The sequence below is a fragment of the Cervus canadensis genome, chromosome X, assembly GCF_019320065.1.
Source record: "Cervus canadensis isolate Bull #8, Minnesota chromosome X, ASM1932006v1, whole genome shotgun sequence".
NCBI lineage: Eukaryota > Metazoa > Chordata > Mammalia > Artiodactyla > Cervidae > Cervus > Cervus canadensis.
In genome coordinates, this window is record NC_057419.1 from 16,874,664 (window position 1) to 16,936,057 (window position 61,394).

The window sequence follows — 61,394 nt, forward strand, 5'->3', positions numbered from 1 at the left end:
AATGTCTGAGTAAGGAAAGAGGGTAGGAATAGAAAGGGAAGGATGGAGGCAGTGAGGTGGGAAGGGAGAAAAGGAAGGAAGAATGAAGTTGTTTGGAATTTTTTTTTTCCTACCATAAATCCCTGAGAACAGAGTCCTTGACAGGCACGGGATGAAGGAAAGCAATGTGTCCCTAAAGACACACTTTCTCCTGCAGAATTTAACAGTGTCTGCATTGAGTCTAACACTTCTTCACTGCCTCCTTTCATGGAACAAGCAGACATGAAAAGAAACAGACTAGGAAAAGACATCCATTTCTAGACCATGTTGCTGGGGTACAATTGATGGGGAAGGTGAAGAAGCGATGCCATTTTCTTCTTCGGTAGGATTGGCGATGGAGAAAATGTTGTAAAGTTTGAAGGGGAGGACTGATGTGATGGAAACTCATCCTGGGTGTGGCCTCAGGCAAGGCGCCTCACACATGGAGTTTTTCCATCTGTAAGATGTCAGCACTGGTCCAGATCAATGGATCTCAATCTTGGTTCTCCAATAGAACCACCCAAGGAGTTTCCAACTGTCCCCGTGCCCAAGCCATAGTCCAGACAGTAGACTCACCTTAGGTGGGTCACAGGCATCAGTAGTTTCAAAGTTTCCCAGATGATCCCAATATGCAGCTGAACTTGAGAACTACTGGGCCAGGTGGTCTCTAGACCCTCACTGCCCTAAGTGGTTTTCAACAAACTGCCTGGGCACCACTTGGGTTCCTTTTTGTAATCAAGACTCAGCCCTCATTCCAGAGCCACACAGACAGAACCTGCATTTTCACAAGTGCGTGCTAAGTCGCTTCAGTCATGTCCGACTCTTTGAGACCCTATGGACCATAGCCTGCCAGGCTCCTCTGTCCATGGGATTCTCCAGGCAAGAATACTGGAGTGGGTTGCCATTCCCTCCTCCAGGGGATCTTCCCAGACCAGGGACTGAACCTATTTCTCTTGTGTCTTCTGCATGGCAGGCAGGATCTTTGCCACTAGTGCCACCTGGGAACATTTTAACAAGAGACCCCCTGGTAATTTGTATTGACATTAAAGTTTGAAAACTCTGGCTTGGACACCCTCCCACCCTGCCTTTTCATCCAACAGTGCTTTACTTCTGGTGTTGATATTTCAATATAACTTCTGGATCTCAACCTCAGGCAGATCATAAGGGTTGAAAGCTTTATATGTGTGTTATGTGTCAGCAAGCACAAAAATACCCCATCACACCTGTTCCATGCAGGGGGCTAAGTGGAAATAGATTGGGAAAAAATAAGTATCCCTGTAAAAAGGGCGGGTGATTTTATGATTCTGATCAAAGATTGCTTTTCCTTTGTAGAATTCAGTAGGGCCGTCTAAAGAGCAGTTCTCTTCAAAGTCAGCCCTGCCGGTGTGGTTATTACAAACACCTGCCTCTAAGTGGCAGTTTGTGACCAGCATCTTCTCGCCTGGCTGCACATCATTTCCAGGTTTTCTTCTCTGTTCCTCATGTTTCCTAACCATGCCCTCGTCAATAGCTCTCCCCAGGAAATAATGGGTGCATTGGCGGAGGAGTGTTTGACTTCCTCTGAAAGTTTCCCCTTTCATGTTCCCCTTGTCATGTTCATCACCTCCTTTAATTAAACAAAAGTCACCGCTGAAAAAAACAAAGCAGAAATGGCATCAAAATGCTGAAACTAAAGCTAGGAAGTGACAGATAAATGCTACGTGAGATGTAATTCTGACCCTTGATAACTCAGGGCTACCCCGGTGGGAGGCTCGTCGTGTTCTAGTAGGACTTTTTTGAATAATGGTGTTTGTGGAGGAGGGAGTGATTTGGGTCTGAATGTTTGGGGATAAGTGGCATGGGTGAAAACTTAAGTCTCAGTTCAATTCAATTTCTAGATTTTAGGTCACAGTCACTGTGGTGCCTTGCCCACATGCCTCCAGCCTTAACATTTCAATAGGACTTCACCAGTTGGCATCTGCAGGACTAAGGGCTTTCTTTGGCTCAGCTCTCTGCCCTCAGCTTTCTCTGCCCCCAGCTCAGCAAGCAGAAGTCCTAGGATAGAAGGCAGTGCCCTTTAGGCAATCTCTGAATTCAGATGGTGTCTAAAAGCTCCCTCGCCTGTTGAGCGAGATCATGTGGCGATGCACAATCTAGGCTGGCTCTGGGTGATGCTGGCAGCCTGACGCTTCAGTGGCTCCATGATAACGATACATTCCTGCTATTGTTTTCCTCCCTTCCCGATTCACTCCCTCACTCCCCTACTACTGTTTTGTGCGCCTGTAGGGCAATTTGCTGCTGCTGCTGCTGCTAAGTCGCTTCAGTCGTGTCCGACTCTGTGCGACCCCACAGATGGCAGCCCACCAGGCTCCTCCATCCCTGGGATTCTCCAGGCAAGAATACTGCAGTGGGTTGCCAGTTCCTTCTCCGGTAGAGCAATCTACTTCCACTCAAATCCTTGCCTTAGCATCTGCTTGTGGGAAAACCCACACTTAAACAAATTTAATCTTGCATTTGCTTTAAAATACTTGTAGGTATGCCCTTCATGCCTTTATATTCTTTCCATTCAATTTTGACATTTTCAGTTGATAGAACTAGTTATGATATGAAGATTTCAAAGGGTTTTAGTAATGGCCTTGAAGAGATCATCTTATTACCTTGTTCATGAGACTCATTGACATCTGAAGTTACCAAGGAGTAAGAAGATGAAAAAAAGGGGTCAGTATAATAGTGGCACAGCCCAGGGGGAGATTGGCACTTGTTTCCAATCCAGGTGCTATACTTGTTAGCTTTGTGAACTGGAGCAAGTCATTTCACCTCTCTGCCTCTCAGTTGGATGCTTCAAACATGAGGGAGCTATTCACCCCTAACCTATACAGTTGTGAATGTTCAGTAAGATGTGTGTAAAGTGTTTAGGATAATGCTTGTCACTATTAGCTATGAACAGTTCAAGGCTTAAGTGGTTACTAACCAAGAATACTGAGTCCATTAAGATGTCTTCATGCATAAAACAGAAGATCCAGTGGAGCATTGCTTACACCAGTACGGATGTCCATGGTCTGCAGCAGACATCTGCCATATCCCCATTTTGCATATTTCACTGCCTAGAATTAAGGCATATACCCATTATGTAACCAGGAGTCAAGCTTACAGTCAAGACAAATCTCCTCTTTCTCTATATTTTTCATTTTATTTCTGATACCAGGTTACAGGTGTATCAGACTGTTTGTTATTGCTGTGTAACAAATTATCCCAATAAGCCTCAGTAGCTTGGCTGGCACTGCTGACCATGATTGAGTTTATTCATGCATCTGCGGGTTGGCTGGTATACACTAGGCTTGCTACAGGTCTGCAGTTGACCAAGTAGCTCTGTTCCCCCTGATTCTCATTCTCCTTGAGTCATGAGGCTGGCTGGGGCATCGTCTTCTCACCACCGTAATAGAGGCCCAGGTCTTAACGTCTAGGCGTGGAACTGGTCCTTATGCCATTAGTCAAAGCAAGTCACACAGCCACGCCCAAAGCCAAAGTGTGGGACCAGAGGCTCTGCCCACCGTGAAGTTACAGGGTGTGGATGCAGGGAGGGGGTGCAGGAGGGACCAGTCATTCATTCTATTATAACAAGTTGTCAAAACAAAGAACCTCTAAATACCCACGTGGATTCTCTGAGCTCATGTAGCACTGGTGCTTCTACCGTGATTTCTGCACTGGTTATTATATTACAATATCCTCTGGCGGCCCCCATGTCAGGAAAGCTGTTGCAAATGAGCAGGAGAGATCACTTATCAGCTGAAGGGGTCGCCCAGGACCTAGTGACCTTCCAGCTCTAGCCGCCCGTGATTTGCCGTCTGGGAAGAAAACCTCGCAGAGTATGAAAGCGCAGAAGGTAAGACAGAAGTGTCTTACTGAGAGAGTGAAGGACGGCGGGTGGTGCTGGAGGCGGTTCCCGGCCACTTGTGCACGGCCCGCCCCGCCCTCCCTCGCGCACCCGGAGAGGAGCCGTAGTGCGCCTCGCCGGGGCGCCCCTAGCCTCTCCCGGACCGCGAGCGCCCCAGCCGCAGTTGCCCAGCGTCCCCTTCCCGCCCGCGAGGACCGAGCCCCAGGAGGAGCCGAGGCCCGGAGCGGCTGACCGCAGCGGAGGTGGTGGCCCCGGGGCGCCCGGGGTTCCGCGCCCTCCCGAGGGGGCGCAGCAGGAGGCACGGAAGAAGGAGGCCCCCCGCGAAGATGCTGCAGCCCTGGGCTATGGCGCTCCCACTTCTGCTCTCCTGGGTGGCAGGTGGAGTAGGGAAGGCAGCCAGGTGAGTGTCTGGCTGACGATTGGCCCCGGGCCATGAGCTTCCCCGCCCCCCCACCGTTGGCCCCTTTTCTTTGTCCCCGGTCCCCCTAGGCACCCGTGGGCATGTGTATCTGTGCGCGTTGAGCCGGAATTCAAAGAGGATGTCAGGCTGGGTGCGCCTATGGACTCCCCCGCGCGCCCCTCTGGCGGGCTTCGCAGCACCTCCTTGGCATCAGCTGTGCCCCACCTGGCTGCGTCCTTAGGAGGAGGGAGACGTGCGCGGACCCACCGGTGCGTTCAGACTAGGTGGGCAGCAGACATCCACCGTTGGGCCGGCGTGTGTGTCTGTCTGTGGGTGGCTGTGTTCTGTGCTTGCACCGTCCTGTGTTTTCCACTCTATTGGAAGGGGGCCAACTGATCGTCAGTGGCTAGTTTTGCTGGGGAAGGAGGGAGAGAACCAGAGGACGATCCATGGTGAGGGTTTACTGAGCCCTCCGTGAGGGGCTGGGGGCCCTCTACTCAATGCCTTTATGATTAAGGTTGATGAACTGGAAAGAAAGGCCAGGATTGTCAGATGAAATTGACTCTCTCTTGCCTGGCAATTCAGTCTGAAGCTGTTTCTTTACTTCTCACAAACTTTTCTAAGCCCTGAAACTTATTTTTCCAGAAATCAGCAAAGCCACCTAATAAATACACACTTATAGTGCACCGTGTAGGCCTGGCAGGGTCCTAAACACGTGAGAGTTATGAACCCATTTAAAGTCTGTAAGTGCTCTGCCTGGAAGATACTGTTATTATAATCCTCGTGTTGTAGAAGAGAAAAAAGAGGCACAGAGAGGTCCAGCAGCTTGCCCCAAGAGGCACAGTCAGTAAATGAAAACACCAGCGTTGAAGCCCAGGCCATCTGGTCTGGAGTCCCTGCTCTTCCCCAGTGCTGCACTGTTGCTGTTGTTTAATCGCTGGGTCATGTCCGACTGTTTGCGACCCCATGGACTGTAGCCCTGCAGGCTCCTCTGTACATGGACTTTTCTTGGCAAGAATACCAGAGTGGGTTGCCATTTCCTTCTCCAGGGGATCTTCCTCACCCAGGAATCGAACCCGCATCTCCTGCATTGGCAGGCGAGTTCTTTACCTTTTACTTTTTGAGCCACCAGGGAAGCCCTAGAACAGCCTTTTGGGAATCACTCACTGAAAAAGTATTCCTGTTTCTCTTGCTTTCCAAGGCATACCCTAGTTTCTTTCTCTGCTGTGGCACTATTGAGCCCTATTGGGCTGGGCAGGACAATTGTTTGTTCAGGGTGGTTAGAGAGCAGTCCTATGTACTGTAGGATTCTTAGCAGCATCTGTAACCTCTGCACACTAGATCAGTAGCAACTTTCCTAGGTTGTGACAATCAGAATTGGGTCCAGACATTGCCCAAAGTACTGATATGGGGCTGGGGGGGTTGCACAGTTGTTTCCAGCTGAGTCAGGACCTCTGCACTATTAGATTTTTAGTCAACAGTTTCTGTGGAGAGCTGGCTGAGAGCCTTGGTTTGGAATGGGCTTCTTAAAGGTGAGCCATCTATCTTTGTTTGAATTACAGGAAAAATCTTTCATCAGTGTCAGTCACAACATTAAGGGATTTTGAAGTTCAAATAGAATAAGCTTTAGACCCAGTTCTTAGAATGTATGATCACAAGTTTCAATTTCCTTTTCATGATAAAAATGTAAGGAGATGCAGTTTGCTCATGATCACATTTCCTGGAATGCTAGAGGTTCTGGCATCGCTAGAAAGCCCACTTAAGAAACATCAAGTGCTATTTGGAGATGAGATTAATAGTTGTTTTAGCAGTGGACAAACTGACCTCCAGGAGCCTCAGTTTCAGAGGGCCACCAAATTAAATCAGAAGTCGAAAAGCTCCCAGGTTAAACCCAAGAATATTACAATGGAGGCTTGACATCAGGATTTTGCAGTTTCACAGTTTTAAAGAAGTGAGCAGTGGTTTCTTTCTGTGGTCTCAGGTTCACGAACTGGTACGCTCATTATCTGTGCAACATGCTTGGAAACGTCTCATGCTCAGTTTTTCAGGAACTGCCCAGGGACCAGGTATAATCGCCCCCAGCCCCCAGGTTACAGACGGCACGTGAAAAAGGCAAGGTGCTCGGAGCACGAGAGCGTGTCCACTGGTTATTTCCTGAGGTTTTATGACTTTCAATAAAAACTGACTGCTTTATAGGGATTTCTAAGATAAGCACCCGTTGTTGTATTTTTTAATTGAGACACCGTACCTTAATTTCAGTGACCTAGAAGATTATATGCCTCTTAAATGGTGATTAGTGTATTAGTAGTCAATTAATGGAGAAGGCAATGGCAACCCACTCCAGTGTTCTTGCCTGGAAAATCCCATGGATGGAGGAGCCTGGTAGGCTGCCGTCTATGGGGTCGCACAGAGTCGGACACGACCGAAGCGACTTAGCAGCAGCAGCTGTCAATTAACAGTCATCAAGTGAATAAATCCTCAGCAGCATGCATTTTTTTCATCTTCAGTGTCAGAATTTGGTGTAAACCCTTTACTTATCTTGTATGCTACTTCAAACTAATATTCTAAGTATCACTGACTTACAGTATTATTTTCAAGTGTACAACATAGTGATTCAGTATTTTTGTAGCTGACACACCATACAGAGTTCTTATAAAGTACTGACTATTTCCCTATGTGATCCCCATGCGTTTTAATGCCATTTGGGCTTTGGGACTATTTAGATGCTCTCAACCTGCTTGGTCCAATACAGTAAATACAGGAGTCACTAGCCCCATGTAGTTGTTGAGTACTTGAAACATAAGCAGTCCAAGTTGCGATGTGCTGTGATTGCAAAATATACATTTTGAAGACTTTGTAATAAAGAACATAAAGCATCTCACTAATCATTTTATATTGAATACATGTTGAAATGATAATGTTGTGGATATAGTGCATTAGATAAAATATATTACTAAAATTAATTCCACCTGTTTCTTTTACAGTTAAAACAATATGGCTACTAAAATTATATTTTTATTGCATGGTGTTAGTCTAGAACACTTACTGATCTGAACTCCATCTCCAGCATTCCAGGTCCTGACACTGGTACCTTTCTGCCTTGGGCACATAAGATAAATATGCTATTAACTTTGCTGTTCTTGAGTTTGATGTGTGGAACAACTCCCTTCTTATATTTATGCAATATACATTTTTTTCTCTATTGAGTTCAAGTAACAATAATGTGAGAGATAAAGGAATTACTGAGTTCATGTATTCATGGACAGAGGCCTGCTTTCTGCAAACTACACCCTGTTTGAGAATTGATTCTTCTCAGAGCCCTGCTAAGGAAGTGCCACTGTCACAATTTTCCACAAACTTAGTGGCTTAAAATAGCATAAATTTGGGATTTCCCTGGTGGTTCCGTGGTTAGGACTCCGTGCTTCTATTGCCTAGGGCACAGGGAACTAAAATCAAATCAGTTCGATCCCTGGCCAGGGAACTTAAATCCCACAAGCCTTGCAGCATAGGGCAGGGGTGGGAGCAGGGATATACATTTATTTTCCTAGAGTTCTGGAGGTTGGAAGTCCAAAATTTGTCTTATGGGGCTAGAACTAAGCTGTTGGCAGGATTTGTTCCTTCTGTAGGCTCCATGGGAGAATCCATTCCTTATCTCTTAGACTTATAGAGGCTCCAACAGTTCTTGGCTTGTAGGCACATCACTGCATCTCTTCTTCCTTTGTCACCTTGCCTTTTCTCTAACTCTTAATCATGTTCCTCCCTCTAAAAAGAACCCCTGTGATTATACCTGGCCCACCCAGAAAATACAGGGTGACCTCCCTGTCTTAAGATGCACAAGAGCACATGTGAAATTTCCCTTTTGTTCCATAAGGTAACATTTCGAGGTTCCAGGGATTATGACATGACCATCATTTGGGGGGTCATTATTCAGCCTGCCACAGGAAGTCTGAGCTATGAGTCTGTTTTTCTTGGTTTTATGGATTGGATCTTATATTTAAACTTGATTTTAATGACTTGTGAGTGGTTGGCATATCATTCCTTTCTTTATTCTTTAAACCAGGGATTGTGGGAATATACCCAAAACTCAAGAGCTGAGTGTTTCTAGGAAATGGTGACCATGAAATGCCCAATTACAGTACAGAAATCATTTCTGAGCAGTCTTGTTTCAATCGTTTCATTGGTTTAAAGGGTGTTAAAGTCCTATTTCTATGTAATTTATGTACATAATCTAAGGTTATGTAAACATTAAAATGAATAAGTATATTATCTAGTCTTCATAAATCAGATTGGCATTCAGCTAATTTTGTTGAAACACTATTATGTGTCAACACTTTTTCAGTGTGATTTCAGTCAACTGTCTCTTCAATCCTAAGAAATAAGTATTGGGTCTCTGACAGACAGTGGGATGGAGAAAATTGAAATTAGATAATTCCTCAAGAACTGCATTGGATTTGGTCTTCTGCCCTAACAACAGTGACATTCCAATATTTCAAATTTGTTTCTCAAGAAAAATTGAATACATAAAAGCTGACGTTCTTACAAAGTACTTTCTCACATGTTATCACCAGTGAGCCTGTTGAGCTTGATGCTTGCCCAGCACCATCAAGGGATGTGTGTAGAATAAGTGGGAAGTTCCTGGTGCTCCATTCTCCCAAGACCTTCCTCTCTAGGTTTCCATTCTCTAAGAAGCAGACTCTGAGACCAAAATTCAAATGTGCATGGTTTATTTGGGAGGTTGTCCCCAAAAGTTCTAGTTTTAGTAGGATAGAGAAGGGAAAGACATGTTATATAAATAAGTTACTATTATGATTTAATTCTACTGGGGAGTTCTAGAAGACAGTAGGGCCCAAGCCTTAGAATGATCCCTGCTGAGGCTCAGGAGCTGGGTTATCTGTGCTCCCAGCAGTCATTGGTGGAGGGCCTCAGAGGATGCCGAGTCTATGTGTTCAGCTTGCCATGCTCACAGGCAGCATGGGCTCTGTAAGGAGCCCTGCATGTCTGGGTAAGGAATTTGAGCTTTGATCTGAGGGCAGTAGAGAGCAAAGCAGGGCATCGCTGGCTGAATTCTTTAATGATAACCTCATTATTTCCAATTCATGCTCATAATTATCACACAATTGCACAAAATAATTTTTAAGATAATGAGCAATAAGTTAGTTTACCTGGCAACATTTTTTCCCCTAGTGTACATAGTAATAGTCCATAGTATCTCAGAGTTGATTAATACAAATTAAAAATCAAAATCCCAAAGCAGCAAATACCTTTATAAAGATCATCACCTTGTCCTTCAAGTTTTCCCTTTGTTCGATCTCTGGTCCCCACATTTATTACAGTTATCTATTGCTATTCAACAAAATACTGCAAAGTTTAGTGGTTTAAAACAACATTTATTATCTCACTGTTTCAGCAAATGGGGAATTCAGGAGCAGTATGCCCGAAAGGGGCCTGGGGTTTTTCACCAGGTTATAGTTGAGTTGTTGGCCGAGGCTGCAGTTATCGAAAGGCTTGACTCCACCTGGAGGATCTTTCAAGATGACGTGCTCACACAGCCATGGGCTCCTCGCCTTGTGGACCTCTCCATAAGGCTACTTGAGTGTCCTTATGAGGTATCAGCTGACTTCCTACATATCAAGAGTTACAAAAGAGAGATAACAAAGAGGAAATTATAATGCCTCCTATGTCCTAATCTCAGAAGTTACTCTCCATCACTCCCATGATAATCTCTTCATCAGAAACCAGTCACTAACTACAGCCCCACATCAGTGTTAGGTCCAACTGCTCACCACTCAAAAGCCAATACTTGAGAGGCAAGATTGGTGGGAAGGAAGTTTGCTTAATTTCAGAGGACAGGGTGAACTCATGTCCAAAGGCCAACTCCTCACTGACAATCAGTAGGCAAGAGCTCTCATAGGGGAGTTTCAGGGGTGTATTGATGGAGGGAGGGGGCTACAAGTGGAAACAACATAGTCAACTCTGACAGTCCTATCTTGGAATTGATCATGTGGTGGTCTGATCGGTGTTAATCTTGATTGTTTTAAGTGCAGTTAATCTTCAGCTTCCAAGGTTGGTTTGTTCCCATTTCTTTGAGGCCAGTTCTCAGAACTGTGGCAGCTTATGTCATGACTACAGCCTGGTCACTGTATAGTCACATTCTTGCACATGGTGAGGGCTTTAGTGTCTATGAAACAACTCAAAGGATATAGCTCAGAGTATTATCTATGGCTCTTGAGGAGGAACTAAAGGTCCTTGACATTTCTTAATGACCAAACTATTATTATTATGGTTGGATAGCATCACCAACTCGATGGACATGAGTTTGAGAAAGCTCTAGGAGTTGGTGATGGACAGGGAAGCTTGGTGTGCTGCAGTTCATGGGGTCGCAGAGAGTTGGACAGGACTAAGTGACTGAACTGAACTGAAACTATTATTATTGTGTCTCCTTTGCTTCTGCATTTTCTCACTTATCTGATTAAATTTTTCTATAGACAAAAAGCAAGAGGAAGACATGTTGGGGAAAGACTATAGAGTCCTGCTCTATTTCATAAGGGAAGGCGAATTGGGCTTAACTTTTAAAAGGAGGAATATCAAAGAATTGGTGGGCATATTTTAAAAACATCACAAAGCATTCTCATTTTCCTTCTCTCACACTGATTACTCCTCAGCCTCCTTTCCCAGCCTTCATTTCTACAGAGATAAGTCTCTGACCCTATTATCTTCCGTATCTAAACTATCTCTAGGTGATCTTGCCAGTCCTTGCTCTTTCATGCCATCTATATGTTGATGACTTAAAAATGTGAATCTTAAATCTTAGGCTCTCTCTGCTGCATTCCCTTTTTTTATTTTTTCTAATTTTTATTGGAGAATACTTGATTTACAATGTAAGTAAGTGTACAATGTTAGTTTCAAGTGTACAGCAAAGTGAATCAGTTACATATATACATATATCCTCTCTTTTTTAGATTGTTTTCCTATATAGGCCATTACAGAGTATATAGTTCCCTGTGTTGTACAGTAGGCCCTTATTGGTTATCTATTTTCTATATAGTAGTTTGTATATGTCAATCCCAATCTTCTGGTTTATCCCTTACCCCCTCTTTACCCCCTGGTAGCCACAAGTTTATTTTCTACATCTGTAACTCTATTGCTATTTTGTAGATAAGTTTATTTGTACCGACTTTTTTTAGACTCCATGTATAAGTGATGCCATATGGTGTTTGTCTTTCTCTGACTTACTTCACTCAGTATAACAATCTCTAGATATACCCATGTTGCAGCAGATGGCATTATTTCATTCTTTTTTATAGATGAATAATATTCCATTGTATATATGTACCATATCTTCTTTATCCATTCCTCTATTGATGGACATTTAGGTTGTTTCTATGTCTTGGCTATTGGAAATAGTGCTGCAATGAACACAGGGATGCATGTATCTTTTTGAATTATAATTTTCTCCAGATATATGCCCAGGAGCGGGATTGCTGGATCATACGGTAGCTCTATTTTTAGTTTTTTAAGGAACCTCCATACTGTTCTCCATAGTGGCTGTACCAGTTTATATTCCCACTGACAGTGTAATAGGGTTTGCTTTTCTCCATACCCTCTCTTATTGTTTGTAGATTTTTTGATGATGGCCATTTTGACTGGTGTGAGGTGATACCTCATTGTAGTTTTGATTTACATTTCTCTCATAATTAGTGATATTGACCACCTTTTCATGTGCTTTTTAACCATCTGAGTAGTGTCTTCTTTGAAGAAGTGTCTGCTTAGATCTTCCACCCATTTTTTGATTGGGGTGTTTGTATTCTTGATATTGAGCTGCATGAGCTGTTTATATATTTTGGAGATTAATCCCTTGTCAATTCTTGCCCTATCCTTCAGGATGTCTCACTGAGCTTAGGACATCCAGAACTGAACTCTTGGTCAGCTCTCCAAAACTCATTCCCTGCTTCTCATCCATTCCCCCCATTCCAGGAGTGTCCAGACTGATTGGTGTCGAAAACCTGGGCATCATTCCTGACAACTCACTCTTCCTCCCCACTTTACGCAGTCAGGTGCTAAGTCCTACTCCAGAGCATGTGTCAAGTCCATCTCCTTCTCTCCCTCCTACCTGCCACCCCCCAGCCACATAACCGTCCTCTCTCACTGGAACCACCCCCCCTCCAAGGGTTTCCCCTTGCTTCTTCTTTTGTCCCCTCTAGTCCATGTCTTAGAGTTTTCTCCTTGAGAATCAATTAGGTCAGGTCAGCCCTCTCCTTAAAACCTTCCAGCGACTCTCCATTGGATTAAGAATAAGTGAGAGAAATAGAGGAGGCAGTGGAGAGTTCAAAGTTTTGTATACTCATGGCATGGGAAATTTGAAGATGCATCAACACACACTGGGATACACTTGATAGCTTGAGCATTTTGGATTGGGTTCTCAGCTGCCTACACATCCAGTAAAGTGAGATGTTTTGGGGGCATCCCTGGGCCTGCTGGACTTGGACTCTGTATGTCAAAGATGGATGGGAGCCCAGAATTTATCTTAACTAGTTGGGTACTATGGACTTGCCATGCTGGGAGTTATGATAAAAACAGGAGAAAGCAAAAACAAATCTCTTCTGGCTGGCCCTTGTTGTCCGTATTTAGGAAACTCTTCCATTTCTTTCGTTTGGCAATATTTAAATGTAAAAACATCAGCAAAAAAGTTTTAGCGTCTCAATTTGTCTTGGAGAATATCATAAAGTTTCCTGGAACATTACCATAAACAAGCATACTAAGAATTCTGGCAAAGTGTATTTGTGCAGAAAATAAGGAATCCCATGAAGAAATACTATACGACTTACACAATCCCTGGAATGTTTTAAAAATTAACTTCAGCTGTGGAGACGGCGATTTGTGATTAATCTGATCAATGTAGACAGCAAGCTGTATGATGCATGAAAGGAGCTCTGGGCAATTCAGCATGTAGCTCAGACAGCCACAGCTCAGGGCCTCCTCCCCACAGAGACTGTTCACAGTGCCACTTCCCTGCCTCAGGACTGGGTGCCCTGAGCCTTCTATATGTCCAGTGTTGTTTAGGAAGAGAGATCAGAGGCAGAGCACACAACCACACATGCGCCAGCAGCTGTCTAGCCTGGTCAGACCTCCCAGGGTGGCAGAGAATGTTGGTGGGATTCTTTCAGTCCAAGACTAAGAATTCTCTTTCTAGCTTTCTCTTTCTAAGTTCCTGAAAGAATCAGGAACTTGTTTTTTATTGATCACCCCAGATTTATAAGTTCCATGGAGTTGGATTAATCCAGCCAAATGCATATGAGCTCATTATACTCAGACATCTCTTAAATTCAGGACTATGCCTTAACCATGCATTCTTGATCTCCCAGAACGCACTGCTCCAGTTTAGTACATTAAAAAAATGCTTCACTAAATATGAAACTAAATGCAAATCACACTGATAGCTTTCTAAGTTTTTGTTTGTTGTTTCAGTGGATTCACACATGAGGAAAAGATCATGTGTACTGCTTACTGCTAAGTCACTTCAGTCGTGTCCAACTCTGTGTGATCCCATAGACGGCAGCCCACCAGGCTCCCCCGTCCCTGGGATTCTCCAGGCAAGAACACTTGGAGTGGGTTGCCATTTCCTTCTCCTATGTGTGAAAGTGAAAAGTGAAAGAAGTCACTCAGTCGTGTCTGACTCTTCCCGACCCCGTGGACCGCAGCCTACCAGGCTCCTCCATCCGTGGGATTTTCCAGGCAAGAGTACTGGAGTGGGGTGCCATTGCCTTCTCCGTCATGTGTACTAGACTTTAGGAAAAGAAATGGTCTTAGAATATTACTCTCTTCATCAAGGTGGGCTAACTCTATGTGTCAAACCATCCCAAAATCACAGTGGCTGAACAAAGTAGAAGTTCATTTCTTTGCCTGCCTTCAAGTCCAACACACATTTGAGAGAGTCTGCTACATGCTTTCACATGGGACCAGGTTCCATCCATCTTGAGGAGCCATCTTTGGCTAGGGCCACTGTGTCCTCTATATTGGGCTGATGGAAACAGAGTCGAGGATCCCACAGGAGGCTTTGTGCACGGGCTTGAAGATGGTCTACTCCTATTCTCTTGGCCAAAACCAGTCATGTGTCCCCACCTAACCAGCAGGCTGGCTGGGAAGGATAGTGTAGCTTTGTGCCCAGAAGACACAGAAATGGATTTACTGAGCACTTAGCCTTCTCTTCTGTGATCGTTAAATTGTAACATATGATACAACAGATATTTGGACATTTTTAACTTCTAACATCATAGTTTCATATGGTTTCACCTAATAGTTTGTATTTCTTATCCAGAGTACTCACAACTAGATATTAAAACAGTGATCGAATTAGTGGTGGGAAAGTTAGTGATTGGCCCTGGAATTAGGGCAAAAGGCAGGTAGGAGACGATGCTGGGAAAGTAATCTGAATTCCTTACTAACATTTACTTGCAATGTCATTTGAGAACTATCGAGAAACAAAAAGTTAAAAAAAATTTTTTTAGCAGTTTTTAAAAAGATTTTATAAGAAAATGTGTCCCACTGTTATCATCAATATTGTGTTTGCTTGTGGTAGATTCTCTCTTCTCCTCAATAATATTGTTTCAGCTTAATCAGAAACATTTTAAATAATTAATTTTCTTTTTATCCATAATTTTAAATAGCTGCCATATGTGAATTAAAAAAATTAGCAAGCATAGAATGCAGAACTGGATTCTTGGTGTAATAAATGAATTTCCTCCTGCATCTACAAATCAGCAAGTAATTATTAGCCATTCTATCCACTAGTGATTTCCCTCTTTTAAACTGTTTTCCCACTTTCCTGACCAGATGTAGAATTTGATGATTAAACCAGTAAAATCCCATTTGTGGCTATCCCTTTGAAGTTGTTTCTCAAAACTGGGTGACTACATGAACTGCACACTCATTAATTACCAGGCACGTTGCTCATTTATGGACGCACATGGTTCTCTGATGGCTTTTTCTACAGAGTTCTTTCAAGGTGCTTGCTCTCCTGTAGGAAATATGCACAGAACATGTCTCTGCATCCATAGAGCAGCTGGAGACTGAAGAGATGTTTTATGATTTGTGTGGTTGCCTGAACATCCAGAATCCATTGTATATTTCTCAATCATGAGTTGAGTCTTAGTTGTTCTTTCCATATTTTAAACAAGTGAGAAGGCTAGATGTAATGTCGAATTTCTGATGTCTTCCAACAGAGCTGTAATACTAAAATGCATTTGTGACCAGGGAAAGAATCCCTGATAGTAGATAAGAAATCTGACTTCATTAACAAGTTTTTGATGGCTTAAGTGTTCATCATTAACATTTTGGAGAACTTTACAAGTGATACTTTGTACAATGTCAAAAATGATGTCTTGGAAGAAATTAATACACCTCAGATTTCTCAGTTTCACCTTTTCACCTAAAGGCAAACATGTGAAAGCAATAAAACTCGAGAAAGCAGATTTCTCTGTAGAGTTCTGTTAATGTACAAACAGTATATGAATTTCACTTTCTGGTAACTTTCTCCTCTTAGTTAACCCCAGGCAGTATTCTCCACAATCAAAACTAATTGACTTTGACAAATACATATGAAATGGGTTTGACCACCTGTACAGGGAAGCCTGGGCTTTTTCACCAAAGTTTCTAAGTAAGCTTTTTTTAAAAAAAAATCATATTTCAACATTTTACTTTGGTTCTTTGTAATTTCACATCTCACAGTTTCAATAATCTTTTTTTAGGTATAATTGTTATAAAACATTATGTTCATTTCAGATGTACAACACAGTGATTCGATACTTGTATACACTGCAAAATGATCACTACAGTAAGCCTAGTTATCATCTCTAAACCATACATAGTTACAGCATTTTTTTCTTGTGATGCAACTTTTAAGATTTACTATCTTAGCAACTTTAAAATATGCATTACAGTATTATTAATGATGGGGCTTCCCTGGTGGCTCAGTAGTAAAGATCTGCCTGCCACCACAGGAGACTCGAGTTTGATCCTTGGGGAAGATCTCCTGGAGGAGGGCATGGCAACCCACTCCAGTATTCTTGCCTGGGAATCCCATGGACAGAGGAGCCTGGCGGTCTACAGTCTGTGGGGTCACAAAGGGTCAGACATGACTTAGCAATTGAGCATGAGCACGCACAGTTAACTATAGTGGCCATGCTGTATATTACATCCCCAGGACTCATTTATTGTATAACTGGGAGTCTGTACCTTTTGATCCCCTTTGCCTGTTTTGTGGCTCCTGCCAGCAATCACAGATCTCTTCTCTGTATCTTTGAGCTTGGGGTGGTTTTCTGATCTGTTTTTTAGATTCCACATTTAAGTGGAGGTCATACAGAATCTGTCTTTCACGTAGCATAATGCCCTCAAGGTCCATCCGTGTTGTTGAAAATGGCAAGATTTCATTCTTTTTCATGACTGAATAATATTCCATTGTATACACATACCACTTCTTTTTTCATCCATTCACTCATTGATAGACACTTAGGTTGTTTCCATATATTCGCTATTATAAATAATGCTGCAGTGAACATAGGGGAGCATATAGATTTTCTTTGGATAAATACCCAGAAATGTAACTGCTAGATTGTATGGTTGTTTTGTTTTGTTTTAAAATTTTTGAGGACCCTCCATGCTGTTTTCCAGAGTGGCTGTACCAATATTTATTCCCAACAACAGTGTAGAATGGTTCCTTTTCTTCACATCCTCACCAACTCTAGTTATTTGTTATCTTTTGATGATAGCCATTTTGGCAGGTGTAAGGTGATGCCTCATTATGGTTTTGATTTGCATTTTCCTGATGACTAGTTGATGTTGAGCATCTTTTCACATGGCCATCTGAGTGTCTTCCTTTGAAAAAATGTCTCTTCACATTTTCTACCCATTTTAAAATCAGAGTGGTTTTTTTTTTCTTTGGAAATGAGTTGTTTGAGTTCCTTTTATATGATAAATATTTACATTATATTTTATATTTGGGTATTAGCCCTTTATCAGATACATGATTTGCAAATATTTTCTTCCATTTGGTAGGTTGCCTTTTCATTCTGTTGGGTTCCTTTGCTGTGCAGAGCCTTTTAGTTTGACGTAGTTCCTACCTGTTTGCTTTTGCTTTTCTTGCCTTTGCTTTTGGTGTAATGTTTCAATAATCTTGTTGGCGCCTGTTGAGTTCACCTCACTTCTATGGAAGCTGCTTTGTGTCTTGCAAAATCCTTGCTGTTTCCAACTGTCTGAAATCTCTGTATAACTCTCTGGCGCCTTTAGGATGGGCCAAATGTTTCATGTGGACACAGGCCCTTCCTTTCTGGCCCTCGTTTATCTCCTGCTCCTTCTCCCTCCCACTGTTCTGTCTGTTTCCCTTCTCGCTCCCCTGGTCCACACACACACACCACTTTCTCTGCTCCAACTTACAGGCCACTCACCCCTCATGTTCTTGATGGCTCCTTTTGAGGATGAAGCTGGGTTTTTTGGCATCAGGGAATAGGTAAGGCCCTTCCTGTTGGAGCTGGGGCACTTATTGCTTGCAAATCTGAGGTCAAGAAGGGGAAAAGTGGGAAAAGGGGAAAGGTAGGAGAGAGGGATAATTTAGGAGTTTGGGGTTGACCTGTGCACACTGCTATATTTAAAATAGATAACAAGCAAGGACCTACTCTATAGCACAGGGAATTCTACTCAGTGTTCTGTAATAACCTAAATGGTAAAAGAATTTTAAAAGACTCAATATATGTATATGTTAACTGAATCACTTTGCTGTAGACCTGAAACTATACAACATTGTAAATCAGCTATACTCCAATACAAAATAAAAATATTTTAAAAAAGAAGTTTACAGGTCAGCTCCATGATTTGTTGATAGATTGAAATCTCACTAAATGAACTACACGTTCCTTATAAAAATATGTAGTTAAATTCCCATAGGCAGAATATCCCTCTCTATAGGTTTCTTCTTTGTCATATGTTCTTTTTAAATCCACCTGAAATGTGACATCTTCTTTTCTGGGCAGAGTCAGTTTCTCCCTCCACTCTGCTCCCCAAACTCAGCTCCATGTTGTTAAAGGAAGAAAAAACAGATGTGGGCACTTAGTCAAAGTTTAATACAAACATGGTAAAAATAAACTGACTCTTTGAGGATCTAGATGGAAGATTTTTTTTTCTCAGGGTGAGGTAAAATTGCATTACCTTATTCATCAGGGCATGGGGACAGCTGTTTTTACCAATTAGTTTTGATCTTTGTGTTTCATTCTTAAGGATAAGAAGACAAATAACCCAATTGGAAAATGGGGAAAGGACCTGAATAAACCTTTCTCCGAAGAAGATACACAAAGAGCCAATAAACACATAAAAAATGTTCAACATCATTAGCCATCTGGGAAATACAAATCAAAGCACAGTACTACTTCTCAACCACTAGAATAGCTGTAATTTTAAAAATGCACAATAACAAGTGCTGTTGAGAACGTGGACAAGTTGGAGTCCTCATACACTGTTGGTGGAGGTGTAAAACGATACAGCTATCTTGGAAAACAGTGTTTTGTTCTTGTTCAGTCACTTAGTCATGTCCAACTCTTTGTTGCTGCATGGACTGCAGCCAGGCTTCCATTCATTTCCTGAAATGCAAAGGTAAAATGATTGACTGAGGAGGACTTACAAATAGCTGAGAAAAGAAGAGAAGCAAAAGGCAAAGGAGAAAAGGAAGGAAAACAGTGTGTCAGTTCTTAAAAAACTTAAACATAGAATGCCTATGATCCAGCAATTTCACTCCTAGGTATATACCCAAGAAAAACAAAAACATATGTTCATGCAAAAGCTAATACACAGTGTTCATAGTAACATTATTCTTAATAGCCAAAGAGTAGTGACATCCTAAATGTCCATCAACTGACAACCAGATAAATGTGGTCTATTCATATAATAGAACATTATTCATCAGTAAAAAAGAACAAACTACTCTTATGTGCCACAAGATGAATGAACCTTGAAAACATGCTAAATGAAAAAACTCAGACACAAAAAGACCATATAATATATGATTACACTTATGTGAAATGTCCAGAATAGGCAAATCTAGAGACAGAATGTAAATTTGTGGTTGCCAGGGGATGAAGGGAGGGGAGAATTGGGAATTAAGTGCTGTTAGGTATGTCCTAGAATTGGATGGTGGTGACAGTTGCAGCAGAAAGAGCATGGTCAAATGTACATTCCTGGTCTGTTAAAGTGCCCGGGTGTTCAATATGCATGCATTTTACCGTGTATTTAATATGCAAGAGGAAACAACCCTAGCCATCCACCAAATATATAGCTGAAGTCTTTTCCTCCAGAATCTGGTGGTAACCCTGTCCAGTCATTGAGTGCGCAGTGAGCTACCGCCTTGGCGCTTGGGGTCGGGGCCCACTCTTTCCGGCCTCTAGGTCAAGGTCAGCAAACTGCAGCCCTCAGGCCAAGGCTAGATGGCCCTCTGTTTCTATGTGGCTCTTGAGCTAAGAATGGCTTTTACTTTATAAACAGTTAAAACTAAACCAAAAGAAGAATATTATTGCATGACATGTGGAAAGCTTATGAAATTCAAATGTTTCAGTGTCCATAAATATTTACTGAATACAGCCATGCCCATCTATCTACTGTTGCTTGCAGCTGCTTTTGCACTTGGACAAAGACCCCGTGGCCCACAGAGCCTAAACTATTTACCATCTGCCCCTTTATGGAAAACATCTGCCAGCCTCTGCTCTACAGATAAAGAGTTGAGTGAATTGTGTTTCCAGGAGTGAGGAGGGTGCTCTGGGCTGGACCCGCTGACAGGGCTCTGCTGGGGTTGTGACTGCTCCTTCGGGCTGGAGTTGCCTCATCTGGAACAGGAGACGGCTTGCATGAAGGCTCTCTGTAGCGTCTTTCCAGCTTTGACCGTCTCTAGTGTATCGAGATTCCAGTTTGTTCGGTGGCCCCCAGGTGGCCAGTGGGGCAGGGGACAGCGCTCTTGTCTGGGACAAAGCCACGGGGGCCAGGGAGTCACATGAGCACACGGCACGGAGCTGGACACAGACCTGGGGAGCCAGTGTGTCTGTACAGGGCAGATCTGAAAACGGGCCCTCTCCAGGGCTCAGAAGCAGACGATTTGGGCCACTTTCATGTGTCCTAGTTTCATAGATTATATGTAACCCAGTTCTATTTATTTCTTTATTTAATGGCTGCGCTGGGTCTTTGTTGCTGCGCGGGCTTTTCCCTAGTTGCAGAGAGTGGGGGCTACTCTCCAGGGGCGGTGCACAGGCTTCTCATTGCGCTGGCTTCTCTTGTTGCAGAGCATGGGCTCACTAGCTGTGGCGCATGGGATTCATTGCCCCGCAGCATGTAGAACCCTCTCAGACCAGGGATTGAACCTGTGTGGCCTGCATTGGCAGGTGGATAAGAATCCACTGAACCCCCAAGGAAGTCCCATGTAATCCAATTCTTTTAACCCTGGGGAAGAAAGAAATGGCTGATGCTAAATATTGGGGACCTGGAGAAGGGCATGGCAATCCCCTCCAGTATTCTTGCCTGGAGAATCCCATGGACAGAGGAGCCTCGTGGGCTACAGTCCATGGGGTCACAAAGAGTCAGACTTAGCACAATCATTGAAGTGACTTAGCACAATCATTGGTGAAGGCTGGCAAGGGATGATAGCAGAGGCTGGCAATCTGAAATTCAGGTTTTCAAAATCCGATCTAGCACTTCCAGCAGGTTTGTGGAAATTGACCAGGTAACTGTCATGTCTCCTGTCCATAGAGTTGCAGGGCAGAGTCTCTGTGGTGCTTCCTGTTTTCTCAGTACTAACATGTGGCTCTTTATCCACAGTCCAAGGGATCACGAGTTGTTGGCATCATCGCTCCAGCCTGGTGTCTGTCGCTATGGAACCATACTGGCCTGCTGCTATGGCTGGAGAAGGAGCAGCAAGGGAGTCTGTGAAGGTACTTTTGTAAAAACTCAGACCACCCGGTGTTCAGGTAGTTGGCCTGGGTCCTGCGGTTTTTCTCTGTGACACCATAAGCTGTCACCAGGTTACCAGTGGCTTTCCAAGAGCAGGGACACAGTCCTAACTGACACCCAAGGTCTAAGATCTCATCCCATTCAAAATATGGCTGACACCATCACCCTTGATATGATGTGTTTGTTTTAGGAGCCCTGTTTCATCAATTATTTCTGCTGTTCTCTTAGTCAGTATGGCTGTTTTTGTTTTAATCTAGAGAAACTGAGTTAGGCAAAAACAGGTCAAGAAATACCTCATTCTAATTATAATTTTTCCAACTGATTTCTAATGAGTTCCACTTTTTAATTATGAATTACCCAACCAGTAGGCTTTGGTCACAAACAAAAAGGTTAGCCATTTACTTTGTAGTTCAGTTACTCACATTTTTCAAGTCCATTGTGCCAATTTCTAGATGGTTTCAAGGGATGCGTGCATCCCTTGATGCAAGATGCAAGGGATGCAAGATATGCATGGTTCTATTGTGTACATTTCAAGCTAAGTTTGCATAATTTGCTTTTGACCTCATTTTTCAGACCAGTGTTAGGAACTCCAAGAGAGGCCTCTGACAATTTCAAGAGTTGGGGAGGCTAGGGATGAGCACAGAGTTTTGTGTTGCATTGTTTTTCATGTAAATTTCTATAATAATCGACACTCACAGTGTAAAAGAATAAATCTGTATTCTTCGTAGCTGACTAACCATTCTTTCAGGGCAGGAATCTGGTCTTGGGGCCTTGTGTATCTAGTAGGTGGCATAGAAACTGAATCCTTAATCTGTTAAGTGGGATGAACAGACATTTGCACGTCCCATATACTTTAGGCACTGGTGTGGATCATATTGGATTATAAACTATAAAGCCCAAAAGTGTTAGTGATTTTTAAGAAGAATAATTCTACCTTCTTTTTCTTCTCTTTCCCTGCCCCAACCTCCTCCTCTTTGATTTAGCTGGTTCAAAAAATAACCTGGGTAGACCATAGCTGTGGGCAGAACTTGATCATATCCGAAATCCATGAAACATTGGAGGACATTGATCTCGCTCCCACGTGTTTGATACTATGTAAAACCCTGCACTGTCGCAGTTTCCTTACGAGGAGATGACAAGAGTGTGAAGATAGTAGAAGAAATGTTTGAAGGCCATCACTGCCTGTCTAGCAGAAGAAAGTTAGAACATTTCCCTGGGACTTTGTCGGTTGAAAAGGGTGGTCCTCACACTGGTCGGGTGGGTCATGATCAAGGGCATTGTCTTGAGAACCAGACCGATGTGGGTGACCTTGGGCAAGGTAGATAAGCTCACTCAGGCTCCATTTCCTCCCTTGCAGACTTCTGTCCATCAAAGCAGCAGGTGATGAGGGGGTTCAGTGTTGCTTTTTTCTCCTTCTAAACACAACATAATACATTTTTCTTTGAAGTCAGTCAGGTGGAAAGGGCCAAAAACCACACAGGATACCTGATTTGGAATCTCTGTTACAGTCACATGAACCTCAGGACCTCCGGCCATAAAACTTGCATGTTTCTGGTGAATAAATGAGGGTGAGCTTTGCTTTTCTGGAAGGGCTATTCTATAACTAGATCGGAGCAGTCTGACCATGGTGCACACAACCAATCACATTCTCACTGCTTTTGTGACCAATATTCATACCAGAGGCCTGAAGAGAATTGAAAGCCAGATGCTAAAGGGCATTCCAACACACTGCTCCCACTGCGTGTTTGGCAAGCCAAAGAGATGGTCAGCCCATCGTCTGCCCCCGTCAAATGTTGACACAGTAAATGACAATGATTTTTGTATCTATGCTATCATATTACATCTAATCGGCATGGTCCTTCTTGATGGTAAAGTCATATGCTTCTCGAAGCACCAGGTAACAGACTAGTTAGTCCCTGATCACCAGGCCTCTGATTTCTAAGCCATGGGGTGCATGGTGATGAGATAGAAATGCATGCCAATTTGCCTAAACAGGCAGAGCCAGGCTCCAGCCTGTGAGGGTGCAGTCTGCCCCAGCCTTCACCTCCATTGACTAATCACCCCTCAGTCCTTCAGAGGCCCTGCTTCTATGCCAGAGCTTTCTAGATCTCAGCCTCCGCCCTGCTTAAATCTGCTCCCAGGGCAGGGTCTGCTTCACTCAGTATCATTAGCCTTCAGATATGGGTCACTTAGTGAGATATGGGATAAAGAGCCGTCCAACACTCCAGAAAGATGGAGGAGTTTGCAGGGAAATTAAACAAGAGAGCTTCCTTTATCTAAAGCACACTTAAATCTCAGGCCATTTTAGACATAAACAGAATTTCCCTATGCCATAGACTGGCTGTTCCCATCACAGATCCAAAGTTACAGTAAATCAAAAACGTCTTTCTGGAGTGCTGATCTCCAAACAGCAAGGGTATTAATATTCACCACTTCTCCTCTCTCCTATTTGGCATTTATCCTGGGCTTTCCTGTCTGGACTACGTTGAAAATAACTTTCCAGGGAGCAATCAGAGGTCTTTGGGGCTTAAAAAAAAAAGGTTTATTTTTCTAACATTTACAGTTAAAGCTGCTTCTCCAAGAACATAACCATAACAAAATAGACCCTGGAAATCCAGTTCTATCTCATTTACCTCCAAAAGTAGAAGAACTTTGGTGGGAAGTGTGTTTTCCCCTACCTTCTCTCACGATCTACTTCAAGCCTTGAAATGTTTCCCTATTCAAAGTTCTACATTTAGTGCTTTATTTGTCATTCAAAACTATTTCATTGTCTAACATGTTCACACTATTAAATGCAAGAGGAGAAACAAAGATGAATGTTTATATCCCTGTTCTGAAAGCACTTAGTATCAGATAGTAGATAGAAGTCAAACATAGAAGCGAAATATCTGGCTAGTTATTGAATAAGATGAAGATATCAGTTTCATGGGAGAAGCCTACCAGAGTTCTGTGGAGTTCTCAGAGATGAGCAGAAGTTCATGTGTGGCTGGAGAAATCTGTACAAGCTTCTGGAAGGAGGGGCCCTACAAGGTAGTCCTTGAAGGATTATTAGGATATTAACCATTGGGGTGGCGGGGAGGGGTGCCGCAGTGTGGGGTAACAATAGAGATTGGGTAGAAAGTTCAGAGTAGGTCAGAGAAGAGCAGGCAGTCTGGTTTGACCTCATCGTTGCTTGGGTTCAGGGAACAGAGTAAGACTAAAAGAAGGCGGAGGCCAGGTCATGGTTATGACCCCTGTCCTGGATTCAGGACCCAACAGAGATTATTTGATGACTTCTAGGCAACGAAATCAGTCCTGAATATTCATTGGAAGGACTGATGCTGAAGCTGAAACTCCAATACTTTGGCCACCTGATGCAAAGAACTGACTCATTGGAAAAGACCCTGATGCTGGGAAAGATTGAAGGCGGGAGGAGAAAGGGATGACAGAGGATGAGATGGTTGGATGGCATCACTAACTTGATGGACATGAGTTTGAGTAAGCTCCGGGAGTTGGTGATGGACAGGGAAGGCATGCTGCAGTCCACAGGGTTGCAGAGTCGGACACGACTGAGCGACTGAACTGAACTGAACTGAGGCAATGCATGGCATTATCAGAGCTATACTTCTGGAATATCCCTTTAATGTCACATTGGACATCGATATCCTAGGAACAGCACCTGTGAAGGTGATTCTTGCACAAATATCCTGTTGAGAGGCACTCGGGAGAAATCTGTAAGGGAGTGAGGAAACTGGGGAAGAAGCGAGGCAAAGATGTGGCTTAAAGAGAAGTTTGACTTCATCCTGATCCCACAGGGAGCTCTGGAGTGTTAATTACACTGCAGCATTTGTCCTGCCCAGAAACCAGGGGCTAGGCTGTTAGACCTGTGTGTCAGCCAAGCCCTGGTCACAGACTGTGGTGAGGAAAGCAAAGAGAGAGAGGCATGCGACAAATCTCCCAGACATCTATGGGCAAAGTGGTTCCAAGCAGCTGGATAAATATTGGCTTGGCCAAAAAGTTCGTTCTGGTTTTTCTGTAAGTGACTGTAGAGAAATCCAAACACACTTTTTTGGCTAACCCAATACTTACTCGAGGAAACTGGTGGTAGAAACAGGGATCAAGGGGTAGGGTGCTTGTCTGGGGATTGTTTGGGGATTGTGTGTTAGGTGATTGTTTGGGGAACAAGAATAAATAGAGACGGTTGAGATTTTGACTCCAGGTAGCTGGGAGATGAACGGTGACATTAGCAAAGGTAGGGTTGGGTCAAATGGGAACATGCCAGAGTCTTTAGGAACAGGCTTGCCTAGGAGTGGACCTTCTATGAGCCAGAGAATCAATGTGCAGAGAAGTAAGCAAGCATTTCTGGCAATTGCTGAAATCCTTTCATATGCTGGCTGTTTCTGGAACTCCTAGTAGATCCAGAAAATGTGAGAGTCCATGATTCCCTACCTGCCTAGTTTCTCTCTCATTCATTGCTTTTCCTCTCACTCCCCTCATGTCTTGGGGTTCTCCCATTTTCCTTTCTTTCTATCCATAGTGTTTTCTCCCTATCTCCTCCTTATGAGCCAGACTCAAACTTTCCACCATCTTTGACTACATTTTCTTGCCCCCAATCCAATCTGTTACCCATCCTATTCTTGTTTCTCCTGACACTTCAGTCATCCAACAGATGTTTATTGAGTTCCTAGTTTGTGGCAGGTGTCTGGATACAGAAGTGGATACAACAGAAAGCCAAATCCTGCCTTTGGCATGCCTCCGTCACCACCACTATCACCATCACCATCATGCTTGTGGTTCCCATCCTTGGAACCGGAGGCAGCGTCTCCCTGCCTCCAACCTGTGCTTTGTTCATTTTGGCTGATGACACACAGAATTGAAAGTTTTTGATCATTCAAAAGTGAAACGGGGAAAATAATACAGAAGAGGAAAAAAAAAAAAAACAGTAGAAAGGGGGAGAAGGACCTTGGCCCAGTATAACTATGGAGTTTCTTCCAGCTCACAAATCATATTCCTTTTGTTAAATCTTTTGTGTTTACATACAAAACTGGCTAATTGCGATGTAAGAGGCTCTCTTTTTCTTTGAATGCCACTGGAGGTATGGCAGTGCTAGGCAAAGTTAAGGTCAACTTGTACTCATGGGGTGGAAGGGGGTGAGGGGATGGGGACTGGTAATGTAGTTCAGAAGCGAAGCACTATTCAGTATTTTAAAGGTGAAAACAAACTGGAGAGGAAGCAGATCACCCTCTGTATTGTATGTCACCGTGGATTTCTCTGCCGCGCAGAAGGCAGCTAAGTTTAACACGTGTGCATTTCACTGGGCTGACTACCCCTGTTCCTTTTAATTTCTTTATTGAAATATAGTTGATTTACAATGTTGTGTTGATTTCTGCTATACAACAAAGTGATTCAGTTATACATATATATTTGTATTCCTTTGTAATACTCTTTTCTATTATGGTTTATCACAGGATATTGAATATAGTTCCCTGTGCTCTACAGTAGGACCTTGTTGTTTATCCATCCTGTATATACTAGTTTGCATCTGCTACTCCCAAACTCCCAGTCCTGCCCTCTCTCATCCTCCCTTCCCATTGGCAGCCACAAGTCTGTTGTCTATGTGTGTGAGTCCATTTCTGTTTTGCGGATAAGTTTATATGTCTCAGATTTTAGATTCCACATGTAAGTGGTATCATAAGTTGTTTGTCTTTCTCTTTCTGACTTACTTCAATTATTATGATAATCTCTCTAGGTCCATCCATGTTGTTACAAATGGTATTTTATTCTTTTTATGGCTGAGTAATAGTCCGTTGTATATATGTATCACATCTTTTTCATATGTTTACCTTTCAGTGAATATTTTGGTTATTTCCATGTCTTGGCCATTGTTGATGGTACATGTATATATCTTTCTAAATTAAATTTTTGTTCAGATATATGCCCAATAGTGGGATTGCAACTCTGTTTTAGCTTTTTGAGGAACTTCCATACTGTTCTTTCTAGTGACTGCACCAATTTACATTCCCACCAACAGTGTAGGAGGGTTCCCTTTCCTATATACTCTCTCCAGCATTTATTATTTGTAGACTTTTTGATGATGGCCATTCTGCCTGGTGTGAGATGATACCTCATTGTAGTTTTGATTTGCCCTTCTCTGATAATTAGCCATGTTGAACATCTTTTCATATGCCTATTGGTTCCTATTTTTTAATCATCAAAATACCTTTTCTTTCCACAGCTATGTGTGAACCTGGATGCAAGTTCGGCGAGTGTGTGGGGCCAAACAAATGTAGATGCTTTCCAGGATACACCGGGAAAACCTGCAGTCAAGGTCAGTACTAGAGACCACGGTGGTAATACAGACCTACCCCAGAGCTTGCAGAATCAACTCAGGCTGTGCAGTGGTGTTTGGGACACAGCATAGCACTCAGGATTCTGCAGTTTGTAACTCCAATCTTCAAACGAAAGTGGTTTCAGAATGAGATTTTTCCATCAGTCTCTTCTAGAAAAATGTCAAAGTCATTCTGATGCTTTTGTTAGGATGCCAGATAAAAAACATTATTTTCCCTCAAAACAAATAATGTGTATTGTTTTTTTAAGCTAAGGAAGCAATGCATATTTTTTATTTAAGAAAATGCAACAAAACAAAAGGATATAAATTAAAAAGTGAGTGTGAACACCCACAGTCCATCCTCCAACCATAGCTAAGAGTTAATCTCTGCAGTTTCTTTTCTGTTATAGTTACAAATATGGATATTTCTCATGGGCATTTCTGCATGTCAGCACATAGAGAGCTGTCTCATATTTTTAAGGCTCTATCCTAGTCCTGCGAGCAAATGCTTGTGTCATTTATGTAAAAGTACTTTAACCACTATTATAGAAGTTGTCCCCAATTTTTTGCCATTACAAATAGCACTATATCAGTCATTATCCTATGCATATCCTTGCACCTTTGAGTATTTTTATAGGGTAAATATCTAAAAATGGAATTGTTGGGTTGAATGACATGCATATTTTTATTGCAATTGATATATTTTAAAAGGCAGTTTATGACTTTTGTCATAGGCTGTTTATCTGAAGATATTAAAGCAGTTATAATATTAAGAACAGTGGTTCTGAAGGTGGACAGTTTTGTCCCCTAGGAAGACTTGCCAGATAAAATACATATCCCTAGTTAGATTTAAATCTTATTTTCAAATGCAATTTCACATAAACAACAAATAATTTTATATAGTGTATGTATGTTGCAAATGTTGTATGGGACATATGTACACTGAACAAATATTAGTCTTTTTTCCAAAATTCACATTTACCCGGGCATCCTGTATTTTTATTTGATAAATCTGGAAGTCTGACCCCCGAGGTCATCTGGCAGTGCCTGGAGACATTCTGGTGGGTAGAGCCCAGCTGAACATCTATAGTGCACAGGGCAGCCCCCCGCTAAGGGTGATTTGGCCCCAGATGTCCACAGTGTGGAGGAGCCCAGGCACCAAGAAACCTGCGCTCATTAAGAAAGGGTCCCCAGTTCTATAACACAGTTAAGCAAAGAGCAGCAAATCCAGTTCAGCTGCCCTTAGGAATGAGCCCTGCCAGGGTTCTAGAAGGGAGAATGGAATTCCAGAGAAAGCCAGGGGTCTGCCCCACTCTGCAACCCCCCCCCCCCCCGCCACCAACCTCACTGCCAAGGCCAGATGCTCACATAGCCTTTCTTTGTGCTGGCAGACCTACAGGCTGAGGGAGGACCCTCTAGCTCTCCTGTCCCGACCCCAGGACGGGGTCCAGCACCATCAAGGGGCTCCTCAGAACCGTGTCCAGAAGGCTTGAAGGAAGCGCGGCAGGAGCCCTGCTCTCATAAGTAATAATTCAACCATGTCCCTTACCAGAGCGTTTCCCACCAGAAGACCTGTTTTTCCATATGTCTTGGATTCTGTACCAAGATACCTTCTCAAAAGAGTTGGAATGGAGAAGGCATTTTTTCATGCTGCTTTTCAAGTCCCAGCAAAATATTCACTTTGAGGGAGTGTCCAGTTGGCTCAGATGTGGGCCTGTCTGGCTTTTCCCCACAGCCTCCCTGCCCCAGGGCTGCCTGATCAAAGTCCATGTATATCCACTGATGGCCACAGGCCTCAACCCAACTGATGTCTTTCCCCAAAATGCTTCTTCCAAGAGACGCCTCTGACTTAGGGCCAAGTGATGGAATATCCCTGGCTTTCCTGTTATGTCCAACCAGCATTATTTAATTCATGCCTTTGAAGCAGTTAGGATCCAGACAGGAGATGGTAGTGTACAGGGGGACTGGCGATAGAGAAGGGGGTTCAAGTGTCCAGCTAAGGTGTTGGAAAATCTCCACGTAAGGTTCTTTTCAGAGGTGAAAACAGCCACTTACTTATTTTCAAGAGTGGCCTTTGCCTGTTACTGTGCTGAATTTTGATATTACATGGAATTTGGTTCTTTTCTCCTTTCTATATCTGCCTTGAGGGAGTTATGACATGTGGCACCCACATCACCATGTACCCAAAGATGAAACCCATGATGGCTTTACAAGTTTTTTTTCTTGTGTATCATTTTTTATTTTAATAAAAGCTAATTCATTCTTAATGTTTCACGTTTTAAACCCTGAAAAGCCCAGAATAGAAAGTCCCACTCAATCTTCCCAGGAGGTAACCATTATAAACGTGTAGAGCCTGGTCTCCCAAGGTTTTTCATTTCTGCCTGTGCCACATGGCTTGCAGGATCTTAGTTGCCCGACCAATGGACCTCAGCTGTGAAAATGCTGAGTTTTAACCACTGGATTGCTAGGGAATTTCCCTAGGTGTTTTTTCCTATGCTTATTTTAAAAATGTGGTATCTATATACATATTTTTGTAACCTTCTTGTGTAACAGCATCCTCTGAGCACCTTTATATGGGATTAAATATTGTCCTGTGACCTGACCACCAGTAATAGCTGCCTGGCAGGGCTCCCTCAGGAAAGGTGTGAGACAAGGCCATTTGGCCATCATGAGGCTGCTCAGAATAATAATTGAAAGGAGATTGTGTGGTTGGCATCTATCATAGGCTACCTGGGACAGCATTAAAGGCAGCAGTTATCTAGATGATATGTTTTAACTTTTTATTCAAGTAGGAAACACACAAAATTGTACACCTGTCAACAATGTACAACTCCATGAATGTTCAAGAACACCCATGTAGCTGGCATTCAGATCCAGAAATGGAAACAGCCTCCCTGAAGACCCCTCATGCTCCCTTCCATCACTTGCCCCCAGCCCCCAACACCGAACTGTACCTTGTCTCTCACACCACAGAGTCATTGGCCTGGATTTGTTTTGCTTCTTTCACTCATGCCTGGGTTTCAGTGTGCTCATTTGTGTCCAGCTTCTCCCAGTCAATATCATGTTTCTGAGTTTCATCCACAGTTGTTTGTACTTGTGGTTTGTTCAGTCTCACTACTGCACAGTATTCTATTGCATGAGTATACAAGTCATTTATCCATCCTTTTAGGAGGAGAGATTTGAATTCTTTCTGGTTTGAGGCAGTTCAGAATAGTGCTACTGTGATCATTTTAGCATGTGATTTTTTGGTGGTTTAGTTGCTCAGTCGTGTCCAACTCTTTGCAACCTCATGGACTGTATAGCCTGCCAGGCTCCTCTGTCCATGGGATTCTCCAGGCAAGAATACTGGAGTGGGTTGCCATTCCTTCTCCAGGGGATCTTCCTGACCCAGGGATTGAACCCAGGTCTCCTGCATTGCAGGCGGATTCTTTACTGACTGAGCCACCAGGGAAGTCTGGTGGGCATGTACCCATGTTTCTTTCTGTTGGACATTCGCCCAGGAGTGGAATGGCTGGCTCACGAGTATGTCTGTATCTAGCTGCCACACAGTTTTCCAGAGTGGTTGCACCTATATTTGCATTCCCTCCAGCAGTGTATGATGATTCAGTTTGCTCCACATCCTCACCAAAGCTTTAATGATGGTCGGAGAAGAGGCGAGTCACCACCCTTTGAACCTACCCCCACAGCTGGGGTCCAGGGAGGCCAACCCCATTCCACATCTGGGTGTTTCCTCCTTCAGTTCACCTTTCTCCATTTTCTGACTGCCCCCTGCAGATGTGAATGAGTGTGGATTCAAACCCCGGCCGTGCCAACACAGATGTGTGAATACACATGGTAGCTACAAGTGCTTTTGCCCCAGCGGCCACATGCTCCTGCCGGACGCCACATGTTCCAGTAAGTTTCAGCAGCTGGCCTGCTCTCAGTCAACCCAGAGGCTTGACTTTTGCCATTTAATGTTTGGGGCAAAGTTGACTTGAGTTATTAGAGGGGAAAACCCCCCACCCCAAAGACTCTCACATCACCCTAGACTAAAATATCTTTGAGCACTTATTTTTTTCAATTTATTTATTTTTTAATTGAAGGATAATTGCTTTACACAATGGTATTGGTTTCTGCCAAACATCAACACAAATCAGCCATATATATATGTCCCTACCCTCTAGGACTTACTTTTAATTGTATCAAAATACGTATATTGTGCAATTCACCATTTTGACAATTTTAAGTGTACAATTCAGGCATTTTGTACATTCACAATGTTGTGCAAACCATCACCACTCTCCAGAATATCTCCATCACCCCAAAAGGAAACCCTGTCCCCATTAGCAGTCACTCTCCACTCATCTCCTCCACCCCAGCCCTGCATTCTGTCTCTCTGGATTTGCTTGTTCTGGCCACGTCGTTTTTAAATAAAAAGACTAACTGAGGAGAAAGATAAATTGAGTATCTCTCTATATACAGGGATGAACTAGGATTCTTCATGAAAAAAATAAGCATACTGAAAATATAAGCATATTGTTTCAGGAAGGTGATAAATCTCAGTTCCATCTCAGGACATCAGTTCTTCCCACCAGCTCTCTTTCTCACGCCCCTTGCCCCACGCTCAAAGATTAGTGACTCTTGTTGGAAGTCCATTCCAGTTCACATTCCTGAAAAGAAAAGCCCTTCTCTGATAAAGAGAACCCATGTCCTGTGGGAGACTAAATGTCTATATCTGTTCACTTATTGAGAAGGAAGGCTTTTCAGGTTTTATGTTGCAGCTGAAAAGCAAATCCATCCACCCTGCCACCCCCAACAAGCCTGCAGCTTGTGCCTTCTGCCAGCTTCCCATGGTTGCAGGGTCCTCTGACTCCCCAGCCTATCCTGGGCTCTCCCTCGGTTGTAAAATTCAGGCTAATGCATAGCTCACTTCCCCCACCCCACCTCATCCTTTAGCTGCTCGCCCCACTTGGCAAAGTGCCCCAACACCACTAGAGTCTCCATTAGCAAGCATGCTTAAGAGATAAAGCAGGCATTCAGAGTCTTTTTTTTTTTTGAGTATTTTTAAAAATATTTATTATAAATTAAACAGAAATCCCCAAGAAACAAATATGTAGCTTAATGAATTCTTATAAAGCCAGCATCCATGTAACCACTACCAAATAGAACTTTGCCAGAGCTACCCTCTTCACCCCCCAGCCCCTTAGGAACAATTGTCCAGAGTTTTCTAGTCATCACTTAACATTTTTAAAAAGATATATGCTAATGGATGTTTCTGAAACATTCCACAAAAGCCTAATTAGTGCCAAAAAAGATATCTTTCTCCAAATGGAAAGATAAAATGAGGTAAATTTTGAAGATTAATTTTGAAAGAAGACAACTCAAGAGAAAAGGGATAAACTAGAAATATAACCATCAGTCAGTGTTTGCTATATTGCCGTATACACAGATACTGTGTATCTGTCCTGGTACCCTCTTTGTCTATTACTATACATGTGAGGGTTGCCTCTGCCTCCCTGTTTATAGCTTGCAGTGGCCAGGTGGCCCTGAATGCTGATTTTATTTACCCAACCCTTTGCAGCCTCTTTCATCCAGCTGGTTGACTGGCATGTTATAGATGCGGGTGGATAAAGAGAGGATATTCACTGTGCTCCCGTTATAGGCACTTTTGATCCATATATACCGGAACCCTACTAGGGATATGTGTTTTTGTGAGACAAGGTCTATTTAGCAATGAGTGACAGAAAAATTGAACTAAATTATCTTTATTTTTAAAAGCTGGAGGCAAGCAGTTCCAGAACAGGTCAGCAAGGACTCAGCCTCTGCCATCTTCAGGGTATTGATTTCATCCTCATGCTTGTGGCCTTGTGGTCACAATATGGCTGCCCTAGCTCCAGATATCACACACACATCAAAGGTAGGCAAGACAGAAGGGAAAGGAGTGATGCCAGGAAACAAATGCCTCTTTTATGTCCATCTGTTTTGTCATGCAGCAGCATCTTTTCCAGAAACTCCAGCAGACTTATCTTAATATCTCTTTGGCTATAACCGAATCATGTGGCCACTCCCTTGTTGCTGCAGGGGAAGCTAGGAAAAAGATGTGTAACTGGCTTTTCAGCCTCAGTAATGGGAATGGCTTTTGGGTAGCTGATCAGCCTTATCTGCTGTGTGTTTTAATACACACACCTAGAAGATGGCGGAGGAGTAGGACGGGGAGACCACTTTCTCTCCTACAAATTCATCAAAAGAATAACTGAACGCAGAGCAAACTTCACAAAACAACTTCTGATCGCTAGCTGAGGTCATCAGGCGCCCAGAAAAGCAGCCCATTGTCTTCGAAAGGAGGTAGGACAAAATATACACACCTAAAAGACAAGGTTTTGTGATTTGAGTGACTCTCACTGAGGCTAGATATGAATAGAGAGATGGATAGAATTGGCATTTTTTTACCCTATTTATTCAAATGATTCATCTTCCTCAGAGGTTTCATTTCAGTCAATAGTAGAGACCAACCAGGTGACGTGAAGGAGTCATTGGAGCTTGTATAGGAAGAGAGAGAGATGCCGTCTTTGGTGACTGAGGGGTGCATGCTCTGCCTAAAGACAGCCAAGTGCAATGCATTGGCCAACAGAATCAACCATGGGGCCATCAAGACACCACCCCTGCACAGATTCCTTTTGGATCTCCATCTGGGACTCAGATGATGAAGCTTGTCCTCTGATACCATTCCACGTGTTACATTTCATGTCTCAGGGGTCAGGGATTGTTCCTTAGTGAGCATTTTTTTATCATCTCTTGGGGAAAAGGCTGACCCGTGCCTCTTTTCACAGACTCTAGGACGTGTGCCATGACCAACTGCCAGTATGGCTGTAAAGACACAGAAGAGGGGCCGCGCTGTCTGTGTCCCTCCCCGGGCCTCCGCTTGGCCCCCAATGGAAGAGCTTGTCTAGGTAGAGTATCCGGGGTCACCTCCTCCCCTGACTTCTCCTTTTATTCCATTCCTCCTTTTTCATCTGCCACAGCCTACTTGTTGACTAGACATCGAAAGTTCCTGAAATGACAGATTTATGTCCATTTCCATGACATTTATAGCACATATGTTCTAAACACACTTTGCCATGCTAGAGAAAACACTTCTCTATAATTTGTTGGGTTGCCTGATGCCATAATGGAAAAAGATATAAGTAATTTTATTTTTGTATATTTACCCTGCACTTTTTGCTTCAACTACCAAGTTGTATATATTCTTAGTGTATTTAACTATATTGCACTAAAGATAGATAATATTATGACCAAGTTAACACATAGCATTAATAGGGGATGTCAAACCAAACAGAATGTTGAAAGAGTTCTTAATCTTTTTTGATGGAAGCAAGCAAATAGCACTATGATTTCATATTCTAACTTCTGGACTACAATAGAAATATATTTTTTGTTTGAGGTGGTTGGTGCTTATTTACCCTAAATGTATTGATACATAACTTGATAAACCACATTTAGAAAGCGCACCCAAACAGATCCTAAATCAGTTAACGACTTTAATAAGAAGTCTGTATAAATTAAAAATTTGGTTCTGCTCTTTGAGAGCAGGCAAATATTTAATTCAATTCACAGGGTTTAGTGCTCTTCAGTAAAATCAGATTTATGTCAAGGCTAATTCTTGGCCAAATGAATCCAAGTGTTCACACGCCTCTTTGATTTGTCAAGTGCCATTTTTATTGGAAGAGAAACTTGATGTATATGAAAGTAATCCCTGAAAAATAATTTTGGTCAATCCAACACTTACTTGTTAATTATATCAAGAATGCAAAAAGAACAATAAGCCAGCCCCAAGTTTCATGTTTAACCACTCTTACAAAATAATGATGGTTCCAAATTTACTTGATTTGATATCTGAAAGTTAAGGCAAAGTCTGAGTCTTAATGGTTTGGTCTGCATAGTTGTCGGCCCCCCTGTGATGTGACTTTCCATGGTAGTAAAGGAAGGAAGCCTCTTGTCTCCTAAGCTGCATCATGGCTTCATTCCACTTGACCCACAATTTATGTATCAGTACGTTCTTTAAAAACCGTGTTTCTGTGATTTGGAACAATACGACAGGTCTTGGAGGCGGTTGCTAATGAAATAATTCTTTTGTAAAATGCAAGCTTTGAATGTTTGTGTATTAAGTTTGCCATGCAATATCCATAGCTGGAATAATATTAATTCCTTCAGCAAAACGGAGTGTCTGTGTACCAAGTGCCAAGTTCCCTGCCTCAGAAAAGGCAGGGCCTAATGAGAGAAAAAATGTGCATATAAGTAATGCCATTACAGCAAGGTAATACCTCTAAAACAAGGTGTATAAAGTGATAGAAATCCAGTGAATATGCCTCGGGGATCCAGAACTCTTCCCAGAGGATAGGACTTTGGTAGCAAAATAATCAGAGTTTTCCAGTGAAGAAACAACACGTGCGTGTGTGCACTGTGTGCTCTGTGTGCGGGCATGAGAGTGTTTGAGGGAGGGTGCTTTCTTGGTGTGTCTGACATGTCCTGGTTCTCCATCCTAGACATCGATGAATGTGCCTCTGATAAAGCCTTCTGCCCCTACAATCGAAGATGTGTGAACACATTTGGAAGCTACTATTGCAAATGTCATGTTGGTTTTGAACTGAAATATATCAGTGGCTGGTACGACTGTGTAGGTAAGAAACCTATAGGCTTTCTCTACAGATATTTAGACATCAGTTCCGTCTATTAGTTGAACCATCTACTGTATTGACCAGCTTAACAACACAGAGAAAGTAATATTTTTTTAAATTTTTGTCATTTGGGAACTCTGATGACATGAATTACATGAAGCCAGGTTTGTCAAAGTTTAAAGTAAAGAATAGCAGTCTCTGCAGCTCTATTATGGAGATAAATAGCTTGAGATGATTTTTGTGGGTTTTTTGGAAAAAAAAAAAGATTGGTTTTTTTTTTTTATTTCTTTTTTTTTTTAATTTTTTTATTAGTTGGAGGCTAATTACTTCACAACATTTCAGTGGGTTTTGTCATACATTGATATGAATCAGCCATAGATTTACACTTATTCCCCATCCCGATCCCCCCTCCCACCTCCCTCTCCACCCGATTCCTCTGGGTCTTCCCAGTGCACCAGGCCCGAGCACTTGTCTCATGCATCCCACCTGGGCTGGTGATCTGTTTCACCATAGATAGTATACATGCTGTTCTGTTTTGTTTATATTTTTGATTCTATCTCCAGGTATAGCTACATGTGCTAAGTTACTTCAGTTGTGTCCGACTCTTTGTGACCCTATGGACCGTAGCCCTCCAGGCTCCTCTGTCCATGGGATTTTCCAGGCAAAATTACTGGAGTGGATCACCATTTCCTCCTCCAGGGGATCTTCCTGACCCAGGGATGGAACCTGCATCTCTTATGTCTCCTGCATTGGCAGGAGGCTTCTTTACCACTAGTACCACCTGGGAAGCCCTAAAAATGAGGACAGTGAAGCATATTTATATTTGATAAAAGGAGGAATACCAAGTCCTGCTTAATCTTGATCTCAGCGGCCCTTGCCTAAGTCTCCATCAGGAGTGGCTTTAGAAAAATGAATGAAGGAGGTGCGATGTGCTCTTTCCTCGCTCCTCCTTCAACCCTTCCATGGTTCCAGCTCTATGTCCCCTAAAATGTTCACTTTCTGGGGTCATCAAGATCAGTCTATGATAAGACTGAGATATCACTCAGCTCTCAGCCTGATATGGGTGAAATCAGAGATCCTGTCCTTAGGGAAGGAATTCCAAGCCTCAATGAGCAAGTGAAGTGGGGTATTTGGGGAGCCCTTAGACGGCTTTCCATTGCCCTTGATAGAGCATGGATGGGGTTGGTCCCATGGACATCTCGTCCCCCTGGAGTGTCCTGTTTATATGATGTGCACATGACAGACCTGTGTGCGTAACACGGAAAGCTAACAGCAGCAGGGAAAGTAGGATTTCTTTCCACCCTAAGCTCGGAGCTGACCAGGACGTGTCCTGTGTAATCGTGTTGGGGTAGTATCCATTCCTGGGTTTTGAACACATCGTATGAAGCCTCCATAGCTCTTCCCTCAAGCCTAAAGGCCATCCTAATCCAGCTTGTAAAATCCTCACTTCTTGTGAGCTGGGATCCTCCAAGCTGCTCCAGACCCCACCATCTCTGGGGTCCATCTCCAGGCTGTGTCACAGAGTTGGAGCCTGTTTCCTGAGACCTAGAGGGAGATGCCACAGGACGGGGGGGGAGTCCGCATGGGAAACTGTCAAAGGAAGCAAATCTTTGTGATTTAAGAAGTGATTAAGATCCCCCCATGAAAAAGAAATGCAAAATGGCAAAATGGTTGTCTGAGGAGGCCTTACAAATAGCTGTGAAAAGAAGAGAAGCAAAAAGCAAAGGAGAAAAGGAAAGATATTCCCATTTGAATGCAGAGTTCCAAAGAATAGCCAGGAGAGATAAGAAAGCCTTCCTCAGCGATCAGTGCAAAGAAATAGAGGAAAACAACAGAATGGGAAAGACTAAAAATCTCTTCAAGAAAATTAGAGATATAAAGGGAACATTTCAGGCAAAGATGGGTACGATAAAGGACAGAAATGGTATGGACCTAACAGAAGCAGAAGATATTAAGAAGAGGTGGCAAGAATACACAGAAGAACTGTACAAAAAAGATCTTCACCAGCCAGATAATCACAATGGTGTGATCACTCACCTAGAGCTAGACATCCTGGAATGTGAAGTCAAGTGGGTGTTAGAAAGCATCACTACGAACAAAGCTAGTGGAGGTGATGGAATTCCAGTTGAGCTATTTCAAATCCTGAAAGATAATGCTGTGAAAGTGCTGCACTCAATATGCCAGCAAATTTGGAAAACTCAGCAGTGGCCACAGGACTGGAAAAGGTCAGTTTTCATTCCAATCCCTAAGAAAGGAAATCCCAAAGAATGCTCAAACTACCGCACAGTTGCACTCATCTCACATGCTAGTAAAGTAATGCTCAAAATTCTCCAGGCCAGGCTTCAGCACTACGTGAACTGAGAACTTCCAGATGTTCAAGCTGGTTTTAGAAAAGGCAGAGGAACCAGAGATCAAATTGCCAATATCCTCTGGATCATTGAAAAAGCAAGAGAGTTCCAGAAAAACATCTATTTCTGCTTTATTGACTACACCAAAGCCTTCGACTGTGTGGATCACAATAAACTGTGGAAAATTCTGAAAGAGATGGGAATACCAGACCACCTGACCTACCTCTTGAGAAACCTGTATTCAGGTCAGGAAGCAACAGTTAGAACTGGACATGGAACAACAGACTGGTTCCAAATAGGAAAAGTAGTACATCAAGGTTGTATATTGTCACCCTGCTTATTTAACTTACATGCAGAGTACATCATGAGAAACGCTGGGCTGGAAGAAGCACAAGCTGGAATCAAGATTGCTGGGAGAAATATCAATAAACTCAGATATGCAGATGACACCACCCTTATGGCAGAGAGTGAAGAGGAACTGAAAAGCCTCTTGATGAAAGTGAAAGAGGAGAGTGAAAAAGTTGGCTTAAAGTTTAACATTCAGAAAACTAAGATCATGGCATCTGGTCCCATCACTTCATGGGAAACAGATGGGGAAACAGTGGAAACAGTGGCTGACTTTATTTTTGGGGGGGCTCCAAAATCACTGCGGATGGTGACTGCAGCCATGAAATTAAAAGACGCTTACTCCTTGGAAGGAAAGTTATGACCAACTTAGATAGCATATTAAAAAGCAGAGACATTACTTTGCCAACAAAGGTCCGTCTGGTCAAGGCTATGGTTTTTCCAGTGGTCATGTGTGGATGTGAGAGTTGGACTGTGAAGAAAGCTGAGCACCAAAAAATTGATGCTTTTGAACTATGGTGTTAGAGAAGACTCTTGAGAGTCCCTTGGACTGCAAGGAGATCCAACCAGTCCATCCTAAAGGAGATCCGTCCTGGGTGTTCATTGGATAGACTGATGCTGAAGCTGAAACTCCAATACTTTGGCCACCTCATGCGGAGTTGACTCATTGGAAAAGACCCTGATGCTGGGAGGGATTGGGGGCAGGAGGAGAAGGGGATGACAGAGGATGAGATGGCTGGATGGCATCACCGACTCGATGGACATGAGTTTGAGTAAACTCCGGGAGTTTGTGATGGACAGGGAGGCCTGGCGTGCTGCGATTCATGGGGTCACAAAGAGTCAGACACGACTGATCAACTGAACTGAACTGAACTGTACTGAACTAAGATCAGCACCTGAGCCCCCTTGTGGCAGAGTTAAAAACAATAGCCTAGGGGACCTCCCTGGCAGTCCGGTGCAGTCCTGCACTTCACGTGCAGGGTGGCCCAGATTCGATCCCTGGTCAGGTAGCTAGGATCCCACATGCCACATGGCACGGCCATAAAGAAATTAATTAATTAAACAAGCAAACAATAGCCTGTTTTGTGTGCATATTCTCCAGGCAAGAATACTGAAGTGGTTTGCCATTTCCTTCTCCAGGGATTTTCCCAACCCAAGAATCTAACCCATGTCTCCTGCATTGGCAGATGGGTTCTTTACCACAAGTGCCACATGGGAAGCCCTCAAGAAGTATAGAAAAAAAGTGGGAGGGGGAAAAAAGGCCAAGGAAGCTGTCACATGGGTGGAATTCAGTAAACTTTCTGAGTCTAAACCCAACAGACGAGCTCAGACCGGCCTGACCCCTGCTCCTGGCAGCCTGTGAAGAAAAGGTTCACATTTTTCAGATGATGTCAGTGCTTCTTAGTGCATCTTGTTCTTTGTGGGCTAGGAGTCCCAAGTCCTTCCATGTACAGAATTTACTTTCTGATATTGTTTTTTAGTGGTATGTTTGGCGGATGACAATGTTAAGCAATCAAGCCCAAACAGCTTCGAGATGTCAGTAGCATTGATAAGGCGGAGAGGAGGTTGCTGTGGGGGAGGTGCCGGGCAGCAAGCAAAGCCAGGGCTTTGGGCCAAGGCACCAGGCATCCTCAGTGCTTCTCAGTTCCCCGGCCACACAGGGTTCGCTGGCTGGGTGGAGTGGTTGGCCCTGGAGTTACTCAAGTTCAGGGGATAGTCTTTCAGCAAGTGCTGTTACCACAAGATGATTCATGGGACTGTTCACATTTTCAGATATAAATGAATGCGCTGCAAATACCCACACATGCAGCCTCCATGCCAATTGCCTCAATACCCAGGGATCCTTCAAGTGCAAGTGCAAACAGGGGTATAAAGGCAGCGGACTGCAGTGTGCCCGTAAGTACACTTGGTCACAGTATCTTCGCTCTTCCCTATAAAGCACTCACTCCTTGTCTCCTTCCTCCCTTTGTTCTCCCTGCTCCTTCCCCTCTGTGTGTTGGGGGAGGATGGGGGAGCAAGATGCATGCATACAGTGTTTGGAAACTTAACTCTGCCTCCGACTCGTGGTCTCAGCTAATCAGACCACACCTCCAGTTCTCACAGAAGTTGTAGGCACTGCACTTAAAGTACTGCAAGGGTTGTGAAGGGTCTTCTGCTCACGACATGTTTTCAAATACTGAAAATAAGATTTGAGGACAATGACACTGAGCAAATGTATCAGTCAGGAGAGGCTCGGTTATGGGGCAATAACAAACAGTTCTGAAGTATCAGTGGCTTAGAACCAGAGAAGGTTTTTAACCATGTGAGTCAGGACTTTTTTCAGAACGTACAGCTGTAAAAAAAGTACGATGAACCTCCCTTTGTCATCCTCCTCAAGCCTCTATAAACTTTTTTTTTTTTGATGTAGAGTCAAGTCCCATGGTTTTTGCTGATGAATTCTTTAATGCTCAGCTGGTAAACTCTGATACACTCAATGTATAATAAGAAAACATCACTGCATCAAAAGCTACAACAATAATCACACTTTCTTTTGCCACTTGTGCTATACCCAGAGAGAGTTGTCAGGGCGTTTCTTGTCCACATTGTCACTTAGGAATGCAGGTTGACAGAGGTCCCACTGTCTTATGGTATCACGGTGTCAATCCAAGGCTGAGGGTTCTTCACAGCAGTTAAAGAAGTGTGGACAATCATGATTAAGCTTGGAAGCAGGGGAGAAAATATATTTAATCCTGTCATGCATCCTGAAAGAGAAGAAAACTGGAAATCATGGTGAGCACCCTGAATGTCTTCCAAGACCAGCCAGCAAAGATTACAGGATGGTCACGTGCCTGACCAACTGTGTCCCACTCTGTTTACTCACCTGGGCTTATCCTCTGATCATGTCCCTTTTAGCATTGGCTCATTGTGTGCCAAGACTCGTTGGCCACCCTGACTCTACTCTCTCATAAATGCCTTAGGAGCATGGCCACATATTCCAATAAATATGGCTGTAAGTCGTCCCTTGACCTGTATCCCATCCTGTACCCCCACCTGGCTGATACTCCTGATGACAACAGAGCCGAACTCAGTGATGGCAAAAATAAACAGTCCACACACCATGATGGACTCTGAGCACCACACTCATAAAAGATTCATCATACCCCAGCGGCACTGGATGAGATGATGTACAGAAGAGTATAAGCAAAGAAGATGAGTCTGGAAATCACATTCCTTGAAGAACTGCCAAAAGAACTGGGCAGTGTTTAACCTGGAAGAAAAAAGAAAAAAAAAAGTGTGGAAAAGCAGACATAGTGTCTGTCAATATTTTGAGGAACGTAAAGTAAAAAAGCTAACTCACTGGAAAAGACCCTGATGCTGGGAAAGATTGAAGGTAGGAGGAGAAGGGGACGACAGAGGATGAGGTGGTTAGATGGCATCACTGACTCAATGGACATGGGTTTGAGCAAACTCCAGGAGTTGGTGATGGACAGCGAGGCCTGGTGTGCTGCAGTCCATGGGGTCACAAAGAGTCAGACATGACTGAGTGACTGAACAGCAACAAAAGTAAAAGTGCCTTCCCATAGCCGAAGTAGGCCAAGGGTGGGATTGCATTCTCTCTGACAAATTTCCCCACCAGGGGTCTCAGAGTGAAGAAAATCTGTGGAGTGGGGACCATGGCTTCCAGGAGGGCCCCCACCTTGGGCTGGAGCTGGGATTCAGCAACTCCTCGGTCTCCAATAGCTTGTTGCTGTGGTTTCCGTCCCTCTGTGTAGACATGCCTGTGTGTCCTTCTGAAACTTTAGTCAAAGAAAGACTGAGAGACTAGCTTCCTATGCAGGGATGTGCATGGGTAGGTGGGATGGTGGGAAAGATGCCATAATTTTGCAAGACCTGCAGAGAAGAGATGGAATCAGTAAACTTTCCACACAGGATCAGTGGTCAAGGGCTCCTTCATGCCACCAAATTTGCACATGTCCATTCTGGCCTCGCTGGTCTCAGGTCGTCTGGTCGACAGCCCAGCTTAGGGCTAGGAAGGCCTGAATTTGAATCTGAGCTGTACCCCATATTGCCTGCGGTCTTTCGCCAGGTGCTTCACCTCTCTAAACTCTGTGTCTTTCTATCTGAAATGGGCCCCATGGTGGTCCTTTAGCAAGTCCTCAGAAGGGGCCAGGCCGCCATCCCTCAGAGACCCTTGACTTCAGTGAGGTGGGGGACAGTTCTGTGCATGTCCCAAGCCCCAGGGCAGTGGACTCTCTCTGCATTGTGGCCTTGCGGCTTCCCCCTGGAGCTAAACCCCCAAGTTCTCACCCCCAGGGACAGTCAGTCCTCAAGCTGTGAGGGCCAAGGGTCTACACCTCAATCCCCCAGCCTCCCCTGTGCAGCGGGCCAACTCTGAGGCGGGTTCTGTGCTGGTCCCCAGATGTCCCTCGTCACCCACAGTGATTACCTGTCCATTGAGGCACCATTTTCGACTCTCCTCCCTTCCTGTCTCACTGTCCCTCTTACCCCTCTTCCACCTCCTGGAATCACCTGTTAAGTAAACCACCAGCACCCAAATCTTTTTCTTGGGTTATGTTTGAGGGCCCCACATTCCTCCCAATACCTCTCTCATAGGTTCACTGAGACTTGAATGAGGTAGTATAGATAGAGGGCTTAGTTCAGCTGGGCACAAAGTAGATGCTCAATAAAGTTAGCTCTGGCTCAGACTGTTATTAGCACAGTTTCAATCATATTCATTAAGGTCTAGCTCCTCCTGACTCTGAAATCCTGTAAAAGCAAATGCAGAAAAATGCTGTGCATAGAAAAAAAAAAAAAAAAGATGCACTGGGAAAATACTTGTGTCAGTAAGGGAGCAACTCACCTCACCTCCATGTACTCATCCCTGCCCCCCAGACCAAAGAATCACAGAGATTAGGAAGAACTGGTCAAAACAGACCTGGAGTGCTCTTCCTTCTTAATCACTTGCTCCCTCTTGAAACCGCAGTGTGTCATCAACGTCCAAATGAAGGCACCATTTGTAAGCATGCCAGTGGGTAGCTGTTTGCAACCCATGTTTTTGTTATTGTAGCCCAGTGTTTAGAGATTATAAATCCCACATCAACCCAAACAGTTTTTAAATTTTATTGAAGTATAGTTTGTGTACAATGTTGTGTTAGTTGCAGGTGTACCGCAAAGTGACTCAGATATGTGTGTGTGTATATATATACGTATGTATGTGCACACATTCTTTTTCAGATTCTTTGCCCATATAGGTTATTACAGAATATTGAGTAGAGTTCCTTGTGCTACACAGTAGGCCTTTGTTGTTCATGTATGTTATATATAGTAGTGAGTATGTGTTAATCCCAGGCTCCTAATTTATCTACCCCTCCACCTTTCCTCTTTGATAACCATAGATTTGTTTTTGAAATAAGTGAGTCTGTTTCTGTTTTGTAAATAAGTTCATTTGTATCACTTTTTAAAGTTAGATTCCATGTATAAGTAATATCATATGAAATTTGTCTTTCCCTATGTGACTGACTTCACTTAGTCTGATCATCTCTTGGTCCATCCATGTGGTGCAAATAGCATTGTTTTTTCTTTTTATGGCTGAGTAATATTCCATTGTATATATGTGCCACATCTTTATCCATTCCTCTGTTGCTGGGCATTTAGGTTGTTTTCATGTCTTGGCTGTTGTAAATAGTGCTATGAGCATAGCAGTGCATGTATCTTTTGAATTAGAGTTTTCTCTGGACACATGCCCAGGAGTGGGATCGCTGGATCGTGTGGTAGTTCTCTTTTTAGTTTTTTAAGTACTCTCCATACTGTTCTTCACAGTGGCTGTATCAATTTACATTCCCACCAACAGTGCAGGAGACTTCCCTTCCCTCCACACCCTCGCCAGCATTTACTATTTGGGGACTTTTTGATGATGGCCATTCTGACTGGTATGAGGTGATATCTCATTGTAGTTTTGATTGCCTTTCTCTGATAATTAGTGATGCTGAGCATTTTCTCATGTGGTTTTTGGCCATCTGTATGTCTTCTTTGAAGAAATGTCCATTTTTCTGATTGGCTTGTTTTTTTGACATAGAGTTGCATGAGCTGTTTGTTATTTTGGTCAACCTAAACATTTCTTATGCTAAGAAAACTTTTTTTTCCTTTGATCATCCAACTCTAAGCTTATTTAAGGGAGTAGTTTAAAACAAATTTTTCTTGCTTCTTCAAAACCTCAAACTCTTCACAATGTTCTTTTTGATATCTGAAAAATCATCCATTTTGTTACTATCCATTCTGCGGCAGAATCATTTCTCTAGTCTTTTGCCAAAATGTTTATTTACAAGAGAAAACTATCTTCAGGTCACTCACTATGTTATTTGCCCAGTCCTTTCCATTCTGCTTTGATTGATTCTCTGTAAAATAAACAGCCATGTCTCTTTTGAAAATTGATCTTAACGTCTTAACACACATTGCTTAAAGCATGGCCAAAATCCACCCTTACATGAAAAGAAAAGTCATAGAAAAATGAGAGAATCACATCTAATTAGTGTTCAGCATTATAAAATGCTGTGTTGTAAAATACATGTGTATCCATGTGAACTGCTTGTATATAATAATAAAGCAGCTTTTATTATGAGTTTATTGTTTTTGAAAAAGTCCAGACCCTACATGGCAGTACAGAAGAGGAGTTAGTCAATTATCCTTATGCACCAGCTATATCCAAAGAACAATGCAACCTAAATGTGGATGTGTGTAGTTTGTTTTTTTTTACTGTTCTTATATGTGTGTGTTTGTGTTAGTCTCTCAGTCATATCTGACTCTTTGCAACCCCATGGACTGCAGCCCACCAGGCTCCTCTGTCCATGGAATTCTCCAGGCAAGAATACTGGAGTGGGTAGCTATTCTCTTCTCTAGGGGATCTTCCCAACCCAGGGATCAAACCCGGGTCTCCTGCATTGCAGGCAGATTCTTTACCATCTGAGCCACCAGGGAATATGTGTGTATTAATAATGCACCATTAGATAATTTGACCTTAGTTTGACAGCAGCTATATGTCATTCTAAGGAAATCAAAACTCTAGTACTAACCAACTTGGTTAGTAACAGTCAATTTAAGAAAGGACACTGTGTCATTTAGTTACCAAGAGCATGGCTTCTGGAATCAAATTACCTTGGCTTGATTCCTGGCTCCCTAGCCTAATTCTTATGGTCTAAGAACAAACTAAACTTTTAGGGTCTCAGTTTCTCTCTTCAAAATAGTGCGTGCATGCATGCTAAGTCACTTTAGTCATATCCGACTCTTTGCAACACTATGGACTATAGCCTGCCAGGCTCTTCTGTCCATGGGATTCTCCAGGCAACTAGAGTGGGTTGTCATGCTCTTTTCCAGGGGATCTTCCCAGCCCAGGGATTGAACCTGTGTCTCTTATGTCTCCTGCATTGGCAGGTGGGTTCTTTACCACTAGTGACACCTGGAAAGCCCATAATAGTGTCTGAGTCTTAATACTGTTTTGGCTATTATATGAAATAATCCATAATAATAAAAAAATCCATGTGTAGGGCTTAACTCCAGCCCAGAATGTGTTAAATGCTCTATAACCATGCACTCATAGGAGAAGTAATAGTGACAATGGCTTCTTTACCAAAATTCAATGATGGTTCCCATTGGAAAGCAGCTTCTTTAGTCATTGAAAATATGCTTTAATCATTAGAAGTTCACATTTTACAGAGCATATTCAAGAATATAGGTGTGAGCACAAGAAGGCCATTCCAATACTTTTTCCTTCAGTAATAACATAAGCAGAAGAGGTATGATTTGGAAAAAAAATTAACTTAGTATAAGATTTTTGACATTCTGGTGGTGAATTCTAAAAATAATAGTAAACACAGGCCCAATATATGTGGAGCACTGATCTTAGTAATTGACATGTATTCACTCATTTCAACCTTATGAATGCCCTCTTTTTATCCTAGCTTTTTTTTTAAAGTCAACTTGTCATTTATTTATTTATTTGGCTGTGTCGGATCTTAGTTGCAGCACACAGAATCTTTCATTGTGGTACATGGATTCTCTAGTTGTGGCATGTTGGCTTAGTTGCTCCATAGCATGTAGGAATCTTAGTTCCCCGACCAGGGATTGAACCCGTGCCCCTTGCTTTGCAAGGTTGATTCTTAACCCCTGGACCACCAGGGAAGTCCCTATCCCAGCTTGAAAAATGCAGAGACTGAGGCAAAGAGAAGTGGGCTCGAGGTCCTAGGACTAGAAAGTGTAAGGAATTGGGAGTCATACCCAGGAACCTGGGTTCCAGGTCTGTGTGCCTCAAGGCAGCATGGTGTGTCCGTGACTCATGGCTACTCCTCTGGGGTAGATGCCTCCCCTGGGCCCTCCCCATCAGACACTCCTGGCTCAGCTTTTCTGCTGTCCTACCCCCTTCCCAATGCCTGCATCTCATGGTGCAGTGTATTCCTCACCCATGACTAAGCCTCTCCACCCAAGACTATGTCTAAGATGTGAATGAGAGGGGAGTTTATGCTGCCAGGTGATAGGAGAACATCTGCTGAGCTCAGCACAGGGAAATGAATTGTCAGAGTCATGCTCCTCCTGGGAAATATGTTCTCACATCATTGTGATCTTCTCCAAGTAAAGTGAGGATCTAGGTAGGTTGAAGTTTTTGACAAAGTGGATATTTAGAGAAATCTCAGATCTCTCCCAAGAGAAATTGTCAGTTTCACTTACATAAGACTGACCTGTGCATGTGAAAACCCTGGAAGTCCCTGTTTTTATGTCTGAGATCCCCAAATGTGCCAGACCCTCCTGCCACAGCTTCCTGCCACGTTTATATATTCTCAAAAAGAAGATGTGCTAATCAAGAAATTTTCAAGAGAAACAGTCATCAGCTATGTCCAATATGAAACAGCAGCACCTAGACACAGCCGAATCTATCCATTCATAGTCATGCATAGGCAGAGTTTGTTTTGCCCTTGCCCCAGCTCTTTACATACTAAAGAAGTGAAATTGTTGACACCACAAACGTTGTTTGATTGATTTTTTTTTCACTGGGAAAACTCAAAACTTCAAAGCAGAAACCAAAGGCAGATGTTTAGGTTTGCCTGGTGTGGATTGAAACCCTCTCCTCATTATTTATAATATTAAAGGTCGTTAGTGTCATGTTACTGATTGCATGAAGGAAATTTTCAGGGAATGGGTATTTCCTGTTAATTTTTCACTCTGGATCCTGGGAAAGGAATCTGAGTCCTGTAGACAGAGTTGCACAGTGGGGCCTCCAGAGGAAGATGTATATATGCACATTACTTAAAATCAGAACTTATGCAGCTTCTGGCAAATCAACTGAAACGGGCTATCTGAAGGTCAAGTAAATGAGTAATGATGCATTATTTGTATTAGTCCTAGAGAAGGAAATGGCAACCCACTCCAGTATTCTAGCCTGGAGGATTCCATGGACAGAAGTGCCTGGCGGGCTACAGTCCATGTGGTTGCAGAGAGTCAGACACAACTGAGTGACTAACACACACAAGAAAAATATTCTAATAAAATCCCAATCCAATGCCTTTTTGTAATATTCTTTTTGAACACTGAAATTGGTGCCTACTCCCTTATTTCATTTCCCTCTGAACTCTATCCAGGTTGTAGAATCAAGTGAATTGGTTCAGATGGTATTAGACCCTTTCTGCTTAGTCTCAGACTAGCACATGCCTGGATGTTTTATAAAAAGACAATATATTTGATTTTAAAGGTCAGAGTTTTTAATCTTTTTAAATTCTTTTTTTTTTTCCAGCCGCACCAAGTGGCTTATGGAATCTAAGTTCCCCAATCAGGGATTGTGCTATACAGTAGGGTCCTTATTGATAATTTTACATATAGCAGTAGTGTGTATCTGTTAATCCAAAACTCCTATTTTATCTCTCCCTCCCTTTTCCCTTTAGTAATCATAAATTTGCTTTCTATGTCTGTCAGTCTATTACAAAGACGCATTTTTTTCCATTTATTTTTATTAGTTGGAGGCTAATTAGTTTACAATATTGTAGTGGTTTTTGTCATACATTGACATGAATCAGCCATGGATTTACATTTTAAAAAAGAATTTAATTTAGTGGTGAGAAATATGAAATGAATGTAAAACTGAATATAGATGCCTCTCTATAAATAATAAGTAAAATCATTTAGCTTTTGATACTAGTTGGTTGAGGTGAAGAAATTCAAAGATACATATACACTGAATCAAAAATCACCATTTTCGTATGTCACAAATGGCTCATTATTGGCAATGTACATATGGTTCAACATAATGCTAGCTGTAATTTTTTTTTAACATCACATTTAAACAAATTGCAGGGCTCCCTGGGCAACAGCAGCTTTGACAAATACCAATGTGAAAGCAGAAATATTAGAGGATTCTGGAAAATCCATCACATTGTGATCTATAACCCAGCTTGGTAGGAGCAGGTATTTCATCATCATAGTTTATGAAGCAAAATGAAAGTTTGTCTTCGAATGATTAAGGTAGTTAAGATCCTGCTGTAACCATTGAAACCACTTAAAACAGATGCAAATGCATTTCTTTCTAAAATATCAGATGATTGAGCCTTATATGTGTTGATTCTGGAAGCATTCATTGACTGCACTTTGACATTTTTTAAGTGCTCCATTTTTGTGAGAGATCTAATTATTGGTCAATGTGGAACTTCTCTTTTACTATTGGTTTTAGTTATCCCCGAAAATTCTGTGAAAGAATTCCTCAAAGCACCCGGTACCATCAAGGACAGAATTAAGAAGTTGCTTGCTCACAAGAATAGCATGAGAAAGAAGGTAAAAATGAAAACCATTGAAGGATCCAGAGGGACTCCCACCCCAAAGGTTGACTTGGAGTCCTTCAGTTCTGAAGACAATGTTTCCAGAGTTGGGAACCCTCATGGAGAAAAAAAGAGGAATGAACACAGAAAGAAAGAAAGACTGGAGGATGAGAAAAGAGATGAGAACCATGTGGAGCAGGAGCAAAGCCTTCGTGGAGATGTGTTTTGTGAGTATCAAGTATGACTTTTGTTAATTTATGCACCTTATGAAAAGTGAATTGTAGTTTTCCCTGGCAAATGATAGGAAAGAGGAAGATAGTTTCATGCCATAACTAAGATGGTGAAGTAAAGTGTGACAGTTAGTCGCTCAGTCGTGTCCAGCTCTTTACGACCCCATGGACTGTAGTCCGCCAGGCTCCTCTGCCCATGGAATTCTCCAGGCAAGCATACTGGAATGAGTAGCCAATCTCTACTCTAGGGAATCTTCCCAATCCAGGGATCGAACCCTGGTGTCCCACATCGCAGGCAGATTCTTTACCATCTGAGTCACCAGGGAAGCCTAAGTAAGATGGGGTCAGCTTTAAATCCTAAGAAGCAAGGTTCTCTGTACAGTCTGGAAACTAACATCTTCTGCAGATACAAAATCACATTTGCTGCTGTGGGATGCACAGAAGGTCAGTCCTTTCCACTTACCTGGGGGGTGTCCTACTTGATGCAGCCCCTCATTCTGCTCCTGACCAAGGAAGCCTGCTTGTCCTTCCAGCTCAGTCATCTGGCTGCCCAGCTTTGCATGCAATGCACCCCTAAACCCCAGAGAGCCCCCCTGCAGCCCAGGTAGATCTGCTGATCTCTACCTTTTTCCTTCTTGAAGGCACTTTTTACAGGCACACTCAGTGAAAGGAGAATGTCAGAGTTGTGTGGTTATAATTTAAAAAGGTAAAATAGACAGAGGAACATTCTATATAGGGCTTAAGCTTCAGTTTTCTACATGAGCCGGAGAATCACCATTGGCACCGGTGACCATGCAGAGCCATCATCAGCCTCGGCTCCTGCAGGGGGATTTCCATGTTGACCCAGTCTATGACTTTCCCTTTCATTCTCACCAGGCATCTGTTGCTCCCTCTCTATTTTGCCTTATCTGTGCTTGCCTCATTGTTGTTGTTGTGCAGTCACTCAGTCATGTCTAACTCTTTGCGACCCCATGGACTGCAGCACACCAGGCTTCCCTGTCCTTCACCATCTCCCGGAGCTTGCTCAAGCTCATGTCCATTGACTCAGTGATACCATCCAACCATTTCACTCTCTGTTGTCCCCTTCTCCTCCTGCCTTCAATCTTTCCCAGCATCAAAGTCTTTTCTAAGGAGTCAGTTCTTCCCATCAGGTGGCCAAAGTATTGGAGCTTCAGCTTCAGCATCAATCCTTCCAATGACTATTCAGGATTGATTTCCTTTAGGATTGACTGGTTTGATCTCCTTGCAGACCAAGGGACTCTCAAGAATCTTCTCCAGCACCACAGCTTGAAAGCATCAGTTCTTCAGTGCTCAGCCTTCTTTATGGTCCAACAGTCACATCCATACATAACTACTGGAAAAACCATAGTTTTGACTATACAGATCTTTGTCAGCAAAGTCATATCTCTGCTTTTTAATATGCTGTGTTTGGGTTAGTTAGGTGATGCCTAATGAGGTCCACCTTTTGAAAAGGGGCACCTTTTGAAAAAGATGTTCTAGATGAGGAAACTGGCACCAATATGAATGTTTTGGAAATGTTAGGGAAACACTGCTGTAACGTACTCTGTAAGTAGAACACAGCTGTCCCTTGGTATCCCTGGGGGATTGGTCCCAGGAACCCCCGCAGACACAAATTTCCATGGATACTCAAGTTTTATATAAAATGGTGCAGTATTCATATATAACCTAAACACATCCTCCCCTATACTTTAAGTAGTCTCTAGATTACTTAAAAGACCTAATACAATGTAAATGCTATGTAAATGGTTTCCTGGCATGCAAGGCAAATTCACGTTTTGCTCTTTGGAACTTTCTGGATTTTTTAAATATATATTTTCAACCTGTCGTTGGTTGAATCTGTGGATGTGGAGCCTGTGGTTATGAGTGGCCAGCTGTGTATGATAAGCCATATATGATAAACCCTCTTTGTTCATTGATTCATACCTTCTTAGTATGTGGGGCTTTAGGGATTTTTTTTTTACTGATCAAGTGTTCATTGTTAGCCCCTAAGGTGAATGAAGCGGGTGAAGTTGATCTGGTTCTGGTCCAAAGAAAAACTATATCATCCCACCTGAAACACAAAGGTGAGTAACATATTAGAAATGAGTATATTTTAGGAGTAATAGCACTCATAAAGAATATTGAAGAATGGAAGCAAGCATTATCTGGCATCTTTTAATTTTAGATGTTAGAAATAAAATATCTTTTTTGGAATAGGGGAAAATACTGGTTAAGAAGAAAGGAAAGTGAGAGAAGAGGCCATGTGTTTGTACTGGCTTAAGATATATGTAGATGGACAGCCTGGATTCCAATCTAGTTTAGGAGTCAGGTCTAGTTCCAGCCTTCAGTGTTTGGAGGACTTGGTCAAATCACTTATGACTCTCAGTTTTACTTTCTTGAAAATGGGCATGATTGTAGAATTTTTGTGGCAGCCACATCAAATGATGTAATGTACATGAAAATGCTTTGCAAATCCTTAATGCATCAACAACCAGTTGCTGCCCCTTATCACTTTAGCTTTTCCCCTTTCTTTGCCCTTCCTGTATTCCTTAGTATAAACTGCAAAAGCCCCCCATTCCAAGCCAGAGTCTGGTATTCGTTACAAATCAGAAACATCTCAGTCTTTCCTCTTTTTCCCAGTGGTAATTTCTGACACCTACATCAGAGGTCAAGACTTTTTCTATAAAGGGCCAGAGGGTGAATATTTCAGGCTTTGTGAACCATACACCGTCTGTTGCATCTGTCAGCTCTATCACTGCAGCTCAAAAGCAACCACAGACAATAAGTAAATGAATAGGCATGGTGTGTTTCAATAAAACTTTATTTGCAAGAACAAGCAGTGGGCCAGGATGTTAGTTTGCTGACCCCAATCTACATAAAAGTAACTGGAGGCACTGGGTCAAAGGTTGTGCTAGCTGACCCTGTACTCCATGCAGTTGTTAGGATTTGTTAAGTGAACATTTGTTAGATCGAGCCCCTGGGTGCCAGATGCTTCAACAAAAGACCACAAAAGAAATTGAAATAGACAAATTTATTACTCCAGGTCTGGGGGGATAACATGGCAAGGCCTCCAGGGGCCCCAGAGGGAAGTCCAAGCAGAATGTGGGGCATGCGCCTCTATGAGGGTCCATGTGTGTGTAGTGCTTTGGGCTTGTTGGGCTAAGGTTGCATTGATGGATTCCAACAAAAACAGGGTGTTAGTAAGCTTCAGGGGGATCTTATCTAAGGCAGACACAAGGCCCTGGGAAGCAGGGGAGGGTGTCAATCACAGGGGACATTAAGAAAGTCATATGAGGAACTCACTTTTATTAGTGACTCCATGGGCTCTTATCTAGGGCTTGCACTTGCGTGAGGGCTAGTGCCAGTTTAAGGCCCTCGCAGACTGCAGGGCCAAGCAAAATGGATGCCAAGACAGCCATACTTAGCTAAACTTTTTTTTTTAAATTGAAATATATTTGATTGACAATGTTGTGTTAGTTTCTGCTGCACAGCAGAGTGATCCAGTTATACATTCATATGCACATATTTATTTTTATATTCTTTCCCTTATGGTTTGTCATAGGATATTGAATATAGTTCCCTGAGCTATGCAGTAGGACCTTGTTGTTTATCCATCCTATATATAATAGTTTGCATCTTTTAGTCCCAAATTCCCTAAACTCTTGACAGCAATTGCAAACATGGCCACGCCTTCCAAAGCTCCCAATGTTAAAACATTTCCTAATCCGCTTAATGATGCTGAAATGCACCCTTTTTCTTAGCAGATTTAAATATCTCAGTTGACTGCACCTTTGACCACGGCATCTGTGACTGGAAACAGGACGTAGAAGATGATTTCGACTGGAATCCTGCAGACCGAGATAATGGTATGTAGTCTTCTCTGATCCATGTCCTGTGATCCGGCCCCGGAATTAAAGTTATCCAGTGATTCAAGGGTAATTGTTCTCATTGCTTGTGAAGTCAGGGTTGTTGGTCACGTTTGGAAGCTTTTAGACCTTCCCAAGTCTTCCCTGATAAATGATTGACTTAGTCTGTTTCCCACCCACCTACCCTGTAAAGGATTCTCCAGCAAACCTCTTCCATATTCACTCCCCTGCTGCTGAGACACAGATGTAGCACTTTGTATAAGGTTTAAGAGTATTTGGGAAAAGGTAGAAGGAAGTTGTTTCCTTTCCCCAGTTTACCAGCTATGGTGCTCTGTGGTTTTCTTTTGAGCTTAGGAGGAGGGGGAAATGAATCTCGAAAGAAAATATTAATATGACCTTTCCCTAAACCTGGAGTTTTAGGAGTGTCACCCCTCAGAGCACTGAAATAATAACAAGCAACAGATCAGCATTCTGAACTCCTGGACTGGACTCGCCCACCTATCGTTGGAGGGTTTCTTTCTTTCCAGTTAACCTTGAATTTTTCTCTGCCGAAGCTTTGAGTTGCCTACTTTTCACTGTCTACTATTGATGGGCTCTAACTTCCTTTGAGGCAGAGCATTTGGTCGGCAGATCCCATTTGGAGCATTTATTGAATTTTGGTCATTTAAGGCTGAGTGTAATTAGAAATAACTGTTATACCTTCAGGAAATCTGGTTCTTTACCAATCAAAGTGTTTATTTGGGGAGGTATATGCCCAGCCCTCAGGTAAAAGATCCTTCTAGATCCTTCCTTGACACTGATTCCTCCCTGAGAGCCTTCCTTGCAAGCCCTTACATGCAATCAGGAAACCTGGGTATCTCCTAACAAAAATTCCTTTTAGAACGTGGGATTAAGGTAGAGGATAGAAGTTCCCTACTATTTACAAACCCCTGATTTGCAAATAACTCTGAGGTTCACTCAACACGGGATGAATCAACATTTTTAGAAGGATGAAATCTCAAGGACAGATCAAAGTGGGCTTGAACTGGAGTGAAAGGGAAACCTACCACGGTGGGTCACAAAAGACTGTAGCTAGTAGAACTGCTAGATAAAATGTAGGATGCCTCAATTTCTGATAATCAGCACATGCTTTTTAGTACATCTCAGACATGTTGTTTATGTGAAATGCAAACTTCACAGGGCATTCTGTACTTTTATTCTCTGAATCTGGCAAACTTACTAACTGGGGGAAGAAGACCAGACAGTCTCTGGGTCCAGTGAAAACTAAAGCAATGTCAACCTGGGCCCTGAGAATGTCTCTAGGAGTTGGACTACCAGAAAACTCCACCACCCACCATGTCTTTCTCCTGGCTACTAGAGGAATATTTTCTTTCTGTCAACTTCTTCGAACCCCACCCTATGAGAGTTTTTGTTCAAGTCCATCAAAGCCACAACCAGAAGGCTGCAGATGAGCAAACATCTACTACACTGGTTACAAAATTCTTGGGAAAAGGATCTGAGAAACAGAAGGTGATCTGTGTTCCTGCCATCTTCAAACAGAACTTGGAGTGATACGTTACACATGGTGGCTGAGCTCCATGATACCATTAGTACAAATTCATGTATCCTGTGAATTAAATACCATACTGTGGACCCACCTAACCAGCTAGCCATCATACATACAACTCAGTGGAGAAATGCATTCCAGGGTCAAACAACCAAGGTGGAAAGTTCTGGAACACAAGTTTTCTGTTAGCTGAAAATTATCTACAGTGCTCAAAGACCATTAAATTAGATCCTTACCCCATATTTACTACTACCAAGCTTTGTGAATGTGAACAGATTCCTCAGTTTCTCTAACTCTGTTTTCCTCTCTACAGAGCAAAGAATTTCAGCCCTAGGATACTAAAATTCATGTTAGCATGAAAATTTTGTTCCTAAATATTTGAAATGAAAAGAACTTGAGCTTTCCCTATAGGAGCCTAGTGTTCATTTTTTAACAGCTATTTTATTCACTGTAGCCAAACCCTTTGCAATGGCCTCATTAACTGTGGGTTTTTCTTCTCTTCCAGCTGTTGGCTACTATATGGCTGTTTCGGCCCTGACAGGTCAGAAGAAGGACATCGGCCGTTTGAAACTTCTCCTCCCCAACCTGCAACCCCACAGCAACTTCTGTTTGCTCTTTCATTACCGGCTGGCTGGAAACAAAGTAGGGAAGCTTAGAGTGTTTGCAAAAAATAGTAACAGCGCCCTGGCCTGGGAGAAAACCAGGAGCACCGATGAACGCTGGAAGATGGGGAAAATTCAGCTGTATCATGGAACTGATACTCCCAAAAGTGTAAGTGGAAAATTGTATTAAATGAGATATTTACATTCTTTTTCAGTGACTTAACAAACAAAGCAAAACACTTACTGAAGTACCTAGGCCTTGGGGCTACAAAGATAAATAAGACTTTCCCCTCCACTTAAATAAAGAGCTTATATTCTGGAGTGAAATAGGCAAGGTATTTAACAGCACAACTAATGATAATACTTGTCAGATGCAGGCATGTCATATTCTGTGGAAATGAACTGCTCATGTGTCAGGCTCCTCGCACCAACTTCCTTCCAAACCAGGCTCTAAATTCCTTATGACAGAAAAGCACATCCTGCTCATTGATTTTGTGCCCAGCACTTATCACAATGAATGGAAACTAGAAGGTCATTTTCCAAAATATTTATTTTCTTCAAGTATAGTTAATTTATAATGTTGTGTTCATTTCTGCTGTACAGCAAGGTGACTCAGTTCTACCTCTATATGGAGTAAGTCCCCTGTATAGTAAGTCCCCTGCATATGAATGAGTTCTGTTCCTAGAACGCATTTGTAAATCCAGCAAATTTAGCCTAGGTACCTACCTAACACAATTGGCTATATAGTATTGTACTGTAATAGGTTTATAATACTTTTCACACAAATAATACATAACAAACACAAAAAATAAAGAAAACATTTTAAATCTTATAGTACAGTACCTCGAAAAGCACAGTAGTGCAGAATAACAGCTGGCACACAGGGGCTGGCATCGAGTGGACAGGCAAGAAGAGTTACCGATGGAGGAGGGAGAGGAGGTGGGAGATGGTAGAGCTGAAGGATCGTCAGCAATAGGAGACGGAGGGCGAGCTGTAATGTTACTCAGGCCTGACATGAATGGAACATACATTTGCATCTCTGAAAGCTAGAAACTTGAAGGCTCATCTGTAGGGGACTTAACTGTAATTCTTCTTCCTAATCTTTTCCATCATGGTTTATCACAAGGTATTGAATATAGTTCCCCGTGCTCTACAGTAGGACCTGCTGTTCATCCATTCTCTAACAGTTTGCATCTGCTAACCCTAAATTCCCAATCCATCCCTCCCCCACCCCACCTTGGTAACCGCAAGTCTGTTCTCTCTGTCTGTGAATCTGTTTCTGTTTTGTAGATAGGTTCACTTGTCTCATATTTTATTTTATTTATTTTTTGGCCCCAATGTGCCACATGCAGGATCTTAGGTCCCTGACTGGGGATCAAACCCATGCCCCCTGCATTGGGAGTGCAGAGTCTTAACCACTGGACTGCCAGGGAAGTCCACATTTATGTCACATTTTAGATTCCACATATGACTGATATCATATGGTGTTGGTCTTTCTCTGTCTGACTTACTTCACTTAATGTGATATTCTCTAGGTCCATCCATGTTAGTTCCTGGACCAGGGATGGAACCTGGGCCCTGGCAGTGCAAGCTCCAAGTCCTAACCAAAAGACCATCAGGGAATTCCCAGTTACTATCTCATATATGATAGTGTATATATGTTAATCCCAATCTCCCAATTTATCCCTCCCTACCCCGTCCCCTTTGGTAATCATGTTTGTTTTCTATGTCTGTGGCTCTGTTTTGTAAATAAGTTCATATGTACTATTTTTTTCCACTATTTTTTTTAGATTCCACATATAAATCATATCACATTTGTCTTTCTCTGTCTTACTTCATTCAGTAGGACCAACTAGATCCATCCATATTGTTGCAAATGGCATTATTTCATTCTTTTTTATGGCTGAGTAATATTCCATTATACCACACCTTCTTTTCCATTCATCTGTTGATGGACATCTAGGTTGCTTCCATATCTTGGCTATTGTAAACAGCTCTGCAATGAACATTGGGATGTATATGTCTTTTCAAATTACAGTTTTCTTGGCACCCAGGAGTGGGTAGCTCTGTGTTTAGTCTTTTAAGGAACTACCATACAGATCTCCAGAGTGGCTGTACCAATTTGCATTCCCACCAGTGGAGTAGGAGGGTTCACGATGATAATTAAATTTCTTCTAGCCTGGGTTTTGAAAAGAAAATCGTATTATTCCTTTAGTTTTGCTTTTTTTTTTCCTTCTAAATGGGAAGGAATTCCAAAATTTCCTCTTAAACTTTACTGTTCTCAGCTTTTCAGGGCTTTCCAGATTCTTTTAGGTGTTGCAGGAGCCCTGTTTTCTCTGATTGTAGTTCACTCAGTGTAGATACCAGGCATCTGGAAAATAAATTACCATGTATTCAATGTCAAAGCCTGTTTCTATGGAATAGGGACATATGAGTTGAGTTCAGTTTAATAGCAATTAAATAGTGGGACTTTATCATTGCTTTAAATATTTTCAAGTAATATTTTATTCCCTCTCCATTATTAGATCATTTTTGAAGCTGAACGTGGCAAGGGCAAGACTGGAGAAATTGCAGTGGACGGTGTCTTGCTGGTTTCAGGCTTATGTCCAGATGGCCTTTTATCTGTGGATGGTTGAATGTTACTGTTATCTTTTATATCTTTATATTTGACTTTTTATGTCAGTTCTCTGTTTTTTTATAATATATCATAGATTCCCCCCCACCATTTTAGAAATACAGACTGAAAAATTGTGGTGTACAAACAGACTCATTATTGTAAGATGCCTTTCTTGTATACAATATACTGATATTTGCTTTAAATATAGTACCATTGTACTTCTCATTCATTGTATCTTCTCATTCATTTCTGAGTCTATAAAATTTGGATGTATCAGTTCAGCCCTCCCCACCCCAGTACATTTGATGTGTCTACATGACTTGATGAACCATTTTATGTGATGTTTCTAGAATTATAAAAAAAAAAAAGGCAGCACAGAGAAATGTTTAACTGTTTGACTTTTATGGCACTTCTTAGAAACTATAACATCACAGATAGACTTTACCTAAGTGGCTTAGCCAGATCTTTTACAACCAAGTTTGTATATTTAAGTCCTTTGTAATAATAATATAATAATATCCAATAACCACCTTGTGTCATGGTTAAAGTTTTTCTAAGTAATAAAATGTGTTGTTGATTGTATGCTTAATTATGTGTATGGTTATTTGCTTTGCTAGAAAATGTGTTTTATATTTATATTTTTTCTGTGAAAATACTTATATTATTTTTGACTTATATTCTTAAAAATTCTTAAAATTACTTGCTATTATGGAAACACACAACTGCTTTCTTAGGCCTCTTAACTATGATGCCAATTAACTTAAATTGTTGAACTGAAGGTCTCAGAGAATTATCTAAATCAAATGATGCTAGTAACCAGGTTCCAAAAAAGACTAATGCCTCCTTGTCTATTTCTCTTTTCTTCTGAATTCAAGAACTGCTTTGTGTGGTAATGAATCCTGAGTGTACATTCATGTGGATGAAAGTATATTCTGTTTTAAGATTCTAGGTTGGAAGGCAGTTCGGGACAGCTCCCAAACAGAAGATTCCCCAGATATTTGCCTGTTAGCCCTGGAAGCAACGAAGGCATTGACCTGTAAAAGGAAGGAAAGCAAGAATGTGTCCACCTACTAATCCTTAAAATTTGTAGCCTTTTTCTTAGTTTTTTTATATTGAAACTCATAGTAATCCTTCTTCTTTGTTGAAGAAGGATTATTTAAAAGAAAAAAAAAGACAAGAAGAAGGATTCAGTCAGTTCAGTTCAGTTCAGTCGCTCAGTCGTGTCCGACTCTTTGCGACCCCATGAATCGCAGCACGCCAGGCCTCCCTGTCCATCACCAGCTCCCAGAGTTCACTCAAACTCATGCCCATCGAGTCAGTGATGCCATCCAGCCATCTCATCCTCTGTCGTCCCCTTCTCCTCCTGCCCCCAATCCCTCCCAGCATCAGGGTCTTTTCCAATAAGTCAACTCTTCACATGAGGTGGCCAAAGTATTGGAGTTTCAGCTTCAGCATCAGTCCTTCCAATGAACATCCAGGACTGATCTCCTTTAGGATGGACTGGTTGGATCTGAAGAAGGATTACAAGGGTTTAAATCGAACTTTTAAGATGGTGGGAAAAAATACATTGTTTTCGTTTAGTGTGAAGTTCTTTGCCCATAGAAAGTTGACACAGGACTGTGGCTGTATCTGTTAGGATAACTACTAGTTATAGAAACCCCCAAAACAGTGTTTCTAGTGAGACCAGATGAAGAACTGCCTGGCTCAGTGAAATCAGCCCACAGAATGGTAAAAGATAATATAAAATGGTTGTGTTAAGATGTGAAAATGAAAATGTGGGGTGGTTTGTTACACGGCAAAAGTTGACTGACACAAGTGATTTCTATTATATGACTGTGCTAGAACCTGAAGAAGACCTCCCCCACCGTGTCTCCTCAGTGACCAAGGAAATTTGAGAGCATAGTTATGGCTTAGAGTAAAGGAAGATAGAGAGGAGAATGTGCAGTGAAGGCCAGTCAGTGCCCCAGTAACCCATGTTATAGGAAGAGATGTTAAACTGAAATGAAATAGGGAGGCCTGCAACTATGTTACATATAGGGAGAAAATCAATATGAAGCTGATTTAAATTGAATTTAGTAATATTGCATGTTTCTCTAGTATCTGTAGCAGAGACTTCTAGTTGCCTGCCCAATATTCTTTCTCACCTTTTTCCTTACCAGTATAACCATGTATAAATATATATGGGAGGACTGCAGTGTGTTCAACTAAAAGGCTGTGTTTCCCAGCCTCTCCTTCAGATCGGGGAGCTCACTGAAGTCATTGGTGAGGCTTCCAGGAAGGATCATTAAAGAAGGCTCTCAGTTGGCAGTTCCTTTTTCCATTTTGCTTCCTCCTTCCTGCCTGCAATGTGATTGTGAAGGCAGGAGCTCTGGGAGCTGCCTTGTGACCATGAGGGCAAGGGCCACAAACTATGGTGGAGTACACAGCTGGAGGAAAGCTGGGTTCCTGATGACATGGTGGCATGTCTACCCTGTCCCACACTGGTCACTGCTTGACGTTACATGAGACAAAAATAAGTCCTCTCTTGGCCTATCAGATAGGATTTCAAACAAAACATAATCCAGTGTCAGGTGACCATTCTTCCTGAGCCCCAGAGGGCTGCCCTGGGGCTATGTCCACTGCAAGACCACAGTCTTTGGGGCTAACTTCTTGGACCTTAAATACCAATATCTTGTTTCGAATTCCAGTCCACAGCCTATAGTTATGGATCTCTAGCCTGCAGCAGCACGGAATCCCATTGGATTCCTTTGGCGAACCCAAGGTCAAATAATTCAGCCACGACTCCCATACCTGTGGACCCTGGCCACCACCCAACATGGAACTCCCCTTGTCATTCATCCT

At 42.5% G+C, this 61,394-nt stretch overlaps 1 protein-coding gene across 2 annotated transcripts; it reads left to right on the forward strand.

Moving 5' to 3' along the window:
- Window positions 1–3,972: 3,972 nt before the first annotated feature.
- Window positions 3,973–58,973, forward strand: EGFL6 (EGF like domain multiple 6). Of its 2 annotated transcripts, none has more exons than XM_043459995.1 (12): window positions 3,973–4,292; window positions 21,135–21,247; window positions 27,481–27,573; window positions 31,348–31,467; window positions 34,383–34,502; window positions 36,096–36,230; window positions 40,694–40,816; window positions 49,608–49,919; window positions 51,926–52,006; window positions 53,684–53,788; window positions 55,840–56,105; window positions 58,462–58,973. In XM_043459995.1, the coding sequence occupies exons 1-12, from the start codon at window positions 4,219–4,221 to the stop codon at window positions 58,570–58,572; spliced, it is 1,653 nt and encodes a 550-aa protein (XP_043315930.1). In that variant the 5' UTR covers window positions 3,973–4,218; the 3' UTR covers window positions 58,573–58,973. The 2 variants fall into 2 exon arrangements, with proteins under 2 accessions (XP_043315930.1, XP_043315931.1); XM_043459996.1 differs by having other exon boundaries at window positions 53,687–53,788.
- The last annotated feature ends 2,421 nt before the right edge of the window (window positions 58,974–61,394 follow it).

Coding starts and splice junctions, on each gene's coding strand:
- EGFL6 (XM_043459995.1), top strand. CDS start 4,219: ATGCTGCAGCCCTGGGCTATGGCGCTCCCACTTCTGCTCTCCTGGGTG. Junction 36,231..40,693: donor TGGCTGGTACGACTGTGTAG/GTAAGAAACCTA, acceptor TCACATTTTCAG/ATATAAATGAATGCGCTGCA. Junction 56,106..58,461: donor GAACTGATACTCCCAAAAGT/GTAAGTGGAAAA, acceptor CTCCATTATTAG/ATCATTTTTGAAGCTGAACG.